At 39.8% G+C, this 72,089-nt stretch overlaps 1 protein-coding gene across 2 annotated transcripts; it reads right to left on the bottom strand.

Annotated features, from left to right (window-relative positions):
• Window positions 1-16,831: 16,831 nt before the first annotated feature.
• LOC114070320 (melatonin receptor type 1B) lies at window positions 16,832-41,875 on the bottom strand. 2 transcript variants are annotated; one of them, XM_027907659.1, is made up of 2 exons: window positions 41,659-41,875; window positions 16,832-17,844 (listed from the first exon to the last, which is right to left on the bottom strand). In XM_027907659.1, the coding sequence occupies exons 1-2, from the start codon at window positions 41,873-41,875 to the stop codon at window positions 16,976-16,978; spliced, it is 1,086 nt and encodes a 361-aa protein (XP_027763460.1). In that variant the 3' UTR covers window positions 16,832-16,975. The 2 variants fall into 2 exon arrangements, with proteins under 2 accessions (XP_027763460.1, XP_027763461.1); XM_027907660.1 differs by lacking the exon at window positions 16,832-17,844 and adding an exon at window positions 41,042-41,462.
• Window positions 41,876-72,089: the final 30,214 nt, after the last annotated feature.

Raw genomic sequence — 72,089 nt, 5'->3', positions numbered from 1 at the left:
CCTGGTGTCTCAGCTGGAGCTGACCTTTCAATCAAGTATACATTTACTCTCAGAAGTTGTTTCAAGACCTGAGCTCTGTCTTTAACCTGGTGCCAAAGAGGCAAACGAGCTGTGACTCTTTTCAGTTATACCATTAACAGTCAAGTACATTGCTTGATTACATCCTTTTGCCTATAAACCTCCTTTATATCCAGTGTGCTGTTGAGTGAGAAAAGACTTGTCTTAAAATGTTCCAGATGCTTTGTATACACTCTAGTCTGAAACAAATTATAACAATACCTCCCATGAAAGAATGGAGAATGAAAAAGCTAAATATTCAATTTTGCTTAAAGATCTCAGCCCACACTTTTCTCAGTGGTAACAGCAGAAAGGGAGAAGTTGATTTGATGTAATTTGCTTCAATAATGGTGAACTTCTAGTTCCTAACTGGGAGCACCTCTAGATGGTCATGGGAAAATGAGACTTTTTATTCTGGAAGATAGTTTGAAAGTCTTGCTGATATCTAATATCTAGGAGCTAAACAAAGCAGGACAGAAGTACACAAGCACAGCTCCATCAAACAAGGATTTTGTTGCATCAGATGCATCATGGAGTAAATTGGTCATTAGGACCAGTAACTGCAGCATTAGAGAATATTTCAATACCTTTCATTGATGTATTGAAATTGGCTGTATTTTATTACAATACCAGAAGTTTTTTGACTGAAAACCAAGAAAAAAGGGGAGGGAGGGCACCTTTAAAGATCACCTAGTTCAACCGCTATGCCATAGGTTGTACCCTAAGCAGAGTTTTTCTTGCATTAAGAACTTTTATTGTTCCTTTTCCTCAAATCCTTTAAATGGAATGGAAACTGAACTCATACCTTTCCCTAAGTCTGAGCCATTTGGAAACTGTGGAGCTATTTCAACAGAATATAATAATATTTTATGTTCACCTGCTTTTGTACTTCCTGTCATCAGGCAGAGGTGCCTGATCGGAGCACAGGTTGCCACAAGACCCAAGTGCTCCAGTTTGATTGGAAGGCACGTGGAAGGATGTTCATTCTTCTTGCCCTGATTCCAAACTCCAGTTCTTCTATTTCAAGTTCTTATTCCTGGAGGAGACTAAAGGTAGATTATTCTGTGTGATTTCATACCACATCAGTTACACATACCTGTATGTGTTCAGAGCTTTGTAGAGCTTCAGTTGCACTGTTCTTCATAGAGCTACTCTGAATGTTTATTTGCCAGCATATGCTAATCCAGTTAATTAGGCATGATTCTCCTAGGTAGTAGAGCTTTTTTAGTCTTAATTGTATTGAATTAATTGTGCTAAGGAGCAATTACATAGACAGTTATGCCACTGGATGTGAAGAGCAATGACCAGCCTCTGGGCATAGGGCAGGGACAGAAAAATTTTCATCAGTCAGCCAAAACCAGAAGCTCTTCCAGGGGAAGTTTAGGTTGGATATTAGGAAGAAATTTTTTACAGAGAGGGTAATCAGACATTGGAATGGGCTGCCCAGGGAGGTGGTGGATTCTCTGTCCCTGAAGGTTTTTAAGATGAGAATGGATGTGGCACTGAGTGCCATGGTCTAGTAACCACAGTGGTGTTAGATCAAGGATTGGACTTGATCTCAGAGGTCTTTTCCAACCCAGTTGATTCTATGATTCTCTAATTCTATGTGACACTAATCTTATGGTATTTTGAATACAGGTAATAAATAAATCCAGACCTTCATGGAAAAGGTTCTACTGTTGAATGCACAGCAAGTTTTCAAATTATCTTGGAGCTATAAATTACTGAAAAGTCAGGATTAAGTGTTTGTTGGGAGTTAATCTAGCCTAACAGGTAGTTGAAAGGGAGAACATGAGTGATATAAATCTCATGCCCAACTTTAAGACAGTTTCCTTCTTGATAAGAGTGGAGGTATTTCCCTTGGTTATTTTGGGAACCATTCTCTTTCTTCTTTAAAGAGATAACATTTTATTGAATTATATGGAAGTCCTCCACAGATCAGCTCTGCCCACCACTGACAACTGAGCTGAATTTATTAAGCTTTTAGTCTGTGTTGTGCTTCTCAGTCTTGGGTATTGTTTATCTTTTGGATGTGAGTTTTCAACCTGAGGCCTCTGCATCCCTAGAGACTCCAGACTTTAAATGGTCCAAAAAAGCAAGTCAGTTCTCAGTTAGTTGAATTGGGTCCATGATGTTGTTGGAAAAAATTTCAGGGGCTGGAGATTCTATACTAAGAAGAAGACAGAAAACCTACTGACATGTTTAAATTGCATTAGACATAATAACTATTGTAAATTAATTAAATTAATTAATCCCATTAAGTCACATTAAATGTAGTTTCTGTCCTGCTAGGTGTTTGTATTAAAGATGTTTGTCTGAAATGAAGATGACAAAGCATTCATTATCTGATGTGCTTTCTGCGAGGAAACTGTGTTTTGGGAATATGGACAAAGTTGAAAACACCATGTCAAACAGATCCTTAGTTTTGAGGGAGGTAGAAATCACACTCTAACTGTCACTTGGCCTGTGGAATTACCCTTTCCTTTCCAAATCTCCACAAACCACTACAATACAGCAGTGTTAGTTCGTGGTGTCACTCTTTGGTGTCAGGTTTTCATTACTGATGTTGCAAAGATGCATTAATATTCCTAATTAATGAAAGTCAGTCTTTAATTATTAACTTTGTGAAGCTTTAAAAATCCCAAGTATTTCCACTTATTTTTGTGTATCAATGGTCTACCTGATTTAGCTTGATTCCTTGCTAGATTCCCCACAGAAAATTCTCCTCATTCTGGGGGTGAGCAGCCTCTGAGTCAGCCAGGGAGAGGCAACAGGAAGAGCTACCCACATATCTGCACTCAGTATGATTCACATCTGTGTGGGGGTGTCTCTAATGCTGTGTGAAAGGCTCTTGTCTCCATCATGAGGACATAATGTAGGGGTTTAACTTACCAACCATAGATAAGCCATGTTTGTTTCCAAACGAATACTGCACAGACTGTAGATACTGTAAATATTCAGTATAGTTACTGAATATAGAATATGAATATGACTGTAAATAGAGAGGACTTTCTGAATTAGAGGGTAAATAGTAATTGCTCAAAGCCCTTTTGCCCCAGCAGACTGTGGGGTGAGCTGAACTGGTGTACAGGTGCCTTTGGATAATAAGACCTTGGACACACAGATTGCATGTAGACATCTGCATAAACACCCCTAAACTAAGATGACTTAAAACTGATAGTGAGGCACTGGAAGAGGCTTCCAGAGAAGCTGTGGATGCCCCATCCCTAGAAGTGTTCAAGGCCAGGATGGATGGGGCCCTTGAGCAACTTGAGCATGCCTGCCTGTAGAGGGGTGTTGGAATTGCGACAAGATCATCTTTAAGGTGCCTTCCGACAGACAACATACTATGAAATACCCTGACTTTAGATTCAAGATGAATATGACTAGCTTGGAAGCAGGAAAGGGACAAAACCAGGGTCACCAGTGATGAGATGGTGTGCCAAAACTTGAAGAAAGGAGCACTAATGGGATCCCTCAATCTGCTTCACTGGCTATTGGCTACAATGTACCACACCTGAAATGCTTCTACACTAATGCACGTAGAAGTAAGAACAAATAAGAGGAGATCAGGGAAAGGATCAGGACCAACACGGGGTCCTTGCCTAGCCTGTAGGTGTTAGCAGAAGGCTAAAGGCAGCTGCTATCAGGTTAAGTTCAAGCTGAGGCGCAGCCCCAGAAAGAGACACACGACACACATCTGAGTACCTCCACAGCCAAGGCTGACCTAACTTTATTAACACAAAATGGTGGGTTCTAGAAGGAGGGCAGAGATGGGGCAGAGCATGCAAATCCGCTAACAATGGTTGGATGAGGGCAACTGAAAAAACATTAGGAGGTAGGAACAAGGAAGGAGATAACCGGGGGAAACATGATTGGTCCAGCTTTGGCCCAGTCTCAGAGATTTGATATCATTGGCATAAGTGAAACCTTGTGGGATGAGGCTTGTGACTGGAGTGCTCTGTTGTATGTACAGGCTTTTCAGGAGAGATAGGCAGGGCAGAAGAGGTGCAATGGGTGGCACCGTGTGAAGGGTTAGAATGTGTGGAGCTCACAGTTGGCAGTGGCACAGTTGAGAGCCTCTGGGTAAGAATCAAGGGGCAAACAAATAATGTCATCACAGGAGTCTGCTATAGATCTTCTGGACAGTATGATGACACTAGGAAATTATTCCTTGAGGAACTAAGAGACACTTCCTAGTTAATGGCCTTTGTCCTTATGGGGGACTTCAACTTGCTAAAAATTAACTGGGAGCATCACACAGCTGTTGCAACCCAGCCCAGAAGATTCCTGAAAAACACGAATGACAATTTTACTGAACAGGTCCTAAGGGAGATGACTCAGAAAGATGCCCTCCTTGATCTGCTGCTTGTCAACAGAGTGGATTTTGTGAGTGAAGTTGAGATTGGTGGCCATCTTGGCCACAGCGACCATGAAACCATTGAGTTTAAAATCTTTGTTGACTGGAGGAAAAGTGCCAGTAAAACCTCAGCTCTGGACATAAGGAGAGCACACTTCACGCTGCTCAGGAAATTAGTAAGTAAGGTCCCCTGGGAGAATGTTTTTGCAAATGCTGGGGTCCATCAGTGCTGGTCACTTCTTAAAAATCACCTCCTACAAACCTACTCTGTTTATCTTGAGGACTTGAGTCTAAAAACTCATCATGCAGCTTACAAAGGTAGCCCTGTAACGACTAGGATGTGCCACCAGGAAATCTGTAGGATCCTGCATACCCATTTTTGTGTGTTTGGTGGCTTAATATGCCTGATATACAGCTTAAAAGACTAGAAAAAAAGACATTGATGTGACAACCTTATGCATAGGAATCAGGGAAATCTAAACTCACATTGTGCTCTTGGATGTTCCAGAATCGAGATTTTGGATGAAGAACGTTTAGTATGTATAACCATAGTGCCCTTGTAGCTGATCCCTGAATATAGGGAGAAATGCAGAGTACAGCTAGATATTCTATACATCTCTTGCTGTTCTTTCCTACTCCTGGAAAAGAGAGTTTAAATTTTGTGGATGCACTATTTGAAGAAAATGGCAAATAATGGACAGAATTGGCAGCTGATTTTTTTTTAATATTTCTTTTATCTCCTGGAGATTTTTGTTTGATTCCACCCTGGTGAAGAGATTTCCTTCCCATTTAACCATAACATGAAACCCCAGGATGGTTTTACTTGCCTTTTGTTTACTTAGAACATAAACTTGTGGCAGAATGGACGCCATATAGTGGCCATATATGATTAAAAATGAAATCTGTAGTGTGGAGACTTAGTCCTACATGGTAAGGCAGCATCCCTATTAACGGTGGCAGTTTCAATCTAACTGGGACTGTATACGTATGTCTTACATAAATGCATCAGTTATATGGATAGATTGCTGCTACAGCATGGGATGGGACTTCTGTCTTGGTCTGTAGCTGCATGGGGGATTTAAATGGTCTTTTCCTACTGCCTTAAAACGCTATGCAGCCTGAGAATGACTGGCCTCTATTTCAGTGCAGCTAATCAGTTACCAACTCAGGTGTGTTTTCTTCTGCTGAAACCCTTGCCTTGCTCTTTCCTCTCTGTAATTATGGAGACTTCTTTCTGTATAATCTAGAGGAAATGTCATTCCAACATGAAAACCTTCATTGTGGAGTCTGGATATCATGCAGAAGTTTAGAAGTTTGAAGTTTGGAAAATAGCACATTTACATTTAAATGAAGTGTTAAAATAATAGACTGCTGCTGAAGTTCAAAGCTGAGGATGTGAATTTTTTACAAAGGGCACTTTACATCTTCAGAGAAGGAATTATGGGCTTTTGAAACCTTAAGTTAAATCTTGCAGCCCGTGCCAATCCAGTAAACATAAATCAAAAGAGCTATGAGTAGAATTACAGGGGCTCCATAACAAGCTATGCAATAATTGTCTGGAATGAGAGCATCTGAAAAAAAAAAAAAAAAAAAAAAAAGGTCTCTTAGGCTTAGTTTACTCATTCTTTCAAAATATGCTTATTTAACACTTGATTGACCAGGGAAGCCTCAGTCAAATCTGAGGCATTTGTCTCTGTGTGAAGGGAGAGCAGTTATCCTTCCAGCAGCTAATGTCTCTGAAGAACCATAGGAAATGATTCAGCCATTATTGCTGTCAGACCTCATACACCAGAAGAAAAATATGAATGTTACAAACAATATTTTATCATGTTTTCCTAGAGATCACTTAAGTGCCTTCTTCTTCTTTTCCTGGTGCTTCACACTGTAGATGAAGAGGTGTATCAGCATGTCTAAAGGCAAAAGAAACCAGAAATTAGGTATGTGGTGATAAAAACCTGTCTGCCAAGTGTTTTCTTTTAAGAGATTCTCAAAAATAAATTTTCTTCATTTTCAAATACTTTATGTTGCAATTTAGCACACTAACACTGTGAGGACACTGCTTAAATGCAACAGACAAGTGAGCTGTCAGCCACTTGGAGACTAGAAATGTTTTAACTACTTGTGGCCTAATGAAAGAAGATTATGCTTATTGCTTACCCTCCAAAAGCACACACATCTCTTATAATACAGAAATCTTAAAGGAATAATGAATTTCTAAATACAAAAAAGCCCTGTAAAATTTAAGGGCCATACTGTTAACACATATGCTCTTTTTAAAAATGTAAATAGACAGTGGGGACCGGGGAAAGAATAAAATAGACTTTTTTATCTTCATGACTCCAAATGTTCTTTGGTGTCTTTATGCTTCCAGCAGGGAAAAGAAGATTCTTTCCATGTGCTTTTGATGAGCACATGAGGGAGAGTATATCAGGATGAAAAGGTCATGGAATGAATGCCTTGTTGTAACAAAGCCCCAGCTGTCTGAGGTGACACAGAGGAGGGGGAACAGAACAAATTCATCAGTAGCACATCAAATAGTTTCAAAAAACATCATTTTTCATTCATAGCATTGCGTTTAGTCCCTGCATTGTTTTTGTATGGGAAAAGTTAAGATGATGGCATAAGTTGTTCAGCAAGCCAAGTGTATATTTTGGAAAAATAGGTGCAGAACAAGGTGGAGCATGAAACTCCAGAATCTGTAAACTTTTTTCCCAAAGAAATAGTACTTGAGGCCACCTAGTTCCTTGTATGTAATGCATTTGAAAGGTGGTCCCTATATAAGGGGCATTATCATTTTGTTTTAGGGGTTGGTTTGTTTGGGTTTTTTTGTTTGTTTGTTTGGGGTTTTTTGTTTGTTTGTTTTTGTTATTGTTTTCTTTTTTCTTGTTCTCCAGGCAAACTCCTTATGCAGAAGGTGCTTTAATACAGATGACTTGAATGCCCTGTCAGTTCATGATCTACACCAGAAAGGGCTGTTAGGGCCATTGTGTTCACTTTTTCTCTGTCCACCCCAAGAGTATTCAGATCTATCACTGCAGGAGCTTTTTGAGAGTTCATATCTGCAAATTAAGCAACATATTCTAAAATACTAAATATCTGCTTGAAATTTAGCAGCAAAACAGACTTTCAGGGTGTTGCAGTGTAAGATTAGTGCTACTTTAGGGCAAAGGGAAAAATTCTTTTGATTCACTGTGTTTAATGATGTGTTGCTTGAAATTCCCAAGTCCTGCTGTACTATTGTGTAAAATGCTTAAACTAAGGTTAATTAACCCTTGCAGGAATCTGGTCCTATGAACAAAAAATTTGCGTTAATATCCAATGACATAGCAACTGAAGTATGACAAAAAGGCCACAGTTGATTAAAGAGTTATAGCTAAAGAATTAGGGCTTTCTATTTGAAAAGCACTGGGATCACTAGTTCTTGGCTTTATGGATTATCATTTATAAACTAAGGCATATGGGATTGGTGAATACATTACAGTACGGAAAATCTAGCTTATATATTGAAAATTATATATATATTACATATATCTTATATAAATATTTCTGATTCATTGCCTTTTATTCAAAGTGAATGATAAAGGAAATAGAAAATAGGTTTACAGTAGTTACTCTAAGTGCAGCTTTTGACAAAGATGCTTTAATGTTAAGCAGCACATAACTGCTTGAATCAGACTGCTGAAGTGGACTTTCAGTGAAGTTCTGCTTGAGACTAGTGAAAAGTGCAGAATATGATAACATTTCCCATGTCAAAAATATCCTTTAGAAGTCCCTAGATTGCTGCTGAAATATAAGGAAAAAATCCCAAAGCCTGTTCTTTCTTTTTGATTGATTGATTCCTTCATGAAATATTTCCTTCTCAACTTGCCCTAGGATTTCATCAAAATATCATTGTCAAGGAATGTTAGATGACTTGCCAGTAAAGTCTCTCTCCCACTGGGATATGCATTTAGTTTAAATCATCAAGATTAACCTGCACCAGCTAAACTTAAGTCACACAAAATAGTGTCTGCTTCTCCCAGCCACAGCAGCAGGCAGTTGCAAATGGGATGGAAAGGGAAAGCCTGCTTCAGGCTCTGGAGCACAGAGATAGGAGCTGAACCTGTGCAGTAATCTCTTGGACACTGCACATAAAGTCCTGGAGCGACCAAGTTGAAGGCCAACAATAATGGTACCTGTGAATAGCTTGGTATTAAAGGAAGGGTTAAAACAATGGGTGCCCACTTTTCAGTGGGACAGGGAACCTAGTGAGAAGCAACAAGGAAAAATCTGAAGCACTCAGTGCACTTTTTGTCTCGGTTTTCACTTTGAAGGCTTGTCCTCAGAGTTCCTGGTCCCTGAGTCTTCTAGCAGAATCTGTGGGAGCAAACCAGTACCCACAGCAGAGAAAGAAAGGATTAGGGATTGCTTAAGCCTCTTGAGCATACACGAGTCCATAGGACCAGATGAGATACATTTTAGAGTATTGTGGAAGCTTGATAATGACATTGTGATGCCACACTGCATCATTTTAGAAAAGACTTGACAACTGGAGAGGCTCCTCAAAACTGGAAAAAGGCACATGTCACATCACTTTCAAGAAGGGCAAGAAGAGGGATTCGGGAGACTGCAAGCTGGTCCATCTCACCTCAGTCTCTAGGAAGGTGATGGGGCAAATGAACTCAGAATTAATTTCTAAACTCACAAATAGACCAGAAGGTGATTAGGAGCAGCCAGCACAGGTTTATCATAGATCGTAGAATGGTTAGGGTTGGAAGGGGACCTTGAAGATCACCCAGTTCCAACTCCCCTGCTGTTGGCAGGGACACCTTTAACTAGACCAGGTGGCTCAAAGCCCCATCTAACCTGGCCTTGAACACTGCCAGGGATGGGGCATCCACAGCTTCCCTGGGCAACCTGTTCCAGTGGCTCACCACCCCCACAAAAAAGAATGTTTTCCTAATGTCTAATCTAAACCTACTCTCTTTCAATTTGAACTTATTCACCCTCTTCCTGTCACTACATGCCCTTGTAAACACTCTTGACCCATATTTTCTGTAAGTTCTCTTCAGGTACTAGAATGTTGCAATTAGGTCACCCCGAAGCCTTCTCTTTTCCCATGTTTACCGCTTTTTCCAGATTTACCAAAGGGAAATTGTACCTGACCTTCCTCCCTGTTCTCTGTGATGATGTGATGATGAGTGCTGTGGCTGAGGGAGAGCAAGTGGATGTTGCATACCTTGATTTTAATGAGGTCTTTGAACCAGTGTCCCATAGTCTCCTTGTCATTGAATTTTGGAACGTAAGGGCTGTATAAGAAAGTGGAATGGTGGGTGGGGAATTCACTCAGCTGGTGGACCTGAAGAGCTGTGATTAGTGACGCAAAATCCAGCTAATGGTCAGTGGGGTCCCTCAAGGGTCAATAATGGGACCAATCCTACTTAAAGTCTTCAATAACAACCCAGATGATGGGACAGAGTGCATCCTTAGCAAGTTTTTGGACAACACCAAATTGGAGAAAGCATCCTGAAGGGCAGGGCTGCTACTCAGAGGGACCTGGACAAGCTGAAGAAATGGCTGAGGAATACCATGAAATTCAGTAGGAGCATGATATTGCATGTGGGATGGAATAATGTAAAACTACAGTCTGGGGCTCAGCCATCTTGGATCCTTTGCAGACAAGAAGGTGACCACGAGCCAGCAGCATGTACTTGCAGCAGAGGGCTACATTAGGAAAAGGGTCACCAGCAGGGCAAGGGAAGTGTTGTTCAGAGATTTTAAGATCACATCTAGAATACTGTATCCTGTTTTGGACTCTCAAGTGCAAGATAGGTATTGATATACTGAAATGAGTTCAGCAGAGGCCACCATGCTGATAAAGGATATGGAGCACAGACCACATGAGGAAAGGCTGAGAAAGTGGGAATTATTCATACTGGAGAAGGGAGAGTGAAGGGCAGGCTGTACTGCAGTCCCCAACTAGCTGATCAGAGGATGATAGAGCTACTCTTCTTGAGGGCAAACAGTGATAGGATGGGAGGCAATGGGAACACGCTGGAATAGAGAAGATTCCAAATAGATATTAGAGGAAAAGAATGCACCACACGAATGATCAAATACTGATGCAGGATGTCCAGGGAGGTTGTGTAGTCTCTGGCCTTGGAGGTGTTCAAAATTTACTGGGCATGGACGTCAACAACTTGATCTGTTCAGATCTATTTTGAGCAGGAGATTGGACAGTTTGACTTCTAGAGGGCCCTCCCAACCTAAGACATGATGCTGGAATTCTGATAGTATTATTGAGATTGTGAGGGAAAATTACATCTACTCATACACTCTGCCACACAGATGTGAACATTTCAAGCCAGAGGTAGTCTTTATTTTAAAGTTTCTTTAAATGGTTTTGAGATATTTTTTTTCCTTTTTGGTATGAACTACTCAAAACTAGAAAAAGTACTGAAATTGAAAGCAAGAGGCTGTGAGAGAGTCAGTTTTTGCTGAAAAAAACTTTCTCGACAGTTGCAGAGACTGCTTGAGACTCCTCAGTCGTGTAAGCAAATCGTTCTCCTTAAGACTGGGGAAACAAGGCTGGACCAAGCTGCTTCTGATGTGAAAAAGAGGAAAAAAAAGCAGCATGAGAAAGAGGTACTAACACAGTGAAGAGTCAGAAAAATAGAGTCCTGGAAGTGTGCTGTCAGCAGAGGATTAGGAGAGGACAGTGATAGTCTCTACTAGAGAAACCACATTTCTATTAGCAGTAGTTGTGATCTTATCCTCCCATAAACCATCCCGGACAGCACCTGGATTTCCAGAGTGCTTCCTTGTCCGGGCCTATTTCCACACTTGTTCTGTGTTCACAACAATCAGGCAAGCTCTGTTTTGTAGTCTAAATAAGAAGCATTTAAATTCATCATTGTGCAATCGTCCACATTTTGCCCTCATGCTGTCCCCTGTGTGTCGTCCATGTCTTACGGGAACTTCTGAAAATCAGGAATTGTGAAGTGTGCATTTCTAGATGTGCACATCTTTTGCCATGGAACGGGATTATATAATTTAATTTTTGCAAAGCCTTTTGGAGTTTTGTGCCCAGGATGAAAAGGTTACATTTACACTAAATACATGCAAACAAATTATTTGCCATGAGTGATATAAAAGTATGGTCACATGAACTGCTTTCACAGGCTATTTTTTTTCTTTTTTTTTTTTTTTTTTCCTTCTTAGGACAAAACCTCACTGTTCATTAGTTTGTAAACAAAACACAGCTGGCATCAACAAACCCTACTTACGATTGCCTACTCTATCAGTTGGCATGGGTTTAGTCACATGACCATAGGTAAAGGGTACGTCAGTAGGTTTACAGAAGAGTAAAATTAGTTGGTATGTATTTCAGACATAAAATATGATTTTTAAAATGCTGGTTTTGTGGCCAGCTCTTCTTTATTCTCCCAAAGAAGAATTCTCCCTTTATACAGCAATTTCAAGGTTTTGTTCTGAAACCACTGAACTATTTGTAATTATGCCTGCCCGATGCCATGAGATTAACTTGTTTTGTGAGTGATCCCAATGATAGATACTCTATAGGACCTTCCCAATTATCCACAAGGACTAAAACCCCCAGAGCTGAACAAGTGCCTCTACAGTTAGGGGATGTGACAGTCCCAGCTCTGTGACTGGGTCCACTGGGTCTCAAAGTGCATCATGTTCTTTGTTGGTTCAACCTCCAACTCCACTCGTAAAATAAGGAGCATCCATTTTTTGACAATAGACTTAATGTTCTTAACCCAGAGTAATGTTATGCCACAAAAATATTTAAAAATATAGATTGAAAAAATAATCTTATTAGTCAACTGGAGGTGTTACTAATAAGACAGTGATCAGGAATCAATTGTGTGTTCTGCAGCTGACATTCATAGCGGTCTCATTACACACTCATAACTTGAGGTAAAATATTGATTTATTATCATAGACCAGGTGTGCAAGATCCAGTTAAAATAACAACATATTCAGATGACTGAAAATAAATTGTCTTCCACATTTTCCATTAAATCTGTAAACATCTTTAAGTGCAACAAATTGTTCAGGTGATCAAAACTGTATTATATACATATTAAGAAATATATACAATCTTCCATATATATTTATTCATTGGCACATTCCCAGACTTGTGCAGTTCATTGAAATACAATTGGGAAATAAAAGCAATAATTTTTATCTAAATATGTTCTTAAAGGAAGAAGTGGAGAGACAGAAGTACATTTCTGCCCCTGAGAATGAACATGGCAAAATTATTCTATTCAGTCAATAATTCAGTAAGAAAAGCTGATCTCATGAAAGTCAACAGTAACAGGACTATTCTTCCTTGAGAGTGAAATTTTTGCTTGCACAGAGTGACAGGATAAGACTAATGCATTGTTTCAGTCTCATTTAGACTTTACCACACCTCCGCTTCCTTCTTTACTGAAACAGAATTTACAAGCAGTCTTCACCCATCTATGCAAGGGTAAGCTTCTTTTCTAACCAGAATTCTATTGTAAGAACAATGCTAGGAGACATTTATTTGTTTAATGAACAGAAAATGCAGTACTTTTTAATCAAGATAACATTAATTTTCTGGAAACAGACTTTGTCCCTGAGGTCCTACTTTTTCCTTCACTAGTTACCTTATGCAGAACACAGCATCTACCTGACTTTTTTTCTGCTTTTTCCTAAAGTGTTTATGCTTGATATGCTGGTGCAAATACTTTTACTCAAAAAAAATAATAATTTTTTCAAAGATGCATAAATCTATTCAGAGCTGATACATTCTTCCTGACGATATCACGTGTCTTGATGGTGCATTTATAATTTTTTTTCTTCACACATGAACTGGGGGAAAATGGATTTTGAGTTTAAAGTTAAAAAGGGAGAAAATTAATTTAAGGCTTCTGATGTAGGTGAAAGTGTATGTTAGTACATGAAGAGTTTTCACTATGCAAGAGCTGCATTTAGCCATTTAAATTAATATAATTTTTGTGCATTTAATTGACTTCCACGAAAATTTAAATTATATGGATTTGATTGATTTCCAGGTCAACTCAAATGCAACACTTTGTGGCAATACACGGTATAAAACTTATTTTAGCCAGCATGAGTTATTGTCCGTACATCAGGACTCAACAAGTAGCAGTATCTGGCAAATTAATAGCTCCACTGGCTTTGCAGACACCATGCAGAGCAAGGTCCCATTCAGGAAATGCTGTGGTGGTAGAATCCACTCCTAATAATTCAGCACTGTTCAAAAACTTTTCGGTCATTTGTGAGGAAGGATCAAATTTTGGAACACTTCTTTCTTTCAACAATGCATTACTGTGTTCCAGTAATGTATTCAGGTCTGGAGTTCCCAACAAAAGAAAGAAAATGGACCTGTTGGAGCAAGTCCAGAGGCGGCCACAAAAATGACCAGAGGGCTTGAACACCTTTGCTATGAGGACAGGCTGAGAGAGCTGAGATTGTCCAACCTGGAGAAAAGAAGGCTCCAGGGAGACCTTAGAGCTCCTTCCAGTACCTTAAGGGAGATTATAAGACAGATGCAGATAGACTTCACAGGGACTTGTAATGACAGGACAAGGGGTAATGGCTTTAAACAGAAAGAAAGTGGATTTAGATTAGATATTAGGAACAAATTCTTAACTGTGAGAGTGGTGAAGCACTGGAGCAGGTTGCCCAAAGAAGTTACGAGTGTTCCACCCCTGGAAGTGTTCAAAGTCAGGTTGGATGGGGCTCTGAGCAACCTGGTCTAGTGGAAGGTGTCCATGACAGAAGGGTTGGAATTAGATGATTTTAGGGTCCCTTTCCAACCCAAACCATTCTATGATTCTTGATTCTATTCAATTATGTGTGTAAGCTTCATTTAGGATAGTTGAGGAGATACCAATACAAGGATTCCTAAAGTGATCTTTAATTTTTAAATAGCAGAGATAATTTGTAAAATTACTTCATAAAAATTTCAAGCTTTCTCCTCATGAGTATGGAGAATGATAGCAGCTCAATTTTACGACCAAACAAGTGGTTCCCACATTTATATTTGTTTTATGGAGCTAAATGAATAATTTTTTGACTTCTGGGCTCTGTTCTGACTCATGCCAGCAAGTGATAAACCAAGGTCAATCAATCTACTTCTAGCACTAGTTCATCTCTAAGTCAGTCAACAGTTTTTGACTTTCAAGTCACAATATTGAGTACTCAGAGAAGTCAGCGAAAGCAGGATTGTCAGTTAATCAAACTTAAGGTAATTTCCTACGAGTTTCCCAGAATCTTGAAACTCCTTATTTACTCTGGGGGAAATTTCCCGTGTAGACATGCATGCATATTAATTGTTTGTTCAATACCTTAGTGTGGAAGTCATGAGAAAGGACGATACATATCAAAACTATGTCAGACTTACAAAATTGTGTTTCAGGTAGAACCTACATAATAATGATTGCTACTTTTAGCAACAATATTTTTATTATGTACCACCAGGTTGTACTTGTCCCGTCTCTTTCTTACCCCTCTTCACAAATGTGTCAGCTTCTTATGAGACTACTACTGCCCGAGTCCTAGTGTACTGGAATTCTGACTATCTGAAGAACATGAAAGCAACTAAATGAATAATCATGTTTGCTACTTTGCTGTACTTTACACAGGTTTTTGGAAAGCAAATAAAACATTTTAAATACTGTGGTAATTTGATATTTCTCTATCAGTAGAGCAACGTGAGGGTGATGTTTAATACATCTTTTATGGCTTCAGAAGTAGTATATTTGCTGTACAAGTTAGTATTACTACAGAAATATTTTTTTATGATAGCCGGGTCAGGAAACCCAAACTGGAATGTCATGGAAACCCGAATTCCTCATTTTACCGTTTCACTACCTGACATGGATTTGCCAGAGACCTGGCTTCTCTCCTCTAAACAGCACTACTAAGAATAATGTGCATTTCAGGTCTAATGATAAAATAACTTCACACTGACTGTTGTGTCTGCACACAGATCTCTAATCTGATTTAGAGGTAATACAGCCACATTGTGTAAATTACTATGATGCTATGTAGTATAACCCAGATTGTAATCTGATCTGCACAGTCACTGTTACACCAGTTACCTGGAAAAGAAAAAATCCAGTTTGAATTCAAGATGAGTTTGAAAATAAAATGGAAAATCATCCTTTTATTTTATGAACTGTGCAAATATAAACTGTAGGTACACTATTTATGAGATTAAGATCACCTCTCTTTGCCTGAAATGTGTCTACATGAGCTGCCTGATCTCTATTACAGTCAATGAAGGTACAGTCAACGAGTTCCGTTGATCAGCTCCCCTTACCAATAAAGATGTCTCTTTCAAGATAGAGTGAATAATTCCCTAGAACTCTATGGACTACAGTGGGAATTTAGATAATGGATCCTGTGCAAACATCTACACCAAAGTCACCCCAAATGAGGCAAAATAAATCCCTGTCTAGCTATCCAAAATGAGGTGTTTGAATAGTAATCAAAGCTCTTTCTGAAGTCAGTTGAAGGAGACCAGCACCTTCACAAAGCAATTCATCTCATCTTTGGGTGTGTGTTTATCATCACTCTCCACTATAGGGAACCTTCAAGGTTGTCTTGGATTAGACACCAACAGAGGGTTTTGTTCAAGATTAGATGTAGACATGTGAATCGAGTATCTCAGCTACCATTATAGCCAAAATGGCTTCTTCTTTTGGTCTTGCATCTCTTGAGATGATCTAGGATGTCTTACCTAGTAGCTGGTTGCCAGTCCAGATGATCACAAGTTGTAGCCATATTTTCCAGCCTGTTGCAAATGTGTAAGGTGTGCTAAAGTGCCACAGAACATTGGGTGTATATATTTAGGTAAATAAATGAAGTTCAATGAAAATTCAATCCTTTCTAAAAGATGAATATTATGTGAAGTAAACCTGCAGGAAATCAACCATTTGTATTATATTATCTACCATAAAATTGATCATAAAAAATGAGCAGGGTAAATGCTCTGCATTCCCAATCTCAGTGTATGTAAACATGAAAAACCCACGAGGGAAGTCTCTAATGTAAATATTTGCTTTTACACAAATATTATTCTCTCCAATTTACAAGTTTGTTTCCAAGATACCACTACTGTCATCGGTACATGCACAGAAATGCAGAGTCAGAAGGGAGGAAAGCAGGACTCCCCATCCTTGATGAGCTGCTGTACCCATAGGCAAGTACATTCACTACACCTTCCAAGAAATGAATCTCGATACTCTAAAAAGAATGCAAAACTCCCAATGAAGTAAAAAATACCTCATTCATGTGTCTGGAAGCAGGATTCAGCTCTGAGAACTAAAACAGCTTGCACCCACCTGCTGCTTTAGTTCTGAAACACATTTTCAATTGCTGTCTAGTATAAATCACGGATCAAGAGTGATGTGCTTTACCAAGACAGTATTCCAGTCATGAAGTGTTATCCAGATGGAATCCCCCCCCACACACAAGCAGTCAGGAATGACCAGAACATTGCAACCATATTCTTGGTTTTCTCCATGTCAAACTCTTGCATCGACTATGACATAGTTACAAGGTATCAGTTTTCATTTGGTTATTGTTGTTTAGAGCAGGAGAAGGCTTGCTCTTCTGGCCATCTGTCCCTCCTTTGGATGTGTCCTGGAAGAAAAGCCTTGGCATCCACAGTGACATTAAAATTCGTTTGTATTCATTCCGAAAATTCTGGTTAAGAAGTCCGTATATAATTGCGTTAAGGCAGCTGTTGAAATAGGCCATTAAGTAACTTACAATGAATAACCATTCAGGAACTTTTGGTGCCATTTCTGTAGGATCAATGGCTACAGCCAGTCCAATGAAGTTAAGCGGTGCCCAGCAAAAGGCAAAAATCACAAAAACTACAAACATGGTAAGAAAGTTTCTGAAATCACTTGGTTTCAATCTTGGCTTTGTTTCTGACTTGACTCGTCTTCTGACTTGAAGCACTAAAACCCAAATTCGAAGGTAGCAGAAGCTCACAATGGTGATAGGGACAATGAAGTGAATTACCACAACAGCTATTGTATAATAGGAGCTTGCAGTCTGAACAAATGTGCATGAATAGATGCGTGGATCATACTTTAAAGAGCCAACAAAAAAATTTGGCACGGTTGCAATTACTGTTAATATCCAGACTAAGGAGACATACAGCATGGTGTTCCAACAGCTGTACACTTTGTCATAGGCAAAACTATGACATATATAGCAATATCGGTTTATTGCAATTGCAGTGATGTTGAAGATAGAGCCTATTACACTCAGTCCCATCACAAAGCCGCTCGCTTTACAGTGCATTTCACCCAGCGTCCATCCATTGTGGAAAATAGCTAAGAGCACCAGTGGGTATGGATACAAGGCCACCACCAGATCAGCCAGAGCTAGGCTCACCACAAAAGCATTACCTGGGGGAAAAGAAAAATACATAGGCTTAAGTATGAAAGCAAGCATAGTTGTGAAAAAGAAGAGAATATATAACATTATTTTGGATATCTGCAGTGCTAAATTACAGATGATGTTAGCAAGCAGTGGGTATGCAGGATCAATAGGGAAATAATTTCACAATTCAACTCAGAACAGCATGGAAATATCTGCAGCAACATGATGTTTCATATTTGTTGCTGACTAGTTTGTATCCTCCTTGCTATTTTTATCTTCAGTAAACATAACCATCAGTGAGACATTACATAAGCATGTGTTGAATTGTTTCAGTGTAGCTAACTCTGCAGATGGATTGAATAAGATGAAAAGGAAAAATGTCTAAATTGTGCTGGGTAGGCAAACCATTATGCCATTCTAACCTATCACTGGAATACTAACAGGCTTGACAAGTATCAAGGAGAACATACAAAGACTAGGTCTGTCGGGGTTAGGAGGATGTGCTGGTTTATGTGTACTCTAAATTGCTACACAATAGTCTGTAGTATAGCTATTATCTGCATGAATGGCCTACCCATACTGCGGCTATTTTCTCATTGGATTGACTGAGGAAGAATTAATTGCCTTTATCACCCTCTGTGGAAAGGCATATTTAATTATACAAATGAAAAATGCATGCATGCAAGAGAAAGTATTCAAATTCATGGAAGGATTCTTTAGAACTTTTCCTACTGCTGACATTTTAAAAAATCTTATTGATATGGTTGAGACATATTGTCTCTCTTTAAACAGTGTCTTTTTCATGAATTTGAAATTTCTGGGCATTGCATCTAAGGGTATTTTGATAAAATAGTGAGATAGTAAACTATATTCCTGAAAAATCAAATGCAAAATCATTCTTTAAGAACTTTACTCTTGAAGATAGACTTCAGATTCTTGGCATTTAGGTAGCATAAAATATGTTTCTGGTTTACATGCTCATTTTTTTTTCTGAAAGTCCTTCACAGCATGAACAGATATGCAGAAGACCCAAGTAATTTTTATAATTGTGCATGGAACATGATAATTTTTTGAAAGGAGCAGTTGGATGCTCATTTCTACAAAGTCCAAGCTTTCTAGTCCTCATCTAGCAAAGCAGTTCTCCATCTCATTTTAAGAATGTCATTAGTTGGAAATCATAAAGGCAACAACAGTGTAGGAATAAACTGATCAAAAAATTACAGAATTTCACCTCTACTCTGCTTGCTCCATCTGCTTTACATCTGCTTTACATTCCTGAATTAAGGAATGGGGAGCTCTCTTTCTCCCATACACTGTAAGGGACAACTCTGATCATCAGAATTTGCACCACAGCTAGTGAACTTAATGGAAAGCAGGATTATCCATCTGTACCTACAAAACATGGCTCATCTCAAGAGTGGTGTGCAACATAGTTTAGATGGCTCCTTTTTATGTATTTAGTATCCTGGTTTATATATTTTAGAAAGCTACACAAGTGTTTTCATAGCTATAGTTTTATGATATGTGAGGAAATATTGAAAAACTAGGGAGACAATTGAGCAGAACATAACTTCAGATAAACAAAGCAGGAAGGATATAACCTATTCCCATGATTGTTGTTAATATAAAGAAGCTTCAGCTACAACAAGGAAATTTCAAAGTAGACACTGAGGAAAAGAATTTAATGGCAAGAAGTAGTAAGTGTGAGAACACCTCACTTTGAGCCTGCCAGTGAAGGTTGTAAGAAAATGTTAAATAAGCATTTGTCAGTACTGGCCTACATAAAGCTGATCCCTGTTCTGAGTATAGGAAGAATGAGATGACTGTGAAGGCCTCTTCTAGCCATATGGTAAATATGATAAAAGACAAAACTAACGAAAGTGCAGGAGCATCTTTATCAGAATGTATTTACATCATGGCAACAAGAATTTCTCTTACCTTTTTTTCATCACTTTATCTGACATTAGAAGATAGAGAAGAAGGGAGAGAAGGAGGAAGGGAGACAATACTTTTTTAAATGTTTTAGAATGCCTTTTGGAGAAAAAAAAAGAATTTAGTCTGAGGTGTGTGCCAAGATGAATCTAAATGCTAAGACCTTCCAGCATCAGCTTATATCTAGAATGTAATTGTTCTGTTGAAAAAGAATGAGCATTCTGCTCTTTTAACCATATTTGGAAATTGACTGTAAAGTACATTTAACAAGATATTTTCAAAATTTTGTGTGCAGTTTAGGACATATTGAAAATTCCAGGTGCAATGAATAAATACAGTTAGCAATGAACTTGTCAAAACCATAATATACTAGTTTACAACCCAGAAGAAAAATGTTCAAATACCTATAAAGACCTCAGGTGATTTGTCACTTTTATGGCTGTTTACAGGGTTGTGTTCACACTATGCACTGCAAAATAAGGTCCAATGATATTTTTCTGTCTTTGTGGCTGACTGCAGAATTAAGTAGAATGTTATATTACTGCAATGAATTGTCTACAAAAGTAGAGAGAAACTTTTCTAATTCATAAAACATAAGTAACATATTGAGAAATCAAAGGTCTTAGATGTCTTTTAGGTGCTTGGAGAAAGTAAATGCTCCTTGATACACCTAAGTCACAACTTTTGGAGTGGCATAAATTACATTAATAAGATAACTAAAGAGGTAACTTTTTGCTGCTTTTAACAAAATAGAAAGCACAGAATGTTCATCTAGTTGGAATTATTATAATTACTTCTGGAATTTACCCAGTGAATGTTATTCCTAGACTTCGGTTCCGTAAGAGAGAGAATTACATTCATTTGTAGGAAACGTTTTTTTCGCTGGAGTGGAACGACCCCTAATTACAAGCAGTAGCTACTAAAAGCCAAATGTCTTGCCAAGGATTCAAAAAGATACACATCGGTGCTGTTTTAAACATAGATAGTTGAGTGCATAAAAAAGAAAATTCTGATAGTGACTTTGGGTGCAACAGAAGTAGATTGATATTTCATGAGGCATTCTTGTATATTGGTTTTCTTACTTCAATTAACAGGAAAAAGAGAACTGTCGCACCCTCTTGTAATCTTGATATGACTTGATATTGTAGGAATTTACTCATAGAACAAACTTTTTGATAAGGTCAGAATTTCTAAGGGCTAAGCATCTACCTTCTGAAAAGGCAACTGACTTTTAATGTCTCTATCAAAACCAGTAGCAATTGCAACCATCAACCACTTGGAAGTTTTTCTTCTGTCTCTTTTAAGCCAGTTTTAAACTGGCTAAAATGATTAGTTATATATTGTGGTGTTTTATTTTTTATCAGGTGGTGTTTTGATTGTTACAGATTTGTTTAACAAGTTGTTATACATTGCATACAGACACCACTGTCTTTGATCTGCCTCCCCTGGCTACAGTCATGTTACTCCTTGTATATGTAATCTTCATCCATTATTCTTGTCTTTAACATACAAATGCCTAGCTTCAAGACGGAAAAATTGTTTCTACACAATCTTTTGTGCAGACTGTTGCATTTTTCACTGCCCTTTACTCTTCTGTCAAACTTGGGATGCTGTGTAGCAATAAATGTAGGGAGTAGGGACAGGTAAGGCAGAAAGGGTATGAATATGACTAGAATGTATTGGTCGGTTTTTTTGAATGCCAAGGATCAATGATTCAGTTATTTTATTCTTCCATTTCCATATGCTAGCCTTGAGGGAGAGCTCAGAGTTGCTTTTACAGACTGTTTATTTCTATGTCTTCAGAGGGAATGTAAGTGGGAAAGTTCTTTGTATGGGTTTACGGTATAAAAACCCGTTTGTTTTTATAATCAGGACTGTTTATAATTAAGTAACCTTTTGGATTGGCTGAGAATTATGAGAACAGGAGTTTATCTATGATATCACTCTGAAAACTACATGTAGAAATTTATCTTTACTAAGGGAAGCAGGGTAAAATCTTGACTTTAATGAAGTAAATGAGAGTCCTATCATTCTATAAAATTAAGCTAGTCATTTTTGTTCAGAGTTCACAGTAATAGACATCCTCAAAAAAAGTTAGACTGACAGACTCTTCTCTTACTTTGAATAAAATTGAACACTTGAATTATATTTGGATGTAAAAGAACAGAAGTCGAAGTCTAGACCCCTTTCATAGTTCCTACAACTTTTACTTTCAGAAAAAGAAGTAGCAGTACATGAATCTCAAGGCTTGTTGGCCAGGATTCACTACAGCAAGTGGCTTATTGGATCTATTGTTTGAATCTAGACCGGCATAGAGGGTGAAGAGGCATATCTTTCAGTTTGAAGAAAGTAATCAGTCCTTCAGTCAATAAGACTACCCCTCTAATCTCCCCTTGTCTGTAATTACTATTTAGTAATGGAAACTATTCAGCCCTGATTTTTATATTGCCTTGAACTTTCTTGTACAATGTCACCTCTTGAGAACCAGGCTTAAATTTAATTTCCAGGCTCCAGAACCTCCTGAATCCTTATTAAAGTGAGTCTCAAGGTCTGGACCAGATAAAACAGGAGCATACTCAACTGTGAGCAAATTAGTATAAAATTGACTTTAGGTGTCCATGTCTCCACTCCTGGTTGTATACCAGGATACTCCTGAGATTGATACCAAGGATGAATATCCATTTAAGAAGCAGATTATTCTGAGTGCAAACCTGAGTAAGGTACAAATTCAGAATTCAGGATTTTGGCAAAATAGATGGTAACTGCGATGGAACTGTGTGGTAGATCCCACTCCTCGAGCTTTTTATTGTGTATATCCATGCCCATACTTATTCAGCTGATTATCAAAATTTGAGTCAATTTTGGCATATTTTATGAAAGAATTACATAACAAATTTGAAGATTATGCTTTCAGAGCCAGGAATTCCACTAACCTTTCAAGTATGTCTTTTAAATGGGAGTCCTGGCCACCTTACTGCTGATTCTTGATGCTGCCAGTGACAACTGCATTTCTGACCTATCATATTTTCTACTGGCCTTCGGGTCACATGATTCTTGAAGCTCACTTCAGGCTTGTTTATGGGGGTTATTCTCAAGATTGGCTTTTCAATATTGAAGGGAAATATTGGCTCTGGAGGGACTGAAAAATTGGTACCAGGTAGGCAGGCAGAACCAAGGACTCAGTAGGTTTTTGTTACTCTTTTGAAGGTGGCTCAGCTAATACAGCTTAATGGCTTAAACGGCACGTGGAGAGACATAAGCTGCTCCTCCAGAAAAGCTGATGCTTCTTACATCCTACTGATTTTTGTATTGAGTTCTGACTTGTTTGATCAGTATTCTTTTACAGTATTTAAGCTCTCATAGATCTTGTTTTTATTTTTTTTTTAAAGTAATTTAAAAATATGTTTAAAATCACCTGTGTCAACTTTTTTGTCTCCTCACCATCCATCAGAAAGAATAGAACGTGCTAGACTTATTCAGATGAAACTCCATTCATATTAGCAGGAAAAAAGGAACCAGAAATGGACACTGGTAGCAGGCGGAGCAGAGAATTAAGTCTTTCACACACTGACATTTGAATTCCCTAAGACATTACAAGCCAAGACCTAGGATAATCTTTGATTTACTGAGACGTGTTAATCTGGTATGATCAACAGTGTGTCACTGACAGAAGGTTTAACATAACACTCCAAACAAGTGCCAGATGGGCTTTTGTTTTCTTTGAATATGACAGTTTAAAAGCACTGATATACTCTTTTGTAGTTATGTTTCATGACTTCAGGTATTAGTGGGATATACTGCAGACTTTGATGTAGGGGAAAGGGAGAAGCAATATATTTTCATTAGAACAGCATATTTTAGAGACTCTACTGAAAAATATAAACAATGAATTAAAGCTGGTCTTTGATTTATGGAACATTCAGGTTATTTCTTTCTTAGGAAATGGGTGTTCTATGAAACTGTTTAGAATAATTGGTGAGTATAATTTTCCTGTGATATGTACAAAGCAAAAGTCATCACTGGGAATAGAATCATTAAATCATTTGGGTTGAAAAGTACCTTTTAATCATCAAGTTCAGCTGTTAACCCAGCACTGCCAAGTGCACCACTAAACCTCATCCCTCAGTACTACATCTACTCTTTTAAATATGTCCAGGGACGGTGATTCCACCATTTCCCTGGGCAACCTGTTCCAGTGTTTGACAATCCTTTCAATGAAGAAACTTTTCCTAATATCCAATCCAAACCTCCCCTAGTGCAACTCAGGACCATTTCCTCTTGTCCATTCACTTGTTACCTGGAAGAAGAGACTCAGCCCCCACCTGGCTACAACCTCCTCTCAGGTAGTTGCAGAGAGCTATGAGGTGTCCCCTGAGCCTCTTCTTCTCCAGGCTAAACAGTCCCAGCTCCCTCAGCTACTCCTCGTAAGACTTGTGCTCCAGATCCTTCTCTAGCTCCATTACCCTTCTCTGGACACACTCCAGCACCTCAATGTCTTTCGTGGAGTGAGGGGCCCAGAACTGAACACGGGATTCACCAGTGCCCAGTACAGGGGGATGATCCTGCTGGCCACACTATTGCTGATACAGGCCAGGATGCCACTGCCCTTCTTGGCCACCTGGGCACACTGCTGGCTCATGTTCTTCTGCTGTTGACCAACACTCCAAGTTCTTTTCCACCGGGCAGTTTTCCAGCCACTCTGTAGAGCTGCCTAGGGCTGTTGTGACTCAAGTGCAGGACCTGGCACTTTGCCTTGTTGAACCTCATACCACTGACCTCAGTTCGTTGATCTGGCCTTTGCAGATCCCTCTGCAGAGCCTTTCTGCCCTCCAGCAGATTGACATTCCCACTCAACTTGGTATTGTCTGCAAACTGACTGAGGGTGTGCTTGATCCTTTTGTCCAGGTCGTTGATAAATGACCCCCAGAAGAATGCGGGACTCAAGAACAGAAGCATAGCATGCAAAAAGGACCTTGAAATTTTGGTTTAGTGACTTGCAGACTCCTGGACTGGGATAGACCAGTGTTCTTGGCCCTACATCTGCAACTACCAGTTAGTGCTGGAAGCTACATTTGCAGGAGCTGAATTTTAGCTTATAAGGCAGCTCAGGAGGAGAGCTCTCACAGCCTTGCTGAAGACAGGCACCTAGGTTTCAGTGTTGTTTGATGTGTTTTTGAGATCATGATTTTGGCATGTTTAGCATTCAGGTATGAACATAGCCCAAAACAAAGCCTCCGCTTTCTCTCCATGCTCTCTTCTCCCTCAGGTTAAATATGGGAACACAAGTCCTAGCTGTGAGTTTGCTGCCTTGAGTTTCCTAATAGACTACAGGTGCAAAAGTGTTGTGTTGTTAAAAACTTAGAATAAAGGCTTGAGGTTTGTAATTCCTACATGTGTAATTTTGCTCTCCTGTGGCTCCCTCTGGTGCGAAAGGGGAGATTGATGACTCTCTGTTGCCACCTGGTGCATGAGCCGCAACAGACATCGCATCATCCAACAGGGCAGGACGCAAAAGAAAGCCGTGGGTTCTTCCAGAGCAAAATGCTGATCGTTATTCAGATAGTACATTTACAGGGTGATAAATACTTTTCTAGGCTTCTGATACTTTCTGAGATTGCAGGAACTTTTCTGGTACTGGATGTTCTCAGAGATAAAAGGGGAAGCAGGAGAGGCAAGACAGAGTCCACTGCTAGAGAATTCAGTTGCCTAGAAGTTAGGACACTTCCATGGAAGAAGAGCCTTTCTTTGAAAAAAGAATTTGAACTTATGTCTCCCACAGTCCACTTTCCCATAGGCAGTGCCCTACTCACTAGCCCTGTTGCTCTTCTGGGGTTATTGTGCTTGTCTCTTTCTAGGTTATGTTGAAGAATTTCAGCTTAGAATCAGAATACATGCCTTATCACTTGCATTGCAGGGTGCTCTTCATTATTATGCAAAAAAAAAAAATAAAATTGAAAATTCTTCTCATGATTTAACGGGTGAGAAACTGAGATGGGGGAACTCGCCCAAGACACATTAGAGGAACAGTCCAGGTTCATGAACCTTGCTCTTGCTCTTCTTTAATAGATAATACCACCTCTATTAGGGACACTGGAAAAAAGGACAGCACCAGTCCAGCATGCTGCTCCAAAGTGACACCATAGTGGTATACTGGTACTGAGGGATGGAGCCAATGGAAGAGCTAGAGCTATTAAGCAAAGCTAGTTGAGTTCAAAGCAAACAAAAGGGGGGTGGTTACAGCAATAGGTAATAAATCCTTAACAGATTTTGCAGTTGTAAAAATTTTACCTGTACTCAAGGGAAGGCTGGAAAAGTAAGAAACGCTAGTTGAAGGTTACTCAACAGACAAAACATAGTAAGTTCAGGGAACCCTCTGAGCTAGAAGGAATCATAACTGGAAAGAGTACAGAAGTATCGCACAGGGTTGCTCTGTTCACTGTTTCTCTTCCGTGGCTGCTTACATCTACAGTTAAAGACAGAGCATGAGGCTAACTATACCCTTGGTCTGTACCAATTCAGCTGTTTCTGTGATGGAGACAGTAGGTTTTAGTGATATCATGCAGAAGCACAGCTCTTTCTCAGGCTCCTCTGTTGTGGTGGTCTGAGTGCTATGATGGGACATTCTCGTTTAGAAGCTTGTCAGCCACTCTACACAACTAGCCTGGTTTTGTAATTGAATGCATTTTGCAGCAAGTTCAGGGATGAAGATCTCTTATACCCATACCCTAACACTAAAGTCAGGCTCTTAACTTCAGGGTAGTCTAGGATGGCAAAAGGCCCAAGTTGTTGCTAAGAGAATCATAGAATGGCTTGGGTTGGAAAGGATCTTAAAAATCATTTAGTTATAACCACCTGCCATAAGGGACACCTTTCAGTAAACCAGGTTGCTCAAAGCCCCATCCAACATGGCCTTGAACACTACCAGGGATGGGGCATCCACGACTTTCTCTGGGCAACCTGTTCTAGTGCCTCATCACGTTAACAGTAAAGAATTTCTTACTAGCATCTAATCTAAGTCTACCCTCTTTAGTTTAAAATCTACCCTTTAAAATCTACCCTCTTTCAGTTTAAATGTCTCTATCTAGGGTAATACTGCTTTTCACGCAGGGAGTGAAGCTAAGACCTTTACTCTGAATGCTTAGCACTATGGGCACCAGTGGCAGCCTAGCTTCAAAACCTCCAGTTGCTGAGTGCAAGTACTAAATAACAACGAAAGCAGACTCTTTTTTTCACTGGCCCATGAAAGAAATAGTGTTTCCTGTATCTGCCACTATGTAAAGCCTAATTTTCTTCTCTTGAAGTAATCACAGCTGTTGATTGCTTCAACCAAGAAAGAATAGGAAACCTACATGCACAACTGCAAGTATGAAAACTCATTTACTGCTGACAAAGGGGCTAATATGAAAAGCTGTAAAATACAACAGGTGCAATCTAGTTAGATCCTATAAAGAGCTAGGCAACCTATAATTTTTAATAACTTTTTTTTCACTGTCAACACTATATGTCATGTCATAGAAAAAAGAAGTGAAATACGTAGCATTTTGTAGGATGCTATTTTGTAAAAAAAAAACAGACAAAAAACCCACCCTAAAACTTGTTTCAGATCAAGTATAAAAGACTGAAGTGTGGAAGTAAACAAAGTAAGGATATTGGACTCCTAAAAATTCTGTAGAAAATTTTTATGCCCTAGCAGATATTAATTTATATTGTATGAAAGGCTAGTTCATCTTTTATGACCTTCAATATTACCTTCTATTACCTTCATCTTTGCTTAAATTTGCTTAAATTACCTTCGTCTTTAGCTTAAATTTGTGTCAAAGGGAACGATGGGGGTTTTTTTCCTTTGTTACAGCACCAAAACAGTGCTCAAGTCCTTAGAATAACTTAACTTCCACCTTCTTCTAGAAAGGAGGACAAGAAATTGAAAAATCAAAATAAGTTTGTTCAAACTAGAACCACATTTTGTTTTGTTAAACCGTTCGGTTTGTGTTTAATTTTATTTTCTTATTTACTAGCAGATTAATTGAATTACAAAACCCCACAAAACAAACAACTGCTAGCAGATATTAAATAGTTCTATTTTAATTTATAAGGCTTAAGATATTACTGAAGATGCTTAAGTTATCAGACAGGTATATGAAGTGAATAAAATTGGGACTATTGCAAACTGTGGGACATACTCAGCCAAGAGACTTGGTTATCTATGATAAGGTGCACCTTATAGCTTTGCCCTGTAGAACCATTTAAACAGAACAGAACTTTTTGTTTTGTATAAATGTTGGGATCTCCTCCTGCAGAAACAAAGACATGCAAGTGGTGATTTCCACGGTGATTTGCTCAACTACTCTGCGGCGCTTCAGATGAAGGACTTGCAGCATGTGACACCTACAGAGTCAGAAACAGATACATTCAATGTACATGTCAACTGGTTACATCTGCAAAAAGAAATCAAATCTAAGCCCAGTATTGCTGCTATGTACTTTTGGGGGTTCCTATGTTCAACTCCAAGACACAGTAAGGGATGCTGGATTTTTATAAAATGGGATCTGACACACTGCAGTTAACAGAGTATACAGGAAAATCTAATATGGAAAACACTTAGGTTGACAAGTTGCAAAAGCTTCTAACACCCTCTGGAGCCCGTTCATTATGATCTTCTTTTCCTTTCTTTTGTTTCCTTTTTCACCAAGGAAGATAATAGATAACACTTTCTGAAAATGGCTTTTATAATCTTTCAGTGAGGAAAAGTCTTACCCCTTTTGTTCTGAGCTTTAGGAAGGCCTCATCACTGTACATGCATAGGGAAATGAATGTCTTGAGAAGCTGTTGTCAGTCTATGCCATCTGCTTCTTTTGGAAACAAGGTCTTAAAGCAAAGTACACTGACATGATTCATCTCATAATGATACTCATAGGTTTGTAAACAGCATGTGAGCATGTGAATAAATAAAATGCTTTTGGAGAAAATGATTGTGTATTCTCTTCCTAAGTATTAGCTGGTTTGTGTTTCAACTCAATACAGACAAAGTTTACAATGATCATTCTCTGAATCAAGGTCTTTTCTGAGAGCGAGTAGAAACCTTGCAAAATATCTAGACAAAAGCTCTGCTCTGCCTGGGCTGTGAGTCGTGATACTGGTGAGATAGGTAAATGAGGGCTGATAGGCATAAGCGTTCAACCAATATAGCTATAGTGTCATGGAAGTTGGAATTGATCTCTGGAGATCTTCTAGTCCAACCCTCCCATTCACAGAGGGATCAGATACAGTGAGTTGTTCATGGCCGTGTGCAGTCGGGTTTTGACTATCTGCAGCCATGGAGACTCAATAACCTCTGAGCTGTTCTGGTAAGCAGTAAGTATACAGGATATGTACTCTTTTCACTAGGGAATAGAGGGAAGATGCTGTTGATTTGGCAACAGACAAGGGCTCTACTCGGTCTGCTAAACAGCAGAGGGCATCTAATGTCATACCTGTTACTGTGCATGTAAAGACGAGACATGCTCATTAACAGCAAGCTGGAGTTGCTTGGTCAGGAGAGGATTACAGCACATGGGGCTTTGTTTTGGGTATCCTTGTGTCTTCAGGTTCCTTGTGACAGCAGAATCTGAGCAGTCTCTGGACATAATGGTCTGAACCAAACAGAATGTGGACTAACAAACATTTACAGACCCATAAATCTATAGACCAGAAAAGGTACACCCTCCAAGGGGTGGAGGGTGGAGTGTGGTGAGGACTGCACAGAAAGAGGCGGGAGGCACCAGCTCCTAGCAAAATCAGTTTTAGAAAGCAATTCCCACTGGCTTTAGCAAGGCTAGAATTTTCCTCCTTACCTACTCACATACTAGGTTCAGCTCACATACTAGGTTCACATACAAGGTGGCAGGATCCTGTTGCACATGCTGCTTTGATGATCTTTGAGCACTGTGAACTGCAGCTAGCCATTCAGACTAATTCCTTGTCCTAGGAGTCCTAGGTGTTATCTCCATGAGTGACCTGGTGGACTGTGATCCAGAAAGAGCAGTGGGTGACTTCTGTCTGTGTAATGTACCGAGTCACACGTCTTTTACTGTGTGAATACACCTGCAAACTGAATCTAACAATATAGTTTTTACTAAATCAGTCTCAAATGAAAAACACTTTCTTATATGCTACAGGATAATGTTGTGTTTGAAGGTCACGTATTTCAGTATTTCCGTTTGCTCTCCATAAGCAGAACAGATATTCTTGCTTCATATTGAACCAGGAAGCTGACTGTACAGCAAGTTTTACAGTTTTTATGGTCCTAGCCTACCAGGTGTTTCATAAGTGTGACTAAAGAGGATTACATTGCTTTCAGATTATCTAAAGGCATTATTACAGGATCTCAAATTAGTTAATTTTTCCTCTGCTTTGAAACAACAGATGTCCAGCACTGAAATTGGACTCTGGATTGTGTAGTTGATGTTTCGTACCCAGGACCATAATCCTAGGTAAAATCTTTTAAACTTTTTTTAACCCACTTACCCATAGATAATTTTTTTATAGGCAAATCACTGTGAGTAAACCATCTTTTTACAAGACCCGCTTCAAAATCTGTTTAATATTTTACACATTTTGCTTCTAAGGACTGCAAAAGAAAGCATCAAAAATAAAGGAAAATCTTGCTAACATGAAAACTTATTGCAGAAAACAATCTGTTGTCCATGGGCTGTAACCCTATCTGTGAATATAATAGCAAGTACTTTTGCAGTCACTTTAGAGATATCACAGGCAGGCTTTATGTCCTTGAGTAGAAGTGCTCTAAACTTCCACAGCACAAAAGTCATTTTCTGATACTATATTTTATACCAGTAGAACACCTGGAACATAACAGTGTACTATCTGACTTGTGGCAGGAGACTTTGAATTTTAATGACCACTAACGTAACAAGACAAAGGCATATAAAGATACCAGACCCCTATTAATCAAGTATTCTTTCCTCCGTAACAATCCAAAAATTACACCCTGTACATTCCTATGAGTAACAACTGATTTCAAACAAGCTGGCTGGAATGTTTAGTCTCATGAATATAGATTCCCAAGACTCTTAAGAACCATAAGTCACAGTTCACAGAACTCACATTAAATGCTGTATATACTTGAAGTCTTGGGAAAAATGAACATGGCTTTAGAATGAGAGGACACTAGGAGTTTCAGGCTTGGAGAAAATTATAGAGACATGAGGATGCCACTTATAGGTTCCTGTCTTCTTTACAGTGATATATTTTACAATTCTATGCTATTTCTGAACTTACAATTAGTTAGCATAATTATATTTACAAGGCTGATGTATTAAGTGGATATTTTTCCTGTTAGTCAGACGGCTAGCTCCAGTGAGCTGCATGTGATATCTTCTGACAACAGTTGTTGCCTACCTTGTGCAAATATGGCAGTCTAAAACAACAGGTGAGCAGATGTTGTTCTATAGCAGAAAAGTGACAATGTTTGTGGAAGTGTCATGCAAATTATTGTAGTCTTCATAGAGATATTGAAACCAATCCAAGTCTGTAAAAAGCAGCTGAAAAAAATTAGTAACTTTGACAGAAGGGTTATGTTTTCTTCTCCAGGCATAATTTAAGCAGCATTTATTAAACAGCGAATTCAAATACCTCTATAATGAGTAAATAATTAAAATATAATCCCAACAGTCAAGATCTTAGTCATTTGATGAGTGTGTTTAGGCTGTTGGTATCTGCTATCATGCCAAGACATAACTGTCGCCTACACAGCTGAAATGTCAGGAAAATGATGACTCTAAAAGAGCTCAGTCCTTATCAATATTGAGATCAAAAGTAAACCAAAAGATTCCAAAGCAGCTGCTGTTGTTAGGGAGGACAGTGGAGTTGCACCCACGGTGATTTGGATATGTTTCTGTTGGCTTTTCCTGTCAGGAAACCTGTTTGATGCTCATATCAAGGTGAAAGATTTAAAAATAGAATTAAATAGATGAAAATTGCCATAGCATTTCTTCTGCTCTGCAAAGACAAAAAAATGGCTTTGTTTTATCAACTCAGGATAACATAGCTGTTTTCATATTCTTGGGAACAAGGCAATGTACTTGACAGTCTACATCAAGGTACCAATATGCGCTTGTAAAGAATAACTTCTAAGAGCTAAAACCTTGAGCATATCTGAAGATACTGGTACTCATAATAGATCTGAGTTGGAGTAGGAGTAGAATTTACTCCTAGAGGCAGAGAACTGGTTGTCACTGACTTAATGAGATGAGTGTAGTCTCCTATAACATCCTCAGCACACTGATTCAAGTCACCTGGTGAATATATATCTGCTAAGAATAGATGAAAAAACTAATCTTTTAAAATGAGCTGCCCTAGTGCTCTGAGAGGAGGTTTGGCCTCATAGCTCTTTGGCTGATTGTGCCAAAGAGCACCATGAGTCTGTGAATTGCTTCTGCCGGTCCATCCAAGAATAGAGCTTTACTGCAGAGAGGTCATTCCTCATACAGTCAGCGGTTCTTGAAAAAGAAACTGCAGTCCAGAGTCCAGGAGAGAGCTGGCAGGAAAGGGAGTGCTGCTAAGACACATAGGAATTGCCATAATACAGCTGCTAAGAGATCATTTGAATTTCCTATAGCTGAGAGTATGTTTGTACTGGATATTTCAGGTAGATGAGGGAAACTTATTCATACTCTGAAAAGAATAAAAAAAAAAAAGCTGTTTGACTGTGTTAGAGTTGGTCCTGTGGAGAACCTGGGTATGCTGTTGCAGACAAAGCATAACACGAACACTATCCTTTGATTTTCCTTTGCTCAGAATACGGGTAGAGTGGACTTGTGCCAAATGAAATACACAACATAAATATACCCTTAGATTCTTCTGTTACAGGTTTAAGAAAATCCTTATACTTCTGCAGCTTAACTAAATGCTTATCATTTTATTTCCTCCAAGGTTAAGCACACAAAAGCTCCATCTACTAAGTAGGATAGAACTTACCATTATATTCTAAAATGAAAGTGTCTTGGAGCTGATCTTGGCAATAAACTTCCTATTCACTTATCAATAAACCTAATACTTCCTCTACAGGATAAAAGGAAATTATAATTCAGAGATATCATCTCATATGGTATTGCCAGGTGCTTCAAAGGATACAAAGTACCCTATGGTTGCAAAATAACCTGCCTCAGATCACAGTTTTAAACTAATCTGGATTCCCTGTGATGCAGATTTATAGAGAAGTTATTTTTCTACTTTATGATGTTTCTGTACTCCTAAATGTTTCTTTCAATCCCTTTAGGCTCATAATTACTTTACAAACTTTCTACTTCCCAAATATTTTAAATTTTGTATTCTTTATATTTCTTCTCATCTAGAACAATCTCTGCTTTTCACTTTTTCTAAATTTACTTGCAAGATTTACCTACTTTTGCTGAAGGATACTTCCTTTGTTAAAGTAATTTTCCTGGTTTGCAAATGAACAATACCGTTTTTTCACTTTAGTCTTCTACTTTTGGAATTATAAACAGGTTAACAAAGTTATTATTTCATGAGTAACTTCGAAGATTTATGTTCTCATCTGGTTACTGTTTGAAGCAAGTCTCAAAAAAGTAGGATGGAATTAATGATGAACTTATTCTGTTTCCTCTCCAGGAAGAGAATGAAAGTGTAATTAGAAGTATGAGATGAATCACAGGCACATGACTGAATAATTCTAGAAGTGATGTAGAAAGATTTGGAGTATTGATCATTTGGTGGTATTTTCTGAGAAGAGGTTTCATATCTTCATGGACAGATTTCACCTAAGCATATGGGATACCAGCTTGCAATCCAATCTGGCAGAATGAACAAAAAGAACTTGAAATTGAGAGGTGGAAAGAGAACTTGAAAGGAATCATGCAGTTTCTTCATTTAACACTCAGGGCAAGGGAATTTTGGCTTCAAGAAGGTGGTGACAAAAAATATAGAAACTAGGAGCTCAAACACTGAGGAGTTCAGCTGGAGGGGTAATGTAAAAAGCAGCAGAGTCAGTAAAAGAGTGCCAGGAACCTATGCAATAAAATAGGGGATCCAAAACCAATAAGAAATAAAAATAAAACTTCATGGAAACAATTTTGTTTGAATGGAATTGCACCAGTGATCAGAAAAGAGAAATATTAACTGAAAAGTCTATTGTCTTTATAAAAAGGGGGGAAAAGAGAGAGACAGCAAGAGAGAGAGAGGATGATATACATTTTGATAAAAGCCAAAATTACATTGAGGAAGAGTTGTAAAGACAATGTGCATGGAAGTATGCAGAAACATGCAGTAGGATGAGAACACCTCTTTGTAGTAGGAAAATAATAATGGAACCAATTTAACAATGGGACACTGCAGGTCCTCCTGTGTAAAGAGGAAAATATGCACACAAATGGCCACTGAATTCTGGATGTACACCGAGCAGATTTCTTCAATACAGAGTCCATTTGCCAACATTTCTCGGCCTTTGTTTGCGTAAAGAATAAAGACATCCCTGAAGGGCCTGTCATAGAAAATATGCTTGAATTGAAAGCAAACAGGATTATTTTGGTTAAATTAAATGGAAGAACAAACAAAACCGATATAACTAAGAAGAGGGCTTGCACATTTTGATAAATAAAAGAAGCTAATTAGGAAAGTGAAGTCAAGTGTATTGAGGAGCTTAGGGACTTGAATGAGGAGGAAGGTTGGCATTACTTCATATTAAAGTTACAAAAATATTCTCTGTAAGTTGCATCCAAAAGAGGGAAAAAATGTAAGAAAAAGTTCCAGATCTAGATGGAAGAAAAACCGTCTCAGTAAGAATACTGAGGGAAAGAAATTAGGCAAAACTTGATCAAATGGGAATTGACAACACCCCTAAACTTCACTGGCTTTGTGAAGACTTCTAAAATGACTAAAATGCTCTTTCAGCACAATAACAAAAGGAAAAAGGAAAGACAAGTTACTCAGGGAGGGGGAACCTGAAAACCAAATTAAAATAGTTCCTGGTCTGAAGAAAGATTTTGCTAGAACTTTTAATAAGGACAATAATGGTGGTCTTGGGAACAAGGCAGGCTGGCAGGTGAGGAACTAGCATATCTACAATCAAAATGTCAGAGAGATTTAGTATACTTGATGGCAGGAATTTTTTAACATCTGTTATCTCAGAAATAGTGTCATCTGCTCTGAAAGGACAGAGAAGCTACATGTGGAACCTGTAAAAAGGGGCTGAAAGTGTTCTCTGGTCCTTACTGCCAGTGGGGAAGTGCAGATTTCTCTCAGGCTGAGGAACAGAGCTTGGCTTCCACATGCATCCCAAAGAGCAGTGTTGCCATGACTCACTTGCAGCTGTGGTGCTCCCACACTTTACTACCCATTTCCTCCTGCCTTGCTATCGTGCTGCACAAATGCTGTTTCTGTTTGCATGAATGGTGCTCACAGTAAGCCAGAAAGCAATTAGCCGAGGAGCAATGAGAACAGTAAAACAGTGTTGCTACTTCTAGAAGATTAATTTGTCTACCATAGAGTGTGTGCTAACATGGGACTTGTATTCAAGGTGGGGAATTGCTGCAAAGGAAGAATGAATCAAGAAATCCTTGGGCTCTTAATCTCATCCTAATTGCAGGCAAGGCTGGAGAAACAAACTTGAGAGGATAGGAAAGTAAGGGACACAGTTAAAGACAAACGGAATAAAAGTCAGTGCTTATAGAGAGCTTACGCAAAATGGCTGCACCAACAAATCTGATCATCTTTATTTAATGAAAGCTGGACTTGGACTTTCTGTACCTGAGAGGTTGCTCTAAATGGATCTAGCTTTGGAATCACCAGGGTACCACTCGCAGTCTGTTGCTACCACTGCCTGGATGGTGATGAAAGAAAACTGTTGGACCAGAGGGAGATAACCTATATTGAAGTAATTTTGTCTGTTTCAGAAGTATTATGTCACAAAACAGAAAGAGAGCTAATGAAATTTTGTGATACTACAAAGTTGAGAGCCTACACTGATACAGGGATATGTCAAGATCTTTTTTTGCTTGAGGACTAAAAGAGCAGAAAGTGGATAGGGTATAATAACATGAGGTATAAGGTCAGGTACTGAAGGAATAGTTGTGTAACAAAAGAAAAAGAAGAGCTGCATCAGCAAGTGACTGCACCAAGAACAGCCATCTATATGATGCTATCACATAAAAGGAAAATGTGGCTTCAAGGCATACCAGGTCCATTTTTCCATCCAGAAAAAGACAGAGTGGAACAGGACATTAATATTTTCTTGAAGGTATTGGTGGTTCTTCAGCTGCGTTATTATGAACAGTTCAGTTGTCTCTCATTGAAGACCTATTTATTTAGTTTGGATAAGTGATGTAAAAGACCTAAAACCAACAGGGAAATTCAGACCCTGGCTAATTATAGGAAACTAAAAGCATTTGGCTTGTTTACTACGGGAAGAAGAAAAACGGTTGAGAGGTAAATATGCTTATTCTCCATTAATATTGCACAAAAGTTCTCACCAGGTGGATAAATGATCCATTCAAGTTAATGACAGTTATAGGTCTACTAATAAAAGTATCCACTACAAATTAGCAAGTAATAATCACAAAGTTAAAATAAATTAAAAGCTAGCTTGAACTACAGTATTATTACAAAGAGATAGAAAATCTTTATTTTAAGTGATGAGTTTTGTGACCTTTTTTTGAATGTTGAAGCTATATTCCTTTCAGTTTCTTAGTATTGAGCAGCTTCAAGCTGAATGTGAAAAGGGATGTGAAGGCCAAACACACACAGTCCCAGGGCTAAGAAGTCCATGGGTCCAGGGTTCAAGATGTCATGAGTACAAATCTAATCTCATAAGAGTGTGTTCTCATGCTCTGCTCATCAAAATATATTCTTGTCAGCATCACTGCTGATATTAAAAGACAATTTTTCCAAGTGGTTTCAGGAGCCAGGAAGCATATTGAACAATCAGTTGTATTGGTATTTTTTTTTATGTCAGTCTTAGTTAAATCAACATGATCTCTTGGAGGACAGGCAGTAAGAAGGAGGAAAATGTGCCATTTTAAAAATGAAACTTGACAATGTACTAGAAGAATTACATTATGTCTTCTGACTTCATATTTGATGTCTTTCCATCTAAATGTAGGTGGTTACATTGAGACAGTCCCTCTTGCTTCTCTTTGTTTTTAGTGGAGAGACATTAATACTTTTTTGGACTGAATCAACTATCTTAATGTAGATGTGTTAAAACAAACTTTTAGGTTAACTGTTCCCTGAAAATGCTCATTTTTCTCCAATGATTATAAAGAGAGCCAAAGGGAAGAAGTTTGGAAACAAGTTTCTCAATTTAGTCTTCTGAGAGATGAATTCCACTACAGGAGACAACTGTCCTCTATGCCAGTGGATAGGAATAATTATGGGGGAGGAATAAAAGAGGGAAAGAGAACTGGTGTGACCAAAGAGATGAAGAATAATTAAACCCAGCATTTAACAATGGAGAAAACTTACTGTCAGCTATATCACAGAGTTGTGGAGTGAGAACTATGCAAAGAGCATAGAAAAACACTACAGAACTTGGTTATATTGCTGAACACATTTATTTAGTAGACAGATGAGTACCAAAGTTAGAATTCTACATTCTTAAATAGTGAGGTTTTTTACAGATGTACCTATGAGAAGTATTGTCTGTCTCTACAGTCACACACACATTAGGAAGAACTAAACATGTTCTTACATGGTAAAAGAAACATGAATTTTGATTTCATTTGTGTTGCAACAGCACCTTACTATTCAAATGGAAATCAGAATCTCATCGTGCTGTGTTAGCTATTATATATAGAAAGGAAAATACTGCAGAGAGTGAAGAAGGCTGACAAAATGCACTAAAAATATCACTTTCCACTAATGTATTCTTTGGCAATGCACCAAGGCTAATATTAGACCTTCTTCCAAAAGTCAAAGGGTCTCAAGTCCTCATTACTCTTTAAAATGATATTGAGTTAATGTGCCTAATTCTCACTTCTCACTGATTTTATGCTGGCTTTAAGGCCAATGAAATATAAATGGTTTGCTTTATCTTTGTCCTGTGGGAGATGCCTTGCCAGTTCCCACCTTCTGGAGTGCTTCCTACCAGGTTCTTAACCCACTCCATAACATTATGTTTATAGCTATGGCTATTTGAATGTATCCTGAAATTCTTAAAAGCATGTAGTGGTTTTGATTGACTTGATGCACCTTCACAATACTTGATCATCCAGCAGTGACGGTTGAACACATGTAAACTTTAGCACTTCAAAAGTTTAGCATTTTAAAAGCTGTCTTCATCTGGGCATGCTTAATCGAAGACACAAAAAATCAATCATTGTTTTTGAAAATTCAGAGCACATTTGACATTTCAAATAGAAAGATAGGCTAATTTAATTTTGTTATTTCCATATATTGTTTTATTTCGTTTTGTAGTGTGTTGGATGAAATTACTCTCCTCCCAAATTAGAACTGATAAAAGCATTAATTTCTGTAAATTAAATCAGAAGTTGTGCAGCCTCTCACAGAAAGACTGGGTGCAGTTATGTAAGACAAGCACATTGATTCATACCAATTATGCTATGCATTACTTGGAAGAGTCTTCACAAATTTTCCCTAAAACCAAATTCAAACATGGGAAAGAGGCTTCTGTACAATCAATCATTCTGTTGTAAGGCTGGCAAAATTCCTACTGTTTGAGGACTGAATGAGCAATGTCTAGAAGCGCAAGTCCTATCCATTCTCCATTTCTCTCCTGCTGATCATAATATGTACCAGCTTAAAGGCTAATGGGTCATTTTACTTCACTCCATTCTTGAGCCTCCCATTATATAACAGCATTAAAATAGATTTACTTTTGATCATGCCTTAATTTTCAGGAGAGTGATGCATAATTACATTGTTTCCAATTATCAGATTTCTCTGTAAAGTCTAGGACAGAATAGAGTTGATAAATCCTGGAAAAGTGCTAAAGCCCTGTTTTGCTTTCAGAAGGCAAGATTAGTGTTTGCACTGCAGAAGTGGGCAAAGTTGATTAATTTATTCCTTATACACCTGTGACTTATTTGAAGTCCCAAATTCTCATCCTTATCCAAGAAAAATCTCTCATTACCTTCTTCAAAGGGAACTGGGTGCTCATGGTGCTATAGCGCTTCCTTTTTTCTTTGATCATCTGGATGTCCTGTCTCTTGTCACAACCATTCCGCTAACTTCATCTTGTCCCTCTCTGACATCTCTTATTACAGCTCTAACTCCTTTTGTTACATATTTCCTCATCATTTCACTTTCTACTACATTCACTCTCCTTGCAAGTATAAATATATTATTTCTTGTTTTCCTCAGAAAGGAAAACTGAAAGTCGACCTCATTTTCCATCTTCCTTTCTTGTCAGAGGCTAAGGGCTCCCATGTACTGCCTTAGCTTTTCACCACTTCCCCATCCCCTCTATCACTCCACCCACATCAGTTTGCAGTCCTCTTCCATTCTGCTCCCTCTTTAAGAAATGTTTCTTGAAAAGACTTCTGTGGACATTTACCAAACTACCCTCTTTCCCTTTCACCTCCAAGAGCCATCTCTCCCTGATTTAAAACTCAGAACTGGCAATTTAAAAGGTATTTAACCTCATGAAGACTATGCAGAAGGATTTTCCTGCTGTTCTTCACAGTACTTATCAAAGATGAAGAGATCGTTGGGACAGGGTCAGTGACATCACATTAGGGATGATCCTAGAAGGAGATCAATTAGCGGGCATTTGAGTTAGATAAGATTCCACCCCGCCCACCCCAGCCCCCCCACCCCCAAAGTCCTAGGATGCCGCAGAGCACTTTTATCAGTATCTTGAAACTTAACTCTTCCAGGCATCACTCTCTCTTCCAGTCCAAACCCTCCCCTCTGCTGTAGCTTGAGCAACGATTCAGAGGAGAGCCCCTGTGTTGCTGCCCCCCAGCCGGGACTTGATGCCTCGGCCCGGCCGTCCTCCAGCGAGAGCCTCGGGTGCTTCCTCCCCCTGGAGCCCAGGCGCGAATCCCTCGGGAACACGCCTTCCTCTAGCGCCGAGGGAGCCAAGAGAGCGCTGGTGATTCACGGGGTCCCGAGGGAGCGTGGGGGACTCCCTGCCCCCAGCTCCGCTCTGCTCGCCCGGGGCAGCGCCTGGCGCTGCTCCGTGGCCACAGCCCTGCTCGGGGAACGCGGGGCTCCGGCTCCCGGGGTGTGCCCGCGCCGCCACCCCGGTACGGCTCTGCTTCTTTTGGTAGCGGCTTGGTCCCCTTGGACGTGCAGCCCAAGCAGGAGCCGAAGGACCGGCAGCTCCCTACCTCACTCAGACAACCCTTCCAGACGTCTTCAAGTTTGGCGCTGGTCCTTGGGCTGTGACTGCTCAGCCCCACGTAAACAGGACTCGCCGGCATCCCTCGCCTGCAGTTAGAGGTGCAACCATGTGGGAGAGCAAGATTCACCCCTCCATAAACTGTTTCTGCCATTAAGTATGATTTAACTTAAAGCAAGGGCGAATGAACGCCTTTTCCTAGTTATCCTAGTTAGCAGGAGCTCTAGACACCGCACGTAAGACACATCAGCGCTTGGGAAGCGACACTAGTCAAAAAAAACCACCCCAAAACCAAAAACCAAAACAACAACAACAAACACAACCAAACAAAAAAAAAAATCACAACACAAAAACAAACCCCTCCCCCCCGCCATCCCTCAAACCGCAAACAAACACTCTCCTCGGAGAAACAAGTCAGCATCTGCCCCTCCTTCTCCATGCTGGGGGAGCACCCGGAGGACCGACGGCAGAGCCCTCTGGCTCCCAGAGTTCAGGGGAGCTTGGATATCGGACCTCGCTCAGCTCCCCACAAAGTTTGGTTTATCCCCACCTGCGTGCGCATGGCAAAGAGTGGCACTCAAGACCCGGAGGAGGGAACAGTTCCGGGAACTGCTTGGTCCTACGAGAACTGTAGTAGACACACCACTATTTCGGGAGTACCACCTTATACTGCACCACCACCCACCAGCACCCGAGTGCAGGTAGGCAAGCAGCATCCCTGTTCTGCGCATCAGTGAACAACCGGCACCACTGACGGTGGGAGGAGGGTGGGGGTCTAGTATCCAAACGCAGGGAGAGGTGCGCGAATCAGGGAGGTTGGCCGGGAGGGAAATCCGAGAAGTTGGTGGTTAACTACAGTTTTATAGTTTGAGACACGTGTAACCAGCCCAGCAGAGATGAGGAGAGGAAGCGAGTAAGTTTAGCAAATAAAAACTGCAGCGTCCCATTTTAGCACACACAGAGAAAAACAATAGACATGATTCAAAGAAAACACCCCACTTTATTTGTTGCATTCTGGTTGAAGCATATGAGGTGAGGAGATAAGAAGAAAGACGATATCGTGACAGACTGCTGTGAACTCTGCTGCAGGCTGCAGAGCGAGGGTAGAGCTGCTTTCCCGCGCATGTACAGCGCCGCATCTTCAGGACTTCTGAGCAAGTTTTAAAAACTCGAACTTCATTTTTCCTCCAACCGTTTTGAACACTCTCTTTGTCTCCGGTATTTTAAGCGGATGGCACCGATTCCCCCTCACCGATTCCCCTTCCTCGGGAGCTCCACAGAGAGCACACAATGCTTCATTAAGAGCATTCCTCTCTCCCGGCCCAAGCAGGACGGAGCGCAGCCCGAGGGGAGCGCGGGCTCGGTGCGCTGGAAAGGGTTCACTGAGCGCCTGGGGGGTTGCTGCACACACGAGAGGGCAAGCACAGATCGGGGGGACTCTGGTCCCCCGCATTCAGCAGGCGGCCCGCCCGGACTCCACAAGCAGGCTGGACTCCTCGGGACAGCTGGAAGCGGCAGGACATGGGTGCAAAGCAGGACTCCGGCGCTCGCCACCCCTTGCCACCGCCGGGGCGGGGTGCGGGGGTCAAGCCCTTACCTGAGTTCCGGAGCTTGCGGTTCCTGAAGACGGAGAGGATGACCAGCAGGTTGCCCAGGATGTCCACCACGGTGGTGAAGATCAGCACGCTGGACAGCACCGGCACCACCCAGGCGGGCCGCGGGGAGCCCGCCGCGCCCGCCTCCCTCTCCGCCAGACCGAGGCGGCTGCGCCCGCCCGGGTCGCAGCAGTTCCTCAGGGAGCCGTTCTCCAGCATCGCGGACACCCCGTCCCGGCGTGTCCCGGCGACAGCCCCGCGGACTCTGCCCGCGAGGGCGGCGGGAACGGCTTTAAGGGGCGCGCCGGGGCTGCTCCTCCGGGAAGGGCGGGGATGGGGCGGGGATGGGGCGGACCCAGCGCCCCCTCCCCTTTCCCGGGCGGTGGGGGAAGCCCGGGGGCGGGCACGGCCCCGCCTGCCGAGGGAGGGGCCGGCGGCGGCGGAGCTGCCAGGGCGGGGGCAGGATCCGCGGGTAGCCGGGGGTGGGGGGTTGTGCTCGGCCGAGCCTGGTGACGGCTTGGGGGCGGGAGAGCCGCGGCGACAGGCGAGAGCGGCGGAGAAGCCCCTCTTCCTCATTGCTGCTCCCGCCCCCGGGCTCCGCCGCGAACATCCGCCACCCGCCGCGGGAAGAATGCTTGCTTGGGGGTTGTTTGTTTGTGTGTTGGTTCGGGCAGGGGGTGTGTGGTTGGTTTTCCCCTCCCCTGCGGCTCGGACCGCGGTGTTCCCGGCAGCGCAAGGCCAGGTCCCCCGCTTTCCCCCACCCTCACTGCCTCCAGCAGTGTCCTGGTACATTGCTCCCGTCGGCCTGGCTACGGATCTGAAGAGCTTTTACGCTCCCATCGCCGTGGCCTTGTGCCTCGTGTTTGAACACAGCAGTCTAGTCTGTCTGGTCGAGACGAAGGGCAGTGCCCGTGAGGAGATAACAGCGAACGCCGCGGACGGGACGTGCCCGCATCAGTGTCGGCTTGGGAAACCGTGCGCGTTTCGAGGGATTTTCCTTTTAAGCTGCAGGAGCAGACAATGGGGCATCGGTGGGCTTCACTCTGAAACTACCCTGGAAACATGCAGTTTCCTTTGGGACCCCCAAAAGTGGCAGATGCCTTATGCTCATTTGCACTAAGTAAATAAACAGGTTGCATTCAACAGAGGAGGGCAGAGCCTGCGTGTCTCCGTGCCCGGCTTGTAGGCATAGCTACCACGTTCCTCTGTATCGCCGTCATCACTGACAGTGGATCACCGGGTTCACGTAGCGTGTGCTGGCAATTAGGGCTGCTCTCGGCAGACGTAACTCGGAAGGGTTTTGTGCCCTACTTTGCATTGTTTTCAGGCCATCCAGGCCACACTGTATCGTTGTCCTGCTTCCAAGTTTTGCTCCACTTTTGAGAATGATGCAGGAGCTACAGCTGCCACAGAGGTTACTGTGTGGCTGGATTAGTCCTCTTTGTGCCTGTTCAACACAGAGAAAGGTACGCTCCACAGTTTTTCAAGAATTAGATCTCGAGACAACCTGCCTTGTGGAGTCAGTTTGGAAAAACAGGGCAAGTTTCTGTGCTTTCTAACAGCAAATAACTTATTATGGCTCACTGCTTCTTTGTGACTTGAGTCTACACAAATGTGAAGTGGTGTAATCTAAGTGCTACAAATTACTGTGTGGACTTCCTTTCAAATTAGAAGTAGTTTATTGTTCTTTAATTTAAATGTATTCCTAATCAATTTCAGATATACTAAAGTAGTCTTTGTTGGAATAAACATAGAAGTGTGCATGTGGATTTTTGCACCACTCGTATTTGCACCAATTAAAAAAAACACACCACACATCAGATGATCTCTGTTTAATGTAGGCAGTATGTAAGACATCATGATCCTTTTCAAACTACAGGTGGAGTTATCATAGTTCCGTGGCTTGAACCAAAGAGAAAACTGTCTTCTGAGAATTATCACTCCTGAATAGTTATTCTGCAGTTCTGCCATAGGAAAATAATAATTACACACTTGACAGAACAGGCTCATTCTTGATGGAAGTGAAAGTTCACTTGGTTTTTCTTTTTCTTCAGATCTTTAAAAGGAAGTTTATCCAAGGAAATGCCTATATTCTGTATTCATCAGTGCAAAGGAGGATTTTTTGCTAGTGAATAATAATCTACAACTAAGGAAAGTTTTTGCGTTAGTCTTTCCCTTTATCTGCCTCTCTTCTGATTCCCCTTTTCAGGAAGTTGTTATTCTCACTGCCCATTATCTATGTACTACTCTAGACTTATGGACTTGTTATGGAAAACGTACACATCATTTATTTTCATGCCTGAGACTCTTTCTGGGCATCTTTCCAGACTCTATATAAGCGCTTTCAGGAGAAATGTACCATTTTGTTGTCTGTTATTACTACAGGATTTATCTTCAGCTGTTTGTTAAAAGCTTAAACTGTCCCTAAGCATAAATGTGACTTTTCAAGGTAGACTTTACTCCTGGCATTATCCAGGTTTGCAGTTTGTCCCCACAAGAGGAACGCTATATATTTTCCCTGCCACACACAATTGTTAGGTATCATCAGTCACTTTGTTTTATAACTCTCCAAAGTGTGTCAGGTGATTTAGAGAAAAATTAGAAAGCTATGGCCTGAGCTTGGCCTGAAGTATGAGTCTGCTACAAAATGTGAAACAGAATAAGTGTTGCTGGCTTTGTAACAACAGTCTGTCTTTTGTGGCTCCACTGGCATTTGACAGTAGAAAAACAAGTAGGTAGGAATAAAAATGGTACCTTTCCCGCCTCAGCAACCTGTAAAGAGCAGGTTATTAGTCTGCTCTGAATTCCCACTCTCTTCATTTATGTCAGTAACATAAATCTGAATTACTATTTACAGATATCAATAAAATGATGTTATAAAAGGTAATCTTGTTTGCTTTGTAAAATGATTGATTAAACTGCAATAAACAATCTAGGGATGTTCTTACTCATTTTTTTAGTAGCCTAATTTGAAATGAATTAAATTCTCTTTGAAAGTGAAATGCATGTTTAAGCCTATTGATTGTTGAGGCAAATCTGAAATAACTCATTGTTACAGAAAACTCTCCATCTCAAAGAAAGGGATATATTCTTCACAGTTGGATCATTAATACCTTTATATTTTTAAGTTTGGGGAAATTTTCTTCTATATCTAGGAAAATTAACTGTGTTCTGTGTTTCTTTTTGAAAGCAATCTAAGTTTTCTAAGGCCAACTCTATTTGTGTTCCAGGATAAGACCAGGAATTTGCCTGTATGGTAGAACAATCAAGTATTCCGTGCATCACTGCTGCCCGAGGCTGAAACCTCGTTTGTCTTTTTATTTTTCTTCTTTTCATTCCGAAGACAAATGACTGCTTCCTAGAGATACATTCAAGTACTTTGTTTTCTGTGATTTGTTGATTTGATTTTCTGAAAGGACTTTAATTAGTCACAGAAGTCAAAACTTTTCACAGGCATGAATGACACGTCAGGAGAGAGGATTGTTTTGGCAAAATCTCTTGAAAATTAGGTATTCTAGTAGAATAGAAGAAGAAATTATGTCTCTTCCATATTTGTTATGTCAGCACATGCTTCTACAAGACCAAAGGTCATTTGGAGCTAAAATGCACAATCTCTGAATTGCATTCCTACTTTTAACTGTCTTAGTTTGAACTCCCTGTTTTACAGTGTACACTATGGCAGAGGTTGGAGTCTGGACTTTTACACCACTTCCATTTCTATAAAATTCTGGGGTTTTTTATACACTTCTCTCTATATCTGTATGTCAATTCAAGCCCAACCAGTGTTTAAATGGAAGCCTGTTTGGTAGTCCACTGTTCTCATGAGCCTGTACAGAAAAGGTGTATCTCCTTTAATCAAGAAGAATCTGACTTTTGTGTAGGAACAGAAGATTCACTTAGTAACATCTTCTGGTTTGGGTTTCATCTTTTCCACTGAAATATTGTAGTTATGTAGAAATCAAAACCTTAGTGGGGGAAAGGTTATTTCGTTGTCCATAATTTTCCAACCCTTTTTCCTGTTGGAAATTGCTCATTAAATAAGATCTGTCATTCTCACAGGGAATTTCCATGACCCACAACAGGATCCTTTTACTGTGAATTTTGAATAAAAAGAGTCACATTTTTTTAAATCTTTAATCAATAAATGGGACAAAATGAAGATTGAGAGCAGGAAGGGATTTAGGTTGTGTGCATCTCAACCAGAGAGAGAGAGAGAGAGAGAGAGCATGCTCTGCTTTCAGAGGACTGTGTACATTTGTTGCGCTGTGATCATTGGATAGGTGTGGAAGGTAGGTGGCATAGATAACGTTGTGCCTGTCTTCCTGACAAAACTAAAGAGGAGCTTAGAGGACTAGCTTAGATGAGATATTTCAGTGTTAGAGGATTAAAGGGGACTCTTGCTTGGTAAAGATTACTCCAAGGGGTCATCGCAGGACTAAAATCAAACATTGGATCTCCTGATTCGGATTCAGTGTCAAATTTCAACACATTTCAAAGCCATCTTATCTCTAAACATGCTCTTCTATTCCACCTTCCCCATTCTCTAGTATAAGTACATATATGTATATATTTACTTTGTATACTATATGTATATAGTATACAGGTATAATATATATATGTGTATACATGTGCACAAGCTGCAGTTGTTATTCCAATCCTGTTCTGCCAATTTTTGTTGTGTTTTTGTAATATATAAGCACAAGGCTGGAATGGAAGAAACTGATTTTCATTCATGACCTCAACTAATATTTGAACTTACATTTTTCAGGGGTGAAAGGCTAATTCCCTAATGCCACATAACCCTTTGACTAATTCTTTTTAAGATGGAAGCCAGAGCCAGAAGAACATAATTGGTTTATATTATTAGAGAGAGCTACTACAATCCCTTGTTTATGTAGCATTCAGGTGCTGTTATCTCTGTCCTTCAGCTTGTTTTTGCAAGCAGCTGCTAGTTTTGTCACAGGCAGAGACCAAGATGGGCTGGAGAGTGAGTGATGCACTGGCAATCAGGAGGCTTTGAAGTCCTGATGGTGACTGTCCCATGGATCTGCCACAGAACTGGGGCTAACTTTGTTTTTTAGCCTCATTTTAGTGTGACAAAAGAGACAAAGGAAACTCTGTTAGGTACTTCTTCGAGGTAATTGAGAGTTAATTCATTAATGGTTTGAAATATTTTTAATTTTGCTATGCAGCCTATTGTCTTTTGTTAAAGTTATCCCAAAACTGTCATGAATGGTCTAAGATGCATAAAAACCAGCCTGTAGCTCTTTGCCAATACCAGCAGAACCAGATGGTCTACTTCACAGGGTTGACCACGTGTTCAACATGAGCTGAAATTCGGAACCAACGAATAATTGGTTTTGGTGACTCAAATGAGTTCAAAGCTTAAGTACAACTGTTTTAATAAAGATAGACATAAGGTTTCATTCTTCAGCAGCAATTTCCACCAGTGTTGTCCCTGAGACAATAGGAACTGTGGTGTCTTGAGCTCTGTCAGGGTGTCAACTGAGGTATCAACTGAGATATGACATATCACCTGAGATCAGTCAGGTGGCTGATACAATATGCATAAAAGACAGAGACTGCCTTTTTGCAGAAGGAGTGTAAGTATGGCTTCTCTAGCCAGCTGTCAGTTTTCACAAAATGTCTAGAAGTACAACAACCTCAAAGCTTGAGGCCATGACTCAAATCTGGTGGAATTTAGCAGAAGTTTAAAAGTTGCTGGGAGTGGCTAACACCAGCACCGATATGTTAATAGAAGGCCTGATTATCTCAAGTCTCATTTTCATAGGAAGTTTAGATTATGGTGGTCCTGTAATAGGACACTTCCATCTAGACAAGTGTCGCTTTCACTTCGACAACCAACAAGACTATGAGAGAACCAGCAGTGGCTGATTTTGTGGTGCCATTCAGTTGCAATCATTATCAGGTCTTCTCAAAGTTGGGAGAGAGAACAACAGGTCACGGTGTAAACTGGAACTTGTTTGGATTCTCTGCCTTGCCTGAATAACAAAAACTGACCCACTGAATTATATGCCGCACGAGGTACAGCTGCTGTTTAGGGGTAATGCCATGTGTCTCTCTTCAGTGGCAGACAACATAAAGTCAAAACACCACTTTAGTTACTGTAATAATGTTTAAGAGAGACACATTATTGTTATACTTGTAGTGGTGCAGTGCTTTTGCAATCTTCATTCCAGGTGAGTTTCATCTGGTAAAGTCTTTGAGGTGGTTTTATGGGTATTATACCCTTCACTGCACTAGAGTCTTCTTCTACTTAATGTTGAAATTATACCTTTAGATTAGGATTTTATTGTGTCAGTTGCAGAAAAAGTTTAAAAGAATCTCCAACTACTTTTCTATCTGGGGTGCAGTAATAATCATACTTTTCTTCTGGCATTCTCCTAGCACAAAGGACAAAATCGTATTTTAGGACAAAGAAACATTTATAGTAAATGCTAACTATTCATGCATTGACTGGAATTTGTTAACTGTACAAAATGCCTGGAGGTGTGTTTGTGGAAGAGTTTTAGAATTGTTTTTTAACTCAGTGTGATTATTAACTCAAACAATAAGAAATGAAGTACTGCCAGACTTGGTATTGCTGGCATGGAGGATATGGCAGAAAGTAGAAAAATTAAGAATTCAGGAAGCAATTCAAAATATGCTTAGGGACACTATGCTTAAAACTAATATAAAGAAGAAAAGTGAAGCTTGGCTGGCAGTAGATGAGGGCTGCATGGGTTACAGGAAAATGGTAGGAGCCGTGGATGAAAATTAGGAAAGGAAGATATAACAAAAATGGCCTTTTTTCCTAGTTTTGAATTTTAATTAATATATTACTGAAAACAGGATACTTGAAAAATGCACTGTACCATAAGGGGTGAGGCAATTAGAGCTATCAGACATTTAAGGTTTCACAGAAGGGAAGGAAAACCAAAACCAGTTTCAATTTTTAAAGTTAAGGTCTGTAAAGAAGCATATAAAGAGCAATAGAATATATATGGTTTTTTTCAGTTGAAGATCTCAGAGGGACCAGGTTCAAAAAAACCCACCCTGTATACCACTGAGATAAGCAAAATAGTAACACATATTTCTTTTGACAGGTGAAACCTAATGATCATTTCCCCAATGTTGGCATGGGCAAGACTTGATTCACTTATGGAACAGGTCTGTCCATTAGAGATAGAAAGTGGTCATCCAAAACTGTGTCACAGGGTGATGCAAAAAGGGTAGAATTCAGATTTCACTGACATTGATTTGGCTATTTTTCTGACACTTTATTAACTTGCAACCTTAAGCTGCAATTTTCTGGAATTCTTTTTATGTCATGTCCTAAATATTTTTTAAAGAAAGAAAACCAAAAATTGAATATTCTGTCATTCAGGATTTACTGATCTTCCTATGAGCTGTCACTGATAGTGAACATTATGTATTCAAATCTTCTCTACAGCTCTCTTCAAATTGATGAGATCTGACTAGTTGCAATTAGTTGTCATTCTCTTTTTTACATCAGCATTAGATCAGTCTGAGGCTATTGAATTACATGACCACTTGTCTTCAGCAGAAGACTGGAGATGCTCAGGAATCTGGGTTTCATTCTACAGTATGGAAAGGCTTTGTTTCTAGGATTCTAACGTTTCAACCTATTTCTCCCGTGTTTTCTCTCTTCTGCTCCATCCTATCCAGTTTCTCCTTTTGGGTGTATCACACCTTCTTCTTACTCTAATCTCTTTTTCTACACCCTCATTGCATCATTTCTTTATGCTTTCTCAGAGAGTCCTTGTATCCCCTTTGGGATCTCTCTTTGAGTATCTTCTCTTCCTCATATGCAGGCAGTCTTCTTCTTACCTAGCAAAACCTAATTTTCCTTTCATCACCACGGAATTTTTTTTTAACCTTTTCCCTTCAACTATGGCGTCCCAATCTCACCACCCTATTCCTGCAGATCAGTATCAACCAGTCTTGTAGTTTCTTTCTCCCTTGCTGCTGATCCTTCTTTCTCTCCCCAAGTACCTGTACCTCATGCTATCTTGTCTTACTGCTTTGTTCACTTGTCATTTCTGAAAATCTGGCCCAGGTTGGCCTCTGTACCAGCCTTGCCTGACAGATTGTCCTAACCTACCATTTCTTCTCACTTCTTTTGACTTGCATTTTTGTCCTCTCCAAATTAAGTGGAGAACAATTCTTTTGTGTGTTGTAAGGGTGTTTGCACGGTTTGAGTCATAAACCCAGTCCAGTAACTCTCAGGATAGCCATTTCAGGGGAGACCTTTGGAAGTAGCTTTCTATTAAACCATGAAAAGTCAGGTCAGTGAGAGCAGTAAGGAGGGGATGAAATACATTCAACCGCTCCGTTGAGGTGGCATTTTTAATAGTCTTAGAGTGGAGAGAGAATAATCTCTGCAAGTTTGGGGGATTCCCATTTTAGCCAGCATTAGAACTTCAGAAACATTCATACATACTGAAGAAGAATAGAAACTACGGTCAGGGTTGCCCTGTAACTTTGGAGACAATGTGACATTAGCCTAAAATTTGGGTCCAAGCATCTCAATTCCATAGTATGCATCAGTGGTGGAGTTCAGTTAGGGGATGTCTTCTTGAGGGTCTGTCACGGAGGGGTTGGTGAGCTTTGAGTTTACTTTCTGCATCTTCTGGAAAAAAGAAGTTGTCTCCCAAGCAGTGTCTGCCTATCCACAGTGTGTGTAATCTGCAGTCTTAGGCCCGTATGTACATATATCTTTCTGCTGTCATCTTAAAACTCTGTGTCTCTTTTTTTCTACTTTTTTTCAACCAGTCTTTTAACAACTGTGATTTTTTTAGCCCTCTCGGGCTTCACAGTTCTTCTGTCCCTACATTTATAGTAGAGTTTCTTCATTCCCCAACCTTTGAAGAAGCTTTCGTAATTTTACAGGGATTTTCTTTATTTAAAAAAAAATTATAATCCTGGGATTGTGTTGTTTTTTTTCCTTTTTCTTATTCCCTGCTAGCATTATTTTAGAAACCTGTTTTGAAGACTTCCTCAGAGACCTTTGAAACTGTGAGCATTTTCCTGTTTTTCCCCCTGTGATTGAAACATGATGGCTTATACTGTTATGTAAGTTTCCTGTTTCAGTTTTGCCTTTATGATTATGGTGGCTGCATTGTTTCAGAAAGATGGGACTGAGTAGATGAAGCTGGAGAAGCATAGTCTATTGGGTCTAGTAGAATGGCAGCATTTATACTACTTTGTGCAGTCCTAATTGAAACTGTGTTTCTGAAACATGAGAAAACACTGAAAAGGAGATATACTTGGAAAGGTTAAGGAGCATATTGGAAGACCATAGAACAGTTTGGGTTGCATGGTGTCAAGGAGACTTCCCAGTCTGACCATTCACAGTCACACTCCCAACTCAGCTGAGACTGAAGCCTCTTCACAGCTGATGGCTCCTGTGAGTTGATGGGGCCCCACTTCAGTCCTTACACACCCCACCCACACATGGATGAGGTTTCCTTGCCAGTTCAACGCCCAGGTTTCCCTTAGCAGAGTCTTAGAAGTCTGGTTCTGTAACACAATTTATTCAAATTGCAGCAACACAGAAACAACCTGAGCTGGTGCCTCCAAGGAAGCACCAAGCACCCCATACAAAGAAACCCTGGGCTTTTATACTCTGACAGTTCAAGCGTGTGAAAGTCTCTGCTCTTCCTCCCAATTCTTTGGTTCTGCTGTGTCTCTGGGTTTCCGATTACCAGTCTGAATCTCAGGTCCCTGTGCCCTTTGCTATGTAAAAGGTTGGCAGTTCATGGCTCTGGCCTCGGTTCTTTCCTCAGAGTCCCACCCAGAGCTTAATCTGCAGCTGGCACTGCAGCTGCACACTGAGCTAACTGCTCTGAGTGTATTCCTCAACAGACAGGACCTTTAAAGGACATCTAGTGCACCCCTCCTGCAATGAACATCTTTAACTGTACCATGTTGCTCAGAGCCCTATCCAACCTAACACTGAACACTTCCAGGAATGTGGGCACCCACTGCATCTCTGGGCAACCTGTACCATGTCACATTGCAGAAAACTTTTTCCTTATATCTAATCTAAATCAGTCTCTTTTAGTTTAAAGCCATTGCCCCTTGTCCTATCGCAACAGGCCCTGCTGAAAAGTCTGTCCCCATCTGTCTTGTAGGCCTCCTTTTGAGTATTGAAAGACTACTCCCTGTGGAGCCTCCTCTTCTCCAGGCTGAACAACCCCAACTCTCTCAGGCTGTCCTCTTAGGAGAGGTGCTCCAGCCCTCTGATCTTCATGGCTCTCATCGGGACTTGCTCCAAACTGTCTTTATCCTTCTTGTGTTGGGGCCCCAGAGCTGGATGCAATACTCCAGGTGGGGCCTCAAAAGTGCAGAGTAGAGGGGCAGAATCTCCTCCCTCTGCCTGCTGGCCAGGATGCTTTTATTGCAGCCCAGGACATGTTTGCCCTTCTGGGCTGCAAGCTCACATTGCCAGCTCGTGTCTGGCCTGCCATCCATCAGCACCCCTAAGCGCAACTTATGCTCTTATTCACCAAAATAAGATCTTCTTGTCTTTCATGAGACTGGAAAGGCTTTAAAATAAAGGTAAAAGTAGCCTGACACTGCTACGTCTTAGAACTTTCCTGGTTTTGTAACCCCTACAGAAATACTGACATTTGTAACACTCACAGGAATGCACCATTACTTCTATGTTGCAGTGAGGTTTTGGCACTTGAAGAGCAATATGGCTCTTAATCTGCACTTTGCTAGTTCTGCCTACTTGTACTTTGGTGTTGCTCTCTCATGTCAGATAGGAAGTTTAAAGCAGAATTGTTAGGAATTTTACTTGTTTGGGAAAAAAATCAAGTGTTAGACTGAAATAAAGTAGGTGTCTGTAAAATTTATGTTTGTGTCAGCAAAGCCTTTCTGAAATTCATGTTTATATAAAGCAAAGGTTTTACTGGGACAAAGATCCCAGTAATAGTTTTTAATACTGAGAATCTAAATCATTGTACTTGAGGTCAGGATCAGGACAGGGCAATGGATCTTCTTCAAGGCTTTTATTTTTTCCTATTGGTCTTGTGATGTGAGAACTTGCAAAAGTCCAAGGGCAGCCCATCGTTATCTTCAAGTATCAGTTATGCACCAGCCTGCTAAGCTTTGGATTGCTATACCCACACAATTTGCACAGTCACCAAAATCACCGTGGTAACTCTTTAGGCATGAAGTCCAACTCAGCCTGCCTTTTAAGTACCCTTAGCATTTGTTGCAATCTATTAAAGTTCACCCCAAAAGTTTACTGGCCTATTATAACAAACATTTGCAATAATTTCATTCATAAGTGCTACTTTAAAATGTAAGTAAGAAATAATATCCTTCCATAGAGTTTACACTAAATATTCACATATACACTTGTTGTAAATGAGCTTATGGTAGTTTGGGCACAAAACATGCACAAAGACAACGGTAGCCTGCATAGGCAATTACGGATTCATTGGATATAGATGGGACAATTTCGTAGTCACTCTTGACCATGGTTGAAGCAGAAAGCTATTACCTTACCAGGTGTAATGCCTGGCTTGCCCTGCTGTTTGCTGTCTTCCCTCTGTGGAGACTATCCAGAAAATTCCATCTTGTTCCACTGCTGGTCCATCATTTTATTCATAGTTGTTTTAAAATGTCTTGCCTGTAGCACTACAAAAACATGCAGTCTTTTAAAATACAGCTGATACATTTCTGTATCTAACTGAATCACCTTTGCTTTTCAACACTCTGAACACTAAGTCCTATAAAGAGACAAAATCATATCCTTGTGCATTTTTATATTACATACACACCTATATGAGCTGGTGATCTATTAATCATGTTCATATTAATAAAATATGTCCTCCATCAGTGAGAAAAACAGGCACGGCAATTGCCCTATAAAAGTATTATCTCAATCCCATTTCAGACATGATAATAAAATGAAATTTAAAAAAAAAAGTGAAGCAAAGTCAAGCAACTTACAATTCAAAGTATTCATACAGTATGAATAGATTCCTTTTCTGCCTACTTCTGGAAGATAAAACAGAATGGATTGTTTTTCATAATTATCCAAATTATTCCAGCTTAAGGACTGTTATTAATAGTTATCCGAGTTACTCCAGCTTAAGGGCTGTTATTAGTAGTTATCCGAGTTACTCGAGTTCAAGTATCTCCCTCCATAGGATTTTCTATTGATCTTAAAGGCCTGATTAACTGTATTTTTTTTTTATTTCATACATCAGTTAATATCATTATACTATTATTTATAAATTCTCAATTCATGTTTATTATCCATTTATTAACATTCATAATGATAAGCTTATTTTATCATAACTTAGCAGTTCTTATTTATGCATAGGTTTCTACCATCTTTCCTTCTTTTAGTTGTTTTGTTGGGTTTTTTTTCTTTCCATTTCCTTCTTTGTACTTTAAAAAAAAATACTGGTTTTCACATATGACTTAGAATGAAACATTGTAGTGTTAACTTCAGTTTTCAAGAGCTAGGTCTCTCCAAGTTCAATAAAGCACCTGATATCTCTCCCTCTCCCTCTCTCTCTATTTGTAAGGTCATAACTAATCCACCATTCTTTCAACTCTTAAATAATTACATGTGCTAAGTAGCACTTTGTTGATGATTGTTTTCAAACTTGTCCTTTTTTATTCTTCATTGATTTTGTAGCCAGTGGAACCTCCCCCTTCTAGGTTTCTTTCATGCAAGTCCTCACATGCCTCACTGAATGTAACAATACTCTCTGTGAACTTGACTGGCTTGTTTTCTTTCTAAATGCATTGTATTTGTTTGGCTTGTGCTCCAGTTTTAAACACTTTATCTATTTTATCAGTTAGGTATTCTTTTGTATGTCGTTCTCTTTTTCTTTCAAAACTTTTCAGAATTTGTGTTAGGGGAGCGTCTGAGCCAATACTGCCTTTTCTCGTTTTCTGCTTCTGGGGTTTGTACCATATTCGGCTGTCCTATTTATGCAATGCTTCACTCTTATCCCTCTTTCTTAGGTCCAATTGCTGCAGGTCATCGTTAGCAAATGTTAAAGCCCTGACTCATTCCTGTGTTTATTATCCCTTTGAGCATTTTGCTCATCTCTCAAAATTTTCTTTGCTTGTTGGAAGTTCTGTGCTAATTAAAACAAGGAAGTGGTTCCCAATCTGATTCAGTGGTTGCTGCTGCTCTAGCTGGCTTGTTGTTCTGGTATCCCTGTTTAAGAGCATTACCATTTTTGTTATTGTTTTTATCTGCTTGGGACTTCAATTCCTTGTGATAGCAATTTGCTTTCACATCTCTAGCCCTTCCCTTTTACTGCAGTCTTGATGCTTAAAAGAGCTATTAGTTTCCTTTGCGTGGCTGTCGATATTGCAGAGCTGGGTTTGCAATAGTGCATAGTATAGTGAGTAACTTCCTTTTCAGTTTTCCCAGCACAATTATTATTACCAGTCCCCACTCTGGATGGGTCTGTATCACTCTGCATCTCTCCGCCCTAGTGTTTCAGGTGTCCCAAAAAGCTGTAGGAAACATGTTCTGACCCCATCCTTTGAAGTCGGCTCTGGCAGGGGGATAACAGGGGTCAGCAAACTGTCTGATTCCAATGGAATATTCAACTTCTCTTCTGTATACTCCTTCTTAAAAAAATCCACAATCAACAGTTTAACACTTTATTCAGTCCTTGGTTTTCTCCATCAGAATAGTTTCTTGATTGTATTGGGCACAGCCTGTCCCAGTATTCAAGCTTGCTTTGTTACACTGATGGATGTGCTAATTTGTTGGCAATTTGTTCCCCGATTCCTCCTTAGCTTCACCAGAAGCCTTCTCTAGGGATACAGTTCTAATTTGACTGTGAGCCGAGGGAAGAGGAGGGACAGGACACCCAGGTTGAAGAGGACAGAGGGCCCACTTTCCTCTTTTCTTGTACTGATTTCCTAGAAGTGATACAGCAGAATGCTTGTCAGGGCATGATCCCAGCGAGTCAAACCAATCCCCAAGCTTCTGAGCATGCTGCTTTAGGGGTTATGCTATTCTGCCTCTCCTTACTCTACCACTACACTTTCACTGCTTACCCTGAGAAAGGGCAGTGAGGGAGTCATACTGTCAAAGGTAGCAGTTTGTATAGCTTCTAAATTATTCCTCTTCCTAGTTTGTTTTTTGTCCATACCAATTCTGTGTCTCTTAACCAAACTTTTAGTTTATTGCATGATGTCTTCCACACTTACAAATCCAAAAGTTGCAGACCCTTAGCCTTGGGGACAGACCATCCACAATGGTTGCTTCAAAAGTGACTTAGTCATAACTTGGAGCTTGTCTGCCTTATTATTCAGAACACCACAGACAGAGCCTAACAACCTTTTAAATCCACATATTCTACTGTGCTCTTATTTGGCTTATGCTTATCCAGATAATACAATTATTCAATGTCTGATCTTCCATTTAATGCTTATGTAATGCAACACATCCACTCAGCCTGCAAGCACTTCTCATTGGTTCCCAAATCCACGTTATTTATCTGCATTTGTTGTTGCTTGTTTCTTTGTTTCTTTTCTTTCCCAAACCAGTTTTCCTGACCCAGAAAGTAACACTTCTTCAGCCATCAGTAATTGACTACTGGGGTTTATGTTTACAACCTGCATCTCCGGTACTGTCTTTCCTTTTCCGCTCATTCTGCTCCCTCTCACTGAACATTCCAGGAGATGTAATTAGCCACATTGCACTGTTTTTGTGAAGAAACAGTCTTTGGTTTTTCACAGCCATGTTCCTATTTGCTAAACCTGGCACTTCCTAATTTGGCAAATTCTTCCAAATTTAGGCTTGTCTTTCTAAAGTGGCTCCTCTGACAAGGAGTGCACCTGAGCAGTTGCCACCAAGCATTTGGGAATTGGTGACATCTTCACAATGTTGATTACAGCATCCTCATCAAGTTCTAGTCCAACAGCATTACAGGGATGCTCATTGAGAGCAATGCATAGATACAAGGAAACGTGCAACACCGATTTGTGCAGCAGCTTCAGTCAGATGTTCAGTCCTGCCTGAGCACTGTCTCACAACCAGGACTGGCAAATGCTGCTCTCTTCCACCGGCACCTTCTCAAACGCTTGGACTTTAGTTTTGCCTTGAAAAATACATCCCAGCAGAAAGAGGCAGGTTGAGTGGCAGAAGGTGTGCAAAAAGGAGCTAATGTTTGATCTCAGAGAACAGATATAAGTATGAGCCAAGTGCTGTTTCTGTCTTCAGCAGGTTGCTGACCTGCGTCTTTCCTGTTGGTGGGGTCAGCAGTGGGCTGTCGGCTGGCATGTGGGTGGGGGGAGACATCACTAGGTTTTGAGAGTGCAACTGATTGGCTGTAAATGGAATGCTTTCACATATTAATATTTATGCAGCATGCCCACAAATGGAAGAAGAAGGTTAATTTTAGATTAAGTTGTATTTTAGTGCAATACAAATCTGAAGAGGTGTTGTGAGATTTCAGTGGCACAACTGATATGAAAAGTGATATTTTTTGTCTGATCAGTAGGCAAGGGAGTATTATCATATTAAATCTATAGGTTTTTGTGAGTGGCTGAAGTTACATTAATTCCTTCATCAGTTTCACAGCCTATTGCAGACAAATTTTAGTGAAACTTTACTCTGCTTTTAATTATTAAATGAGACCATATTGCCCATAATGGACTTGAACCATCACAGAGAATGTTTTAGCTTTAATTTTAACCCTGCTAATAATAGTTTCACCTGTCTTATTGTATGGTACAGTTACTCTAATGTTTTACTTTCCGACTACTCTGGAAGCAAAACTTACTCTGGTAACATAACAGTAGGATGTATACAGGTCTCAACAGTTATGATCTGTATTCCCTTTTCAAGTGCCATTATATAAAATCCCTTAAATGTTTTCAATGCACAGGCTGAAAAATGACTATCAGCAAAAAATAGAGAGGTGCCATGTTTCCGTGCCTCAGTGATTCAGCAGCAGACCTAGTGAGTTCACAAACAAATAATTTAATTTTCAATCCTGCAAGCTAAATTTCAACTCTGATAGTCAGCTGGGCTCTTAACTCCAAAATAAACATCACCATGCTGAGTTCTTTTCACTGCCTCTAGATTTGCTGTAACAGCCCTCTATCTTCTCCATAAAAACATTTTTGAAATTATTTGAAACTGTGATTAGCAGGGGCAAACTCACCTTGATTTCCCAAACTCCTGTTGAATAAACAGGATTTGCAATTTAAAAAACCCATAGTTTTTAAAGTCTGGAAATAAGCAAAGTGATATTGCAACATCTGAAAGAGAAAATGCAGAACTCCAGTCACCTTGCACATTTCTTTAATACTTAAGTTGGTTTAGCACCAAATCCAGAAAAGAAGAATTTTCATTTGAATATGATTTAGTTTGACTGTAACTGAATACCTTGCTGGTATTCAGCAGGTTCTCTTGCTAGTGATCTGAATCCCTCAGAGCAGCAACATGATCTCCAAATTACATATCATGACTGCTCTTTCATATGTGTTTTAATAAGCTATAAGGATTTTTTGTTTTAAATAAACCTTTAGGCAAGAGATCAGTATTGTTTCTGGCAGAATTCATGCAATTTATCTACTTAATCACACCCATTTTCACAAACTGATGCACATACATGTAGAATGTTTAATAAGACACATTCCCAATATACTAGCTGCAAAGTTTGGACAGGAGTTGGATCAGAAGAAATAATTCTAATTCCTACCTCTTCAGAAGCTTCTCTTCCTTTCCACAAAATGGCAAGGAGGATAGGCTCTGAAAGGCAATTTTTTTTTTTTTTTTTTATTAAAAAAAAGTTTTGAAATGGTACTACGGAGTAAGAGTTTATAACTGCTTGTGGATTCCTCTCCAGTTTTAATTTTTTGAACATACAGTACAAAGATCACAAGGGTCTCGTAGGACTTTTGTGGAATTCTCTCTTTGAACAGGCAAATAACTCATTTTTTTCTGAGTTCTGTTATTCTGACCTGCTCCCAGCATTGCAGCACACGGCAGGTGCAAAACTATACCACTTAATCTGGTTTTGCATGTTTCCTTAGCCTACACTTCATCTTCAAGGTTTTCAAACAACTGTGTGAAACCAAGTAGTTAAAAATTTCCCCTCTATAGGATTACTGATTGTGGATATAAAACTGCTCCCAAGGTCTTCTGCAAATTGATAGGCCATAGCTGTGCTTTCATTGCAAAGGGTTCAAGCAGCTGTTAACTCTGCTTTATCACCATGCGATATATCATACTGTTATGGGCACATGTTTTTATTGTCTCCACCATGCGCAGTGTGCCTGAGACTTTTTTTTGTCAGATGGTGATAGCTCAGACATACTGTTGAAGCTAGTAAGCTTTTTTACATGCTAGAAAATTGGAATCTAATAAATTGGTGTAATTTACATGGGACAGCAAGATTGATGAGAGGTGGCAGAAAAAGCAGCCAGCAGGGAAGTACATGAAGATAATTCAAGATTGCAACAAGGCACAAAAAGTTGACTTTACAAATGTTCTTTTTATTACCCACCATAGTTACTTTTTTCAGCCAGTTTTGTTATCAGCTGGCAGCAATCCAACAACTTTCTCAACAGTTAAGCAGTCTGGGCTCTTCAGTACTTTGGAGCATTGAGCTGGAGTCTCATTGTCCTTGCCAGTCAGTGAGGAAACAATGGGATTTTGATTGCTAAATCTTCAATGCTGATAACAAGGGAAGAGGAATAGAGAGCACAGGTGATACTTGGATTTCCCATCTGAGGTTGTTGGCAGTTACGCAATTAATATTTTAACTTCTAAAATACCACTGCCTTGTTATCCACAAAAGCCTGTTGTATCTTTCTTCCCTTTTATTACAAGAAGTTTGTCACTCTTCTCTGCATATTGAGTTTATATCATGAGGTCACTTCAGTATATTTCATCTCTTCAATTTGCAAATTTTGCCTTTCCTATTTGCACAGCAGAACCCATTGGAAAGTTCTACAGCTGTAGGAATGTTTTTCTGAGCTTACCCAGCGATCTACACTCCTCTTTTCACTCAAATACTTCCCTAAAAGTTACTTCCTTTCTTACAGAAAGTCAACCAACTACCAGTGAGTAGAAGACACTAAAAAAGCCACTCCACATAATAAAAAGATTTGAATAAGAAAAAATTTGTTTTGGCCATTTTGGTCCCAGCATATGTTTCTTTTTCCTTATTGTCTTACCTTTTATCTCTCTAGAGGAGTGGTGTAAGATTAATTCTTTTCAGAGATTTATTTCATTAGATGGAATATTCTAGAGATTTTTGCAAAATTAAAGATGCTAATAATCATTACTGATGGGAATGTCATAATACTGAAAATGGGAGTAGAAAAAACTCTGTAGTCAGACAAAAGTAATCTTTTTTTTTTATCATTATAGTCATATTTTGATAGCTCATGTCACATGCAGCACCTACTTTGAAGAGTCCTCATATTTCCTCCATTATCCCAGCTTTTCACCACAGCTTTTCAAATTTAGATTCATATCTGAACACAAATAGTGAGTGCATACAGCATTCTAGGTGAGTCATGTCTTACACAATGCTTCATGCTCCATATGGGAAACTCTGGACTGATTTATTGGAGGATGACCATTTTCACTTTGGTGGTTTATGCTTAACCTGAAGAATAATCGGTTTCATGTCCTTCAGTTGCTTTCAGTAGATGACTTCTCAGCTTTCAGACAATATTCTCAGCAGTTGATTGGTACCCATTCTATGCCATTCAATGCTCATCATGTTTTGGTAACTGAACCACCCAGTTCTTCATCTGTACCTTGGTATCTTCTACATTGCTAATACCAGCTCTAGTTGTGTCCACATCAGTATATTTATTCACTCTAATCACCTTCCAGTTTGTCTTCCTTCAAGAGTGTTTGTTGGTACTCACTCCTTTGCCAACATGCAGTTTTTACACCTCACTTGCAATACAACTTTTATGCCACTGGTTGGAAAAGCGTGGACCGGAGTCAATGGACACAAACTGAAACACAGGAGGCTCCCCCTGAATGTCAGGAAACACTTGTTTCCCATGAGGGTCAATGAGCACTGGAACAAACTGTCCAGAGAAGCTGTGGAGTCCAAGCACGGGATTTGCTACAAGTTTTCAAGAGTCAGTGGAATAAAGGTTTGAATAACCTGGTCTGATCCTTCTGTGAGCAGGAGGTTGGGCTAGAAGCCTCCTGAAATCCCTTTCAACCTCAATTATTCTGTGATTCTATGAGGCTCTCACATTTATCTTTGAACCTCTCAGAGATAATACTTTCATTTGATTTGATTCTCTAGCCTATGGCTACTTTCCCTGTAATGTAAATTTTTCAGGTGCAAAAATGCACCCATGATTAGTTCACTGTGGAACCAGGAGAGCAATGAACTGAGAACCCATATATAGAACATAGTTGTGTACTATTCCACATTTCTCTTGTGGTTTTCAGATTTTCAAAATGTTTCTGATAGTCAGCAACAAACTCAAAATCTGCAAGAAAGAGAAGTGAGATTGCCTTCTTCTTGGTTGTTTCATTATCGGCATTAAAAAAAAAAAATAGTTTAATTAGAATTTTGCTTTCAGTCCGGGAAAGCTGAATGTGTCCCTTCCTTAGCACACCAGAACTAATGCAGCTTAGTTAGAAAATAAGGTATTTTGCCCAGTTAGTATTCTGTCATCTCAATGGGGGGAATAACTCTGCTAAGTAAGAAAGTGCCATTATTAGATGTCTTTGTGTCTTCCTGTCTGACCTTGGTTACATTTTAAGCATACTAGAGATGAGAAATATGTTTCAGCTTGCTCATGTCTCATTGTGATAAGAGGGCTAGATTTCATTTTAAAAGGAAAGGATAATCTGTTTGCTTGTTACCTGTATATTTTTACCATGGTTGCAATGAAAAAAAAAAAAGAATAATACATATGACTGATACTGCAGCAATGACTGAGGTAGGCAGTACTTCATTTGAGTCACTACAAAAAAGGAAATGTCAACCATCACCAGGTACTTAAATTAATTTTAATGACAATATAGAGGCGCAGAACAAGACAGAGCAGGGAAACATTAAAGGCACTTAGATAAGTTAGAGGGATTCAATCTGTTCAAACGTTCTGAAGTTCACTCTAAAATCATTAAAGGACTTAACCATTAAAAATTGCCTGCAAGAATTTCTAGAAGTGAGGAGGTCCCTACAGACTGCAGATAGCAAAATTTAAAATCAACAAGATTAAATTCAATACAGGCAATCATGGAGAATGATGGTTAGGAAGAGGAAATCAAATGCACAAACCTAAAAATAATGAGTAACTCAGCTGAAGAGCTGCAGAAAAGGGATTTAGGGGAGCAATAAATCAGAAACTAACACAACAAGTTAACATGTCAGAAACTGAGGCATGGTGCAATGTTTTTTCCAGAAATATAAATTGTATTCTGCATTAACAGAAAAAGAAAGGGTAAAATAGAGATTTTTTTCAGTCTACTAAGCCCTTAGCTAAGTTAAGTCTTACTGAAATACTGCATAGTTTGACCATTGTGTTTTAAGTAAAATGTAGACAAATTGCTCTCAGAGTTCTTTCCAAGAATAATTAAAGGATTAAATAAGATGACTTAAGAGGAAGATCTAATCAAATTGGATATGTTTAGTCAAGAAAAAGAAAACACGAGTTTAATAGCCAGTATAAAACCATCATTCTGGTTGTAACAAGTTGCTATAAACAATGAGTAATTGTTTTCTTCATTTGCTGTGATTGTGGGAGACCGAAAGAAATAATCTGATTTATTGCAGTAAAGAAAATGGGTTCTTATTTTAGGAAGTTTTTATCTGGAGATGGGAGACCGATTTTCATGTGGAAATAATGAAAAACCCAGATTAAGGGAGGGAAACCAAGCTCAGAGAAAAGGCTTCAGGTTTGCTACCAGAGAGCTAGGTCCTAGGAGCAACGCTAATTTGTACTCTAAAAGCAGAATCTGTGGAGGTTCTTGGCTGTAAAGCAAAGAAAGTCATAACTCATTCATACCCTCCCACAGACAGGCCTGTAAAATGTCCAATTAATTATTCCTGTGCCTGGCAATACTGATGTTAAACAGAGTGACTGAGAAAGAAATGACAGACTGTGTAAAACATGGAGTAGTCTGATATCAAGCAGAATCCATATCAAACAATGAATGGACAGCGAATGGAACTGCAGAGGGTAAGATGGTACCTCCCTTCTGACAGAAAATGGAAATATTTTCACATCATTAGTACTCTTTTCTGCATTGTAATTATATTCTCACTTTGTTCCATTTGCTGTTTGCATCAGGGACATCCCTGTGCCTGCCTATGAATGCTGCTAGGGATGAAATGTTACTATCAGGGAGGTTTATATGACAAAAGTTGTCTGAGTTTATTGAGAAAAGAAAGGTTCTAGGAGCAGGGGAGGAAGAGACAGGCTCTCTATCTACCCAAGCTATCTGGGTTTGGTAATAACAGAACAGCAGGTGTTGGAAATGATAATTAAGGCATGAAGTTTACAGTATTGTGAAATAATCTATAAGGATGGATAATTGTATTAGGAAAATACCTCTGATGCTCACTGGGGAGCATCTCCATGTCTGAAGAGTCTTCCGAAGTGTGAAATGTGATGGGTAAGTACATTAATAAATACTAACCAGCTCAAACTTTTATTTGCCTGAGAAAGACTGACTTCCTTGGGAGTCAGGTACGTGGATCTCACGTGCAGAATGGATTTAGTTATTGCTTAAAGAATTGGAAAAGTTTATGAAATCTTGCCTCTGATATGTTCAGAAGAAATTAAAGAATTAAAGCTGGTCTATGTGTCTATAGGTATCTGTGTGTGTATGCACACAAATATGTTTTCTTTGATCAGTAGACTGCAGTAAGAATTACTGTAAAAAGCAGGGAAAGAGTGTATAATTTAGCATCTCTTTACTTAAAAAAATGCAAGTTACTAATTAAATGAAAATTACATTGACATTTATCTTCACGCGTTGCAGAACACTGAGCCTCTATCAACCAAATAATTTTATCAGTCAATTAATGAAATAATTTATGCTGCTAAAGGAAATAATGTGTTTAAGACAAAGTGTTGTTTTTTCCTCATTATGCTCTTAAAACAGTTATATCAGTACATTTGTTCAGAGGAAAATAGTTAATGGACTATTTCTTAATTAATAGGGCAAGAAAAGCTAAGAAGGAGGGTTTATTATCCTGTGAAGATGAAGCCTTGTGATCTCAGTGGCAGTTTACAACAGGCCAGTGTGTCTGTAGGTCCCTAAGCCTATCTGTCAGTGTCAATATGCTTGAATGCCCACACATCCAGAACGGATGACCAGTAAATCTGAGGTCAGTGTGAGTAATCTCTTTCCTGAAGCATTAGTTTCTGGACTCACAGTTAAGCTAAGGAGCAGAATGATTCTTCAATTTCATTACATTCTTTTTCATATGCTTTACCTTAGATTCAGGTAACTGGTGGCAGACTGTACACAAACAGAGTGAATAAGCCAGACAGCATTTGTGTTAATTCATGCTAATTCTTTCTTATGCTAATTCTTTGATGCCTCAAGTGGCTGCAGGGTATCTGCAAGGTGATGTGGAGTATTTATGAATATTTGAAGAAGGTTTCTTGCTCCTTGTAATTGTGCTGATGCTAAATAGCTGAGACAAGCAGATTGGTTTGCTGTATCATCACTGTGCTATCCACTTTCTTGCAAAGTCCATCACTATTACATAGGGTCTGTTGAACACTGACAGTGTTTAGGATTGTTTAAGACATGAAACATAGTTCTTCCTGTCAGAAATTAAAATTCTAGAGTGTAGGAATAGTTGTGCTTTCAGAAGAATTTTTAAAGGGAAAGCTAGAAACTTGTTTTCACTTAGGAAGCCTGCAAAGTGTCTTCTCAAGAAGGTTAGATGTTATTTTTTTTCCCCTTCTGCAATCCAGAGGAAACTGGTAGGCAAGATGTAAGATGCAATTTCACCATGAAACTCCAAAATAAAAATTATCATAATTTTTATTTATTAATTTTTATATTTTTTTATTGACCCTTTACTTGAGAGCAGTATGGATCAATATAATGAAAGAAGGAAAAAGCTTAAGAGAACTGTGTAATTCCATTTATCTAAAGTTTTAGAAATTGGTTCTTTAGCATAGCAAGTGAGTGTCTTCTGCATTGAAAACAAGGTCTCAAGGAAGCTTAGGGCTGATTAATCTGACTGTAGTATTTTCATCTACCATTGAACTACTTGTTCATAATCCCATTAACTGTAAATTAGTGAAGTAGATGAGATGATTTCTTTGATGAAATTGTGGTGGGTTTTTTTTCTTAAATAAATATTTAACATAACTCAAGTAAACCACATCTAAGGAGACATCTACAGTTGAGTTGCACTGGATCCTTGTCGGCTTCTTTGGTACCCAAATGCTTGCTCTGACTGAGTGCAAGAAGAGTTGTCCTGGTTATAACACAGACCTTTAAGGAAGCAGATAGGGGGGGAAATTGGGAAGTAGGCTGGCTTTTTAATAATAATTATATAGCAGAATTTCTTAAATTTAATGGTATGCATTTAACCGCTGTGAAATTGTGTTATAGGGGTACTAGATATGAAACCCAGCATAGCCAGTCTCTGATAGGGCAGACTGGAGAGTAAAGGACATTTTTCCTAGATTGAGATCGACACTTGTAAAATTGATTTCCTCTCTTCAAAGCAAGCCTAGTCTCACCAGCTCTAAAGTTAGGCGAAGTGAGTTTGGCTCAGGGAGTGTTAAGAGATTATTGCTAATTTGTAAGACTTATGTAACTTCAAGGATTAAATTCAAGTTAGATAAGGCAGATATAGAATCACAGAATCATAGAATATGCTGAGTTTTAAGGCACCCAACAGGGCCATCAAGTCCAACTCCTGACCCTGCACAGGACACCCCAAGAGTCACACCACGTGCCTGAAAGCATTGTCCAAATGCTTCTTAGACAGGCTTGGTGCTGTGACCACTTCCCTGGGGAGCCCGTTCTGATGTCCAGCCACACTCTGGGTGAAGAACTTTTTCTAATATCATGAAGCAGAAAATGTGAGAAATGGTAGCATTTGGCCAGGCTGAGGAAGAAAGCAAACCTCCACTGAGTGGGAAAAAGATGCATCTGCTAGCTCAGATCAGTACTCCAGCTGCAGCCCTCTGTGACTTGAGGACACAACAGCCACCACCAAGGAGGCTTTCTCTCTCCTCTTTTGTAATGCGGCTTCTTTCTGGAAACATACTGTATCAGACATATCTTGCTGCAGTATAAACAGATTTTTTTTTTACATAATAAAGCATGTGACAAATATCAGTCCCCACATGTTTATTTTTTTCCTGTGAAAGCAAACAGCAACACGGTTTTGCATAGTTCAGCTCTTTCCCGTTTCACAGACCATAGCCACAGTTTCAAACTCAGAGTGTCTTAGTCAGATTAATAGTATGTGCTCTTGTATTCAGGCAAGACCCCCTGCTCACACAGGGGCTGCTTGATCTTCTCAAGTCTCTCTGGGGGTTATTGGGGATTTTGTTGATGTACCTTGTAGATTAGAAAAGAATTTTTAGGAAAGATTATGGCCAGGGCCCTAACAGTGATCAGTGCACATGCATGGGTTCTGTGCTTGTATAGAAACACAGAACTGGGGTCATCAAATCAAATCCCATCCTTTGTAACTGAGCCCAACCATGTAACTCATGCTAAACACACAAGATCCCACAACACCTCTTTGGTATACAGTATTCCTCTGCCACACTACAAAAATCCTTTAGTAGACCACTGTCCAGAAAAAAATGCAATATGTTTAGGGTGATTCACCAGATCAGGATCAGTTTCTCAGTGTATACCTGACACAAATCAGTAAACATTTTCACCATTGTCCATGGGAGTTTGGTAGCTAAAACCTCAGTAATATTTTGGCAGCTAGAGCTTCAGTAATATTTACTCCTTAAGATGATGATGAGAAAAATCTCTTGCATAACATAACTTGGTTTGTCACAAATATGACTAAACTGAAGTCCATCCTGTCAAATTATAGTTATAACTGAAGCTGTATGGAAGGTGAAAAGTTTTTTTTTTTTGATGACTTGCTAATTAACTAAGCTGACTGATATGTACCACTGAGAATAGGTGTCTGACTGGCTGTTTATTCTTGACAAACAGAATTGCTTCTCACTCTTGGGTTTGGTGTTTTGTTTTTGTTTTTGTTTTTTTTTTTATTATTTTCCTTTTCATAGCTTTTAATAGAAATGAGTTTTATAGCCAGAACAACAGCTTAACAATGCAGTTTGCAGCAGATAGTGAATAAAAGTTGGTGTAATGTCTTCACCATGCTGTAATGACTCATGCAAGTTTTAATGATGAGTGAGACACAACTCGAGATCACTAGGTCTCTGGGTTCATGTATTTCGTGTTCTGTTTCTCACACTGTCAGCGAGAGTGTGACCATGTACTGCAGTCACCACTGCTCATTACACTGAGTGTCACTGCTTTTCATTATACCATACAATGGCCCTTGGTGTAATCTCATTGTGTCCCACACACAGCTACTAGATGCTTTCTCTTTAGCATCATTGACTGTTTTATGTCATCCTACAGTTTTCTGAAGTTGGCTGACCTCATCTGTGGCAGGGAATACGAAGCTTGGTAAAATACACCCCAGAGATAAGACAAAAGAGTGAAGGATTCTCTTTGAAATTAATTTCTTCAAACTAGCATGTAGTCACGTGGATATGTTAGTTATGTGTCTAAGCTCTGATTATACTTTGGAGACATCTAAGGCTCCTTTCAGCTGACTGCACTTCAGTGCATACTGTTATGTGACATCCTTGAGGCTGACCAAAACCTCTGCACATGGCTGGCAGATGTGACAATGGTCATACAGCAAAACTCTGCCTATTTGGAGTTGCACTTCCTAGTAGCAACCCTATACCACCTCAAACAACACTAGGTACATCTGCTTAGGCAGGTAAATTGAATCCCTATTCATTACAGTCAAGAGAGCCTGGATAGAACAATTCACTTAATCTTAAAGCAAGCATTTAGAGGTTCATTATTTGGTTGGCTCTATTGATGGCATTGACTAGGACTTCAGGTTTTGGAAGACAGCTCACTGACTCTGAGTATCTAAGGTATCGCGGCTTTTCACCAGCTGCAACTCTAGAACAACACAGCTTTTCCACAGGTTCTGTGTTGCATTAGCCAATCCCATGCAGGTGCCTTAAATACCACAGGGAATCTGCAACAGCACTAGAGCTTCACGTTTGTACATTAGTCATGGAAGCCCAAATACAGTAAAGGAAGCTTATTTTTTGTGCAGGGATGCACAGCAGTGTCTAGGCAGTCTGTAATTTTTCTTACCCAAAGGCGGTGGGCTGACCCTGGCTGGACACCAAGAGCTCACCAAAGCTGCTCTATTACTGCCCTCTTCAACTGGACAGGGGAGAGAAAATAGAACAAAAGGCTTGTGGGTTGAGATAAGGGCAAGGAAAGATCACTCACCTACTTGTCATAGAAAATACAGACTTGACTTGCGGAAATCAGTTTAATTTTTTGCCAATCAAATCAGAGCAGAATAATGATAAATAATACCAAATCTTAAAAACACTTTCCCCCACCCCTCCCGGGCTCAACTTCACTCCCAATTTCTCTACTTCCTCCCTGACAGCGATGCAGGGAGATGGAGAATGGGGCCTGTGGTCAGTTCATCACACACTGTCTCTGCTGCTCCCTCCTCAGGAGGAGGACTCCTTACACTCTTTCCCTCTCTGGCATGGGGTCCCTACTAGAGGACACAGTCCTCCACTAGCTTCTCCAGTGTGAGTCCTTCCCATGGGCTGCAGTTCTTCATGAACTATTCCAGTATGGGTCCCTTCCACAGGGTGTAGTCCTTCAGGAACAGGCTGCTCCACATGCTCCCCATGGGGTCACAAGTCCTGCCAGCAAACCTGCACTACCATGAGCTTCCTCTCTCTATGCAGCTGCAGGTCCTGCTGGGAGACTGCTTCTCTAGACTGGCGTTATAGAAATCCACACTGTTGCAGAGATTTTAAAGGCATTTAGCACTTAGGATTTAAAACAGCAGGAGCTGCTGTTACCTCATAAGACTCAGAGCTATGAGATGATCCCACTTGTTTAATTTTTATTATCTGAGAGGAATGTTAGTTTCTCTGCTGGCATAAAGCATTGCAGCTTAACTGAGTTATATACAGCTGGCAATTTGCCCAATATTTTTGGTTTATAGTTTTTAGGATTAAAGTATTCATGTCTCAGCTCTAGACAACTTGAATAAACAGAAATTAAGGAATAACCTTAAAATCTCTACTGATTTTTGTAGGAACTGGAGCAAGGACTAACCTCTTGGACTTGGCAAGATCAATTCTGAAATGAAATTAAGGTGAGACTGAAATAAAAATGTCCAGATTGCAGCCCTTTTCTATTATATTTCTCTCTTCTGTGCGAAATTCATTTAACTAATGAATTTGTTGAGGAAACCGAACATGTGAGTGGACTCGGGCAATCTCTCACTGAGATCACTAGTATAACTATGCACCAAATGGTAATCAAGTGTTGTGTGCTCTGGACTCCATTAAGGGTAGCTTCTCAATCCCAGCATTTAATTACTTATGAGATCAATAAATGAATGTACCTCACAGAAATGTTCTGTGTTGAATGATGAACAATCAGCTGTGAGTAGGATGCATACAATTGATAAATTCTGTGTCTTGGGCTGCACAGGAGAAAATTAGCAAGTTATTAATGATAAAGTTTAAAATAGAGGTTGATCTGAGCTTTGGAAAAAAAATGTACCTGGTCTAGAACTTTTCTTAACTTGAGGTATACTAAGGCACAGATGTTTCCTATTAGCTCATTAAACTGTATCACAGAATAACAGAATATGCCAAGTTGGAAGGGACCCACAAAGATCATCGATTCCAGCTCCTGACCCAGCACAGAACCATCCCCAAGAATCACACCGTGTGTCTGAGAGTATCATCCAAGTGTTTCTTGAACTCTGTCAGGCTTGGTGCTGTGACCACTTCCCTGGGGAACCTGTGCCAGCACCCAACCATCTTCTGGTTGAAGAACTGTTTTTTCTAATATGAAGCGTATCTGTTGCCTCTTTTTTGAACCTGCAGGTCTACAGAAAACTATTAAACAGCTTTCATAACTGAAAAGTGAACATCTTTTTCATAAGCTGTCTTTCAAATTAAATATAAAAGAAATTGGCCTGATTTATGAAAGAGCTGAATTCAATAAAGGTTTTTTCCGATAGGTTGCTTTTAATCAGGCCTCAAGTTATGAGTAATACTGCATGGCTGATTCTTCCATAATTCCATCAAAGTCACTGTCAACTTATGCAAGTACAGTTCAGACTGTCAAATGTTTCAAAAATTATTCATAAACAGTGGGTCTTTTATTCATATGCGTGTCCATTTCCTTTTTATAACATAAGTTCTGGGTTTGCTTCTTTGCATTTTTAGGAAAAAAGGGTTCAGAGAAGAGAGGCTCTGTATAATTTCTAGTGTGAAATCCATCAGGCCTTGCCAACTCAAGTTCATTACTGAGCTTGTCCTTTCTGCATTCTAGCCTACATTCTTATCTCTTTGTTGAAGTTCACATGGATTGTAAGCTTTTTTTTCCCCAACAAAAATCTAAGAAGCTACTGAATACTTCATCCTTCTCTGCATCATCTATTATATGATCTGCAAGTAATATTGGGTCTTAATAGACCTATGCTCTCCTTTGTTTTTCACATTTCAAACTTATTTGTATGAGTCTTTTCTTATTGCTTTTATAGGATCTACTAAGTGAAATTGACTTTTTTTTTTTCAGTTTTGTTTTTTATTCATATAAGCTTATGTCATTCTTTATGCATTGTCATAATAGTGCTCTGTAGACCCACTTGGTATGATTCTCTACTGAAATTCAAGTCTTTAAAGACCTCTAGTGCAATCACAACAGTCTCTGTATTTCCTTCTTCAGTAGAATGGTTTGCTTTGGTACATCTATCTAAACAACTTCCAGATCATCTGCTCTCATATATCTCTTGGATGATCCCAGAGAACTGGACCTCTTAGCCCCCTGAGTTTGACATAGACTGAAGTTGTTTGCTGATTGCATAAAAACATGATGGAAGCAGAAGAATCATAAAAATCCTTCCGGTTGGGGGAGATCTCAGAGATCACGAGTCCACACCCTACCTGGTGCAGGGTCGGCTAGGAGATCAGAGCAAGTTATTTCAGTTACTCAGGTTTTTGTCCATCTAGATCTTGAAAAACCTGCAAGAATAAAAATTCCACAGCCTTTATGGACCACCTTTTCCAGTGCATGCCTGTCGAAGAAGTGTTGAAAAAGTTCTTATATCCAGTTGGAGCCTTTCTTCTTAACAGCTTATGACCATTGTTATTTGTCACCATACAACTGTCAAGAGTTTGGTTCTATTTTCTTGAAAACCTACTTATAGGTACTGTCAGGCTGCTGTAAGGTACCCCTGAAGCTGTTTTTTCTCCATCCTGAGCAAACCCTTCTTCTGCAGCCTCTCCTCACAGGTAAAGTGCCCTATTTACTCCGATTTCAGAAGACTCCTCCTGAAGCACTGCATACAGTTTTGGGTCCCCAGAACACAAAGGACATCAACCTGTTTGAGCGAGTCCAGAGGAGGGCCACCAAGGTGATTAGAAAAGTGGAGCATCTCTCCTATGAGGAAGGACTAAAAGAACTGGGGTTGTTCAGCCTGGAGAAGAGAGGGCTTCGAGATGACCTAATCATGGCCTTTCAATACCTGAAGGGAGACTACAAGAAAGATAGAGAGATACTTTTCACAAGGGCATGTAGTGACAGGACAAGGGTTAATGGTTTAAAACTGAAAGAGGGGAGATTGAAGTTAGATAGTAGGAAGAAATTCGTCACTGTGAGGGTGGCAAGGCACTGGCACAGGTTGCCCAGAGAAACTGTGGATGCCACATCTCTAGAAGTGTTCAATGCCAGGCTTGATGGGGCTTTAGACAACCTGGTCTAGTGGAAGGTGTCCTTGCCCATGAAAGGGGGGTTGGAAACTAGATGATCTTTAAGGTCCTTTCCAACCCAGGCCATTCTGTGGTTCTGTGATTCTATGATCTCCTGATGGAGATGTCCTATCATGGACTTGATCCTGTTTACCTACATTTCTGTTTAGATACTGACAGCTTCCCTGAGCAACTCCTCAGTGCTGTCTCCCATGAAATCCCACCTCCAGCCATCCTGAACAGACTGCTTATCCAAAGTCCAGGCTGTACATGCTGCTCCTTGCCTTTCTCAGTCTCCTCAAGCCCTTGAAGGCCACTATTGCCCTCATCGGCACTACAGAGAAGATTGTCACCAGTTCCTCCTTCATAGTAAATAGCAGGTCCAGATGTTCATCAACCCGATTGACTCTTA

The sequence above is a fragment of the Empidonax traillii genome, unplaced genomic scaffold, assembly GCF_003031625.1.
Source record: "Empidonax traillii isolate 1590-97213 ecotype Southwest subspecies unplaced genomic scaffold, ASM303162v1 scaffold1518:size97226, whole genome shotgun sequence".
NCBI lineage: Eukaryota > Metazoa > Chordata > Aves > Passeriformes > Tyrannidae > Empidonax > Empidonax traillii.
Note: the sequence above shows the minus strand (reverse complement) of the source record. Positions and strands in the feature narration are given on the sequence as shown.

Bases quoted from the DNA above. Each gene is read 5' to 3' on its own strand.
- LOC114070320 (XM_027907659.1), bottom strand. From the start codon at position 41,875: ATGCTGGAGAACGGCTCCCTGAGGAACTGCTGCGACCCGGGCGGGCGC. The intron at 17,845-41,658 runs GTAAGGGCTTGA...CTTTTCCCCCAG, and splicing joins CCGCAAGCTCCGGAACTCAG to GTAATGCTTTTGTGGTGAGC.